At 37.3% G+C, this 72,089-nt stretch overlaps 1 protein-coding gene and 1 pseudogene across 3 annotated transcripts; one reads left to right on the top strand and one right to left on the bottom strand.

Moving 5' to 3' along the window:
- Nucleotides 1-4,262: 4,262 nt before the first annotated feature.
- PKIA (cAMP-dependent protein kinase inhibitor alpha) lies at nt 4,263-58,641 on the top strand. Of its 3 annotated transcripts, XM_090283754.1 has the most exons (4): nt 48,497-48,544; nt 49,826-49,877; nt 53,362-53,539; nt 55,210-58,641. In XM_090283754.1, the coding sequence occupies exons 3-4, from the start codon at nt 53,389-53,391 to the stop codon at nt 55,287-55,289; spliced, it is 231 nt and encodes a 76-aa protein (XP_090139880.1). In that variant the 5' UTR covers nt 48,497-48,544; nt 49,826-49,877; nt 53,362-53,388; the 3' UTR covers nt 55,290-58,641. The 3 variants fall into 3 exon arrangements, with proteins under 3 accessions (XP_090139879.1, XP_090139881.1, XP_090139880.1); XM_090283753.1 differs by lacking the exons at nt 48,497-48,544; nt 49,826-49,877 and adding an exon at nt 4,263-4,390; XM_090283755.1 differs by lacking the exon at nt 49,826-49,877 and having other exon boundaries at nt 48,468-48,544.
- Nucleotides 8,829-10,633, bottom strand: LOC150004551 (prelamin-A/C pseudogene; annotated as a pseudogene).
- Nucleotides 58,642-72,089: the final 13,448 nt, after the last annotated feature.

Consider the following 72,089-nt stretch of genomic DNA (forward strand, 5'->3'; position numbering starts at 1 on the left):
CACTCCCTCCTGGTCAAGTTGTGCTGTAGCGGCCTTTTCTGTCTCTCCGTGGTTATAAGACTTCTTTCCAGCTAGTGTTCAGTTGGTTATTCCAGATGATTTCTCCAAAATTAAGTTGTAAATACAGACTGCTCCTGGGAGGAGGTTAGTGTAGCTTCCACTTACTCCTCCGCCATCTTAGATCCTCATAAGTTTGAATCTTGGTGGGAATAATTTATAAGGAAGATAGCTTATGGAAAATGCAGTGCTGTGAAGTACTTGAGAAGAGGAGATAAAGTGGAATACTTATCTTATGTAGTGGAAATAGCCTTTTAACTTTGACTCTTATAATAAAAGGGAATAAAAAGATCAGTATGAATTTTAATGAATAATGGATTGGGCAGTTGGCTATTTACTAACTTCCATTTTCTTAGTGAGATATGAGGCAACTCATTAGCTGAGAGCAAGGAAAGTAGAAAGGACAGAGGGGTATTTGAGGAGAGTGAAGAAAGCTTAAAAAATAGTAAGGAGAATTAGAAGGAACCTACTGGTAAGTCAGAATAATATTTCCAATCTTGAAAACTCATTTGAAGTTGGTAATTATTAATATATTAGAATATCAATTTGCCCTGCCACATGACTTTTCTCCAGCTCTCTTACAAAAAGGCAGAAAGTGAGAGATAATGAACAAGAGAAAATACAATTAGTACTGTATATATATATATAGTATGTAAAATATTTAAGCTCAACAGTTATAGAAAATTCAAAGAAATGGAACATGAGGTTTCAGTTTACTATTTTAGCAAAATCAAAAATTATATATAACTATTTGATTTAATTTTTTTAAAAGTAACTTGGAAATCTCTAGAAAGATAAAAATTTTCATAGGTTTTTACTCAATTAAAATTCTAGAAGCTTACTCCAATAAATAATTTATATTTACAAAATTGTTATATAAATAAAGGTGTTTACTGGCATGTCATTTCTAATAAAAAAATGGAACCACCTTTAATAGTCAACAATAGGAATATGTAAATTATATTCACTTAGTTAGAAAACTAGTTATTCTATTATAATTATAAGACTGTACAGCAAAATAGAATAATTCTTAATGAAGAAAGAATGAAGAAGCTGATTTTAAAATACTTTTTTACCTTATGACAGCTACTATGTAAACATGTAAGTATTTATTAAAAGTTAAAACAAAATTTTAAAAGTTTTGTAACAGTAATGAGAATTTTCTATTTGTTTCAAAACATTCTTTAAAATATCTCATTTAATTTTATAATTTTGCTTTTTAACAGCATTACTGAAGGAGTTTCTTTGACCCCTTTTCTTAAAGCTTTCTGATTATTATATTATGCTGTATTTCATACTTTCAAGTAAAGCCTACAATTCCATCATCAGAGAAGTTTAGATTTTTTTTGACAGTTCATACTTCCAAGTTATTTGTTACAAAGACACTATATTCACTTGTAATTGCTTTAAAAATATATCATTTCAAGGTTTTTTTTGTTTGTTTAGTCTTTCTTAGTATGGAGATTAAACAAACTATCAAAATTACTAGCCCCTTGGTTCTTCTTTTCTCATTTTTATTCACTAAATTTGTCTTTCACAGAATTGAGAACAAATGAATCTGCAGGTGCCAGCTTCAGAGCTTTTCAGTTATTAAATTCATCTTTGGCCTTCTGTAATAACTATCTTATGTAAATGTAAAATTTGGACTCAACTTCTGAAAGCCTTTGTTTTCTTAGTTCAAAGTGAAAGAGCCTCAGTTTGGCCATCTGATTAACAATTATTTGCATAGTTTGGAGCTCTTAAATTATTGGTTGATGGAAACCTGGCAATACTTGCCATTTCTCAGAAGTTCTATATTAAACTAATTCTCTCTCTCTCTCTCTCTCACAGATACATGAGATACACATGCATTGTGATTAAGAGCACAGAGTTATATTTTCATCTGTAAAGGGAAGATTACAATTATATCAGCAATCCTCAAAACATCATTGATGATTTTAGATACTTTTTAGAGTCAGGTATAAAGCAGGCACTCAATATACGGCTACTATTTTTATTTGTTATTATGTAGGTGCTGATTTTCCCTAAATTTGTGAGTCCCCATAATGAAATACAACTTCAAGTAAATTGAGAAACAGCTGTTATCAGGAAAGATTTTATCTGAGTTTATTACTTCCAACACAGCCCAGATGAGTTTTCTGCCTTTTCTATTTGCCACACATAATAATTCAATAAATATTTATTTAATAAATAATGAATAAATAAATGCATGGTGAATTAGTTAATACTACTTTTTGAGAAAGTAGAACAAACTTGAGTTAGTGGAACAGATGAGTCAAGCGTTCAAGGGAGGAAAAAGGGGCCAACTCATGTATGTGCCCTCTGTCAGCCTAGGGAAAATTGCTGTTTAAAAAATAAAAATAAAAATAAAACACAAAGAAAAGCATGTTGAATAACTTATTTTAATTATTTTTTTAAATTAAGCACAAAAATCTTCTGATGACTTACACCAATAAAAATAATGTAGTATTAGGACCATATTACAAAGAAAATGTTGAATTTTAACCACATTAAATAATATTAAGTAGTCTAAATTTATGGAGCATTTCTGAGTTGGCTGACAAAAAGTAAGATGGTAAGTGACCTATGAATAACAAAGACAGAGAAGGAATGGCTTTTTCAATATTCTATTATGCCTCTAAGTAAAATATCTGGTAATCTAGCTACAAATCTATACATGATAATGGCTTTTAGGCCCCTGTGAAGATTAGATTTTGCCAAAGAAACAATCTGTAAAGGTAACACACATGGCAGTATCATTGGCAATCATAAGTGTCAACAAACTCTAATTGATGAACATAATGAAATATAGTATTATATCCTTGTGAAGTTTTGGGAAAAGGTGGGTGGGAAATGTATAAAAATGAAGTCTTTATAGGTTGAAATAACAAAACATCAATTTGATAACATGAATGCATTAACTAGAGTTATAGCATCTTGCATTAATATTTCCCTGTACTTTAGACTTTGCCTGCAATCAATGTTTAAGATCATCTTTGCCTTTTGAAGTGGATTCATGCCTGTGATACACATTAGCCATGTAAAAGATTAAACACTGAAAATAAATTCAGCATTTAAAGACAATTAGCTCTGATTTATTCAGCGGGTTCTTCCAAATAGGTGGTACCAAGAATTATTGTTTTTTGATGGAAGTTAAAAATCCTTTCACAGTTACTTAGTTTTTCTTCAACATCAATATCAATAGAGATAAAGAATAGTTACATGTTCATTAAGAAATACAGGCATATAATCCCAATAAATTTATGGCTCCCTAACAATCCAATACTCCTAACAGAGACATCGCTGGTACAGGTACCAAGACAGAGCAAACTATTTGTCACTTCTAGATCTTGATCTTTTTATACAGGTAGGAAATAGCATAAACTTGAAGAGAAAAATAATGTACCTGAGAACGGCCAATGGATAAAGGGAAGGAGAGATACTGCCATTTGTCTTACATGAATCATGGTGTGGAATTTACAGGCAAATGGTCTGGAACAGGTGTGACTATAATTTGAGGAGACTGCTTGCTCCCTTAGTTAATCAGAACACTGCGATTATTATTTTGGAAGCACAACGACAGAACTTTATCGCTTCACTTGTTGTAGCCTTTCCCTTTACCCTAATACCTATCTTTGTAAACCACTGATTAACAGTCAACAGATTTATTCTCTCCCCACCATGCCATCACAAAAAGAGACACATATGCAGATGTGCCCATGTTACACACATGTACACTTTTGTGTGTAACAGTGCTTGAAAAGATGAGTTCACAGTGCATGTATGCAATACATATCGTACATTAAAGTTCTCTGTGAAATATCCTGCAAATTCCTATGTTTAATTTTACGAATAATTGTTTTGTCAGATGAATAATTTTATGAAATTCTAGGCAAAAACTAAAGAAAGGAAGTAAATTTAACAAAAAAGACTTAGAAAACTTGTCCTTTTTTCCCTTATTTTATGTCTTAATGAAAAAAGGAAAGATGGGCTTTTCCTGGAGTCTACTTGGCTGGAAGACTCAAATGCTACCTGAACTCTTGTCATGTGTCTCTGTGAATATTCAGACTTATAAACTGTGAATTTCCCTTAATTTTTTATTAAGCTGTTTAGAAGATGTGTGCTTGAACATTGACTTAAAACTTTAAAAAACTAAATTTTATATGTATAGTTAATTTCCCTTTCTCCTGCTGTCTCCATTTCAGTTCTTGAGTTTCTGGGAAGGTCTGATTTCCCCAAAGGAGCAATTTCTGGTAGAAGTCTGAAGATCTGATCCAGGAGGAAAAAAAGCCAAGATATCCAATGAATTAAGAACAAGAAAGTTTCCACTCAGGTAGGACCTCAATCTCATACATTTAACCAGCATAAATAAATTGTGCTGATGGCTGGACATGATATGTCTGCTTGGAAAAAGATGGATATATAACCTATGCTACAAGGAAGCTGTTTGCAATTCCCTTGGAGGTTAGTTGTGGTGTTTTATCAGATAATATCCTTGGAGGAAAAGGGATACAATAACAGTATGATGCTTTTTTTCCCATTTTTAGCTCATTGTTGCTGAGTACACTTAGTGATCTTGGTGCCTGTGGCTTATCCCAGGAGTTTATGTGTGTGGAGAGCAGATTAACCCTTTTGGTACTTTCTCCTAAAACAAATCATTTTCATATGTTGTCTCCTTGATCTAGCTGCTTATCAAAACTAAGGCAACAATTTTATCTACATTAGCAGTTTGAGATTAAAAAAAAACTTAGGGCAAAGGGAATAATGAAGATATCTCATTATATGGCAAGTCAAAAACACGGGTGATACCAAAATCAGGGCCATCCATCTCCTTCACAGTTATATCTTCGGGGTTTAGCACCTGACCCTTAGTTGGTACTCAATGTGAAGACACATGTTGGATGACTGATGGATGAATAATTTAAAAAGGCTAATATGGTAGAAAAGGTATTTATCCTTGTATTTCCTGTGTGTCTACTTCTGTATTCTAAGGACCCAGCACTGTAACTGACACATGGAATGTGAGCAATAAAATTTGTTGAAAGTATAGATGAGTCCCAGTGATTCTAAGGATAATTATAAAGCCAACACAGAACAAAAATCTGCCAAGATCTATGGCAGTAATTTTCATAAGATGAAAGTCCGGACCTCAGACTAGTGATATAATTACAGAATTTATCTAGTTTTAACCATTTACATATCATATTCTTACATTTAAGCATAGTACCTACATTAGACATACTGTTAAATGACTTTAATATGGATAGGAAATCCCTCTGATAAACTTCTGTGCCATATTATTTACAAAACACAATTCTGAGAGCATTTTTTATAAAGACAAAGTTAAGGGCAATTTCAGAATCACTAGCTACTAAAATTATTATTTATATTTTTCCATAGATGGGGAGGACAGTCATAGTACTGTGGCTCTCTCTCTGTAATCTGTTGTTGCTGTCTTCTGTACCCCCAAGAAGAACAAAATCCATTTTATTAAAGAAGGGAATGTAACATTTAGCATAGTGCAGCTTCCACAAAATCAACTCTCTCTCTCTCTCTCTCTCTCTCTCTCATTTTTTATTTGAGGTTTTGGATTTTTTAACCTAATGATGATTTTGTTTTCTTTTTTTTTTTTTTAACTGTATCAAATGTTTATGCATTTTTTCAGGTTCTCTTTATTGAGATAAAATCAATAAGAGTCATGTGAGTGAAAATACGTTCTTAGATAAATTTATAAATTTGTGCCTGAATTGAAATTTAAGTAAATTGGCATGAAATTTGTAAGTATAACATTAGAAGGAATATTCACAGGAGCTCAAAAATGGTTGCACGTGTTTATCCTATAAGTGGTCTATGATCAAAACAGACTGTATGTATGTCCAAACAGAAATACAACCGTTTAAATCACATCCCATGCCAAGCCATATAACAACTGGCCAATCCAATAAGTGCATTAAAATAATTCTTCTTTTCAACAGGTTCTTAAATCAACATGTAGAAAAATGAAAACTTATCTTTAATTCCAAGAAACCTGGACAGTTAGTAGTTAAAGCAAATGTGTTGTTCTACTGGCCTAAACCTGGTTATAAATAGCAGTCAGACTTGAGAAGGCCCCTGGACATGGAACAGACTTTCTATATATAGCTTTTCCTCTCTGTAAAGGCTTTTAGAAGAATGCTATCTTTTGTGAAAACTTGGCCTTTATAAAGGCACAAAAACACAAAGGTCAGGAACTCATAGACCTTGAAAAGATTTTAAATGTTTTCTGTAGCCTAAGAACCCACATTTTGGAGACATAAAAGCTAAAGCCCAATGATTAAATATTATTTTCCCAGTATTGAATGTCAAACAAGTAGTGATGATGGCACTCAAACCTCTGTCTTCTAAATCCCTTGAGTGTGGCATATATGACAAATTACAGTTACTGCTTATTTTCATTGTCCACAACACCACATTCCCACTATGCCTCATCCCTCTTTGCTTCTTTATGAGGAATTATAACAGTATTTGCAAACTTTATTCATAATTAAAATTATTTAATTTTGCTTTTTGTAACTTATTTTAAAATGTTATCTCTATGTTTAAAAAGTGTAGAGGCATTTTCCTTCCTTTTTGAAATGCCTCTGCCCTGCATTCATGATCTTTTACTATTGAACTATTATACAGCAGTAAGCACAGAAACACATTTTAGTAAAGCCAACAAGGTTGGGGAAATAGTTGTCATAAAGGAAGATGGAGACAGGGAAGAGAGAAGAGAAATTTAATTTGAAAAATTAATGGCAAATTGGATAATGTTTAGCTGTACCTAATACAATATAGCCCTCCTTATTTTAAATTCCAGGTTAACTTTTGTTGTTTGCATTGTCACAGACTAAGGAGTAAACAAAGCAACATGATTTTTTTGTTTCACCATTTTGTATTGATTTCCTAAAATTTTCTTCAAGACTTTTTTGAATAAATTTAAAAAGATGTGTATTTAAATTATTTTTCCACCTTGCTTGCACTTTAATAACTTGGTAAATGGCATTTAAACTCTATAGTTATGATTAACCCTGTCTCACATTTTGTTAAACCACTAGAAATTGTGTGTGTGTGCATGTGTGCACACACACACATACTTTGCTGTCAACTGGTGTGCTGCCTTTGCAACCAATAAAATAGAATTCTCAATTAAAAACATGTATTATAATCTAGACAAAAATAAGATATGATAGTGCACCCAGCCATTGGTAAAAGTCACTGTAGGTGATTTGCACATGCAGCATGGGTGAAGGGCTCTCTTAAGATGAAGTAATTAAATAGATGTATAACTAAACATGGCTCTAATTTTATATCTGAAACCTGTTTTATTTAGTTCTTTTGCAAGTGCCTGTTCTATGTGTTTTTGTGGCAGTCTGCCACTGCCTGGTGAGGATGACCCTGTCTTGCAGAAGTCTTTGGGTCGCGGCTGAAAGAAATAATCTGTCCCAGACACAATCTTTTGCCTAGGAGAAGAGACATGGCAATTTTCTCAAGAGAAAAAGAGCCCTGAACCCTCTTTCCTTGTGCCTTTTACTGAGGAAGATATTCCTAGGGGTATACAGTCAGGATACATAAATCACCAATTAACCTCAAAAGCTTAGGTTACTACCAGTTTCTAGGGATTTGTCGTCGTCGGCAGCTGTCCGTCTCGAGAGACGATGGTGTAGCTTCTTAAGAGTCTATCTGCACCGCCGAGAATGGTTGTGCAGTCCAACTCGGGAGTGACACGGTATCTGTCTCCTCCCGTGTTGAATCGACATCTTGTGATGACGCTGGAGTGTCCTCTCCAGTGAAGCTGAAGCTACAGAGCCTGGGCAGGGTGATATGGAGGGTCTGCTGTTGCCCATGCAGCAGACCCCACCTCTCTTTGCAGCTGAAGGGTCCAAGGGAAAGACGGAGTCGATACAGCTTGGCTTCAGGTGCGCCGCAGGAGTTGCCGGTGTTGACTATAACGTCAAACCGCCTTAGGGACTCCGGCTCCGGATTTTCTGTCGGGGTTTACTCCCTTAGCCTTTCCCCTGAAGAGGTATGCCGCAAGGCAGCGGAGGTTTTTTGGAGTCAGAGTTTTCCTTCTCTGATGTGCCCTGACTGGAAGATCGAACCAGCGACACTTAGCTCGCAGGCCGACGCTCAATCCACTGAGCCAAACCAGCCAGGGATTACAGATAACTATAAAAGGAGCACAGTGATCGCTTTAGGTCAAGGTCCGCTGGACACTCTGGCACCAGATTATCACCAGGTACAGATTTTCATACATTTTTTTCAGTCTGATATTTTGGGTATTTTGTTTATGACAAGCATGAGATACACAGAGCAGAGCAAGCTTCAAAGCATAATATACATTCTTTAAGCTTGATTTCCCACGAGAAACCTCAATGCAACTATCAGGTCACACCTGCCTCCAGCTTTCCTGGTTTTCCAGTTGAGACTTACAGGCCTTTTGCAAGGCCTAGCTCACAGTGAGGCTACAGATCCCGAAACCACACAAAGTGGTCCCCTGCATGTTTTTATTCTTTGGTTGTGCCATAACAATGTCAAAAGCTGGCATGAATTGATGAAATGATATGCAAAAATGACAGTCTAGAAAATAGGAGTACATGAGGTCTTCTAATTAACATTCAAATAAGTTTATACAAATATAGGAATTAGATAAATATATTAATAATTAATACTCAAAATAAAAATCTGTTAGTCATGTTCATATGAGAGAAATCATAATTGGTACCACAAGGTAATAAATTCAAGAATTTTTTTTTTAAGTTCCAAAATATTCTTTAATGAAAAGATTTTTGGCATGGAAAGGCCAGGGAGAGGCTGCTCCCAGGCCTGGCTGAGTGGCCAGTGTGGGCTCGGCCTCAGCAGCGGCTGCCACTCACATGGTGGTGATGGATCAGGTCATCTCCATCCTCATCGTCGTCATCCTCAACCACAGTCACCGAGTGCACCAGCTTGCGCATGGCTACCTCTTCCCCAGTGGAGTTGATGAGAGCCATGTGTAGGCTATTTCCACAGCCCCAGATGTTCTGTACCTTCCATACCAAGTGGGTAGGGGGGCTATGGGTGGCCCCAACTCCTGCAGCCCAGATCGTCACCACTTGCCCAACCTTCAGTGTGAACTTTGGTGGGAAGCGGTAGGTCAGCAAGGGATTATCTCCGTTTGGCGCTTGATCTGCCAGTTGCCCATGGACTGGTCCTCATTGGACTTGTTGCGCAGCCGCACAAACTTGCCTTCCTCGTCTACCTCTTCCACAGCCACGCACCCGCTGGTGCGAGCATGCTGTGAGAAGCTGCCTCAGCTGACTCCAGCTTGTGCTTCTTGGTGATGCTGCCCCTACACTGTGTCTGCAACGAGTGGGAGGAGGCAAGGCCAGAGCTGCACTGTGAGCTGGGGCTGAGGGACAGGCATAGCTTCTCCTCCTCGCCCTCCAGGAGCTTGCGATAGGTGTGGATCTCCATGTCAAGTGCCAGCTTGATGTCCAGCAGCTCTTGGTACTCGTCCAGTTGCTGCTGCGTTCTTGCCTGCATAGCTGCCATTTCCCGCTCCTTCTCGGCCAGCAGTCACTGGCTGGTGTCCTGCTCATGGGCAAGTGAATCCTCCAGGTCCCGCAGCTTCGTTTCCTTGGCTGCCAGCTGCCTGTGCAGCTGGCTGAGCTGGGCTGAAAGGCTGTCAATGCGAATTCGGGACTGCTGCAGCTCCTCGTGGGCAGCCCCCACTAGGTTGCTGTTCCTCTCAGCTGACTGCCTGGCATTATCCAGCTTAGCAGAATATGTCTTCTCCAGCTCCTTCTTGTACTGTTCCACCTGGTCCTCATGTTGGGCACAGAGCTCCTGCAGGGCATCTGCCAGCCGTCTCTCAGACTCGCGCTGCTTCCCATTATCGATCTCCACCAGCCGGGTCTCATGGTGGCGCTTGGTCTCATGCAGCTCCTCACTGTAGATGTTCTTCTGGAAGTCCAACTCCTCCTTCAGGGTCTGCAGCCTGTTCTCAGCATCTACTCACTGCAGCATCTCATCTTGAAGTTGCATCTTGGCCTCACTGAGGGCTGTCTCAAGCTTGGCCACTTGACCCTCCAGAGCTTGCCCTCCAGCGTGCGCTTCTCACTGAGAGCAGTGCTCAGTGCGGCCTCTTTGGAGTTGAGCAGAGTCTCCAGGTCCTTGAGGCGGGCCTGAGTGGCCATCAAGTCTCCCTCCTTCTTGGTATTGCACGCTTTAAGCTCCTTAAACTCCTCTCGTACTTGGCTCAGCTCCAGCTGCAGGCGGGCGCACTTCTTGGCGACTGAGTCAAGGGTTTTGCGGGCATCGCTGAGCTCAGCCTCATAGGCCGCCTTGATGCCAGACACCTCTAGGCTGATTACCTCTCAGACTCGGTGATGCGAAGGTGCAGACCTGCGATCCCTGTCTCCAGCGAGCGCACACGGTCAATGTGTACCGCCAAGCGGTCGTTGAACTCTTGCAGGTCCTCCTTCTCCTGCAGCTGGGTGATTCGGGTGGGCGACAGCGGAGTGGAGCTGGCCTGAGCCCCGCTGCAGGTGGCGCGCCTCTGCGACGGGGTCTCCATGGCCGGCAGGGTGGCAGCGCTGCCCGCAGGGCAGGGGTCCCGGGAAGGGCGCGGGGCTTGGGCCAGACACAGATGACTCGGAATTGGAGCATGCCGGCTGGCTGGCTCTCTCGGCTTGCTCTCTGCAGACGTGGATATCTGGGCTGGGCGCTGTCGGACCTGGGATCAGGGTTGGCTGCTGTGGCTGCAGCACTCCCTCGAACACTTCAAGAATACTTATTTGTTATATATTTACTTAGTACTCTGCACTGGGCATATAATCTTTTTCTGAAATTTGAGCACAAAATAGAAAAATAGAAATTCTTTACACTTAAGTAGTTTTTTTTACTACAGTTAATGAAAAGTTTCTATTTCGAGATATTTTAATTCCCGAGTTGATTATAACTTCATCAGGTAAGGTTTTTTTTATTTGTTAAAACCAGTGTTTAGTACTTTACTTTTTTAATGTACCAAGTAATAAAATATAGTCAGAATGATAATTTCCAATACTTAAGAGTTGGTAGTAGAGATGATCTATATTGATAGTTAAGTGATTTTAATAGTCTACAAAATGTCATAATGTCTTCCAGATAACTTGTCTCCTTGACCAAAATGTACCTATTAATCTCTTGCTTTGCAAAATTTTTAAAATTTTATTATTATAGTGACTATACAACATCTTTTAACTCATATTTTAAGATACTTTAAGTGGATTATTTCCTTTTAAACTATTTATTAATATATCCATGATATAATATGTGAATGGTAATGTATATTACTTTTTATTTTTATTGCATTTTTCCATTACCATTTATCCTCTTCTGTAACCTCTTCTACCTCCACCCACCTCCCACTCTGCCACAATCACCACACTGTTGTCCATGTCCATGAGTTCTTTTTCTTTTTTGCTCAACACTTCTACCCCCTGACCCCACAACTCCAGAGCTGTGAGCCTGCTCTTATAGTCTGTCTCTATTTTGCTTCTTATTTCAGTTTGTTCATTGGATTCCACACATGAGTAAAATCATATGGTAACTTTCTTTTTCTGACTGGCTTATTTCACTTAGTGTAATGTACTCCAGGTCCACTCATGCTATTACAAAGGGTAAATTTTTCTTTTTTATGGCCAAGTAGTATTCCGTTGTGTAAATATACCATAGTTGTTTTATCCACTCATCTACTGATGGACACTTCAGCGCCTCCAAATCTTGGCTACTGTAAATAACACTGTAATGAACATAAGGGTGAATATATTCTTTCAAATTAATGTTTTGGGGTTGTTCAGATAAATTCCCAGAAGTGGGATCACTGGGTCAAAAGGAAATTCCACTTTTAAGTTTTTGAGGTAACTCCATATGGCTTTCCAGAGTGGCTACACCAATTTCACATTCTCACCAACAGTGCAAAAGTGTTTCCCTTTCTTCACATCCTCCTCAGCACTTGTCATTTGTTGATTTATTGATTGCCATTCTGACAGGTGTGAGATGATATCTTCTTGTGGTTTTAACTTGCATTTCTGTGATGATTAGTGATGTTGAACATCTTTTCATATGTCTGTTGGTCATCTGTGTATTCTCTTTGAAGACGTGTCTATTCAAACCCTTTACCCATCTTTTAATTTGATTGTTTGTTTTTTGGTGTTGGGTTTTATAAGTTAATTATAAATTTTGGATATTAACCCCTTATTAGATGTATTGGCAAATATGTTATCCCATTAAGTGTATTGTCTTTTCATTTTGTTGTTGGTTTCCTTTACTGTGCAAAAGTTTTTTAGTTTGTTGTAGTCCCATTTATTTATTTTTTCTTTTTTTCCTCTTGCCCAAGGAAACATATCAAAAAATAAAATATTGTTATGAGCAGTGTCCAAAATTTTACTGCCTATATTTTCTTCTAGGATTTTTATGGTTTTGAGTATAACATTTAAGTCTTTAATCTTTAATCCATTTTGAGTTTATTCTTGTATATGGCATAAGAATATTGAAGAAGATACAAATAAGTGAACACATATACTGTGTTCATGGATAGAAAGAATTAACATCATTAAAATGTCCATACTACCCAATGCAACTTACAGACTCAATGCAATGCCTATCAAGATACCAATTACATATAGAGTTGGCCAAAAGGTTTGGTTATTTTTTCCATAAAATGACTCTAGTAGGCCTTAGTTGTCTTGAACTTTACTTGAAACAATTTTGTTAGATTGTATTGTGACAGTTATCATATCAGCCTACATTTAAAAATTTTATCAAAATTGGTGAATTATGTGTACCCATTTTAATATTAAAGATAGAAGAAAATAAGCAACATTTTTGGCATATTATCTTTTATAATTTCAAGAAAGGTAAAAACACAACTGAAAAGCAAAAAAAGATTTGTGTACTGTATGGAGAAGGTCCTGTGATTGATGATGTGTCAAAAGTGGTTTGTAAAGTTTTGTGCAGGAGATTTCTCACTGGACAATGCTCCATGGTCAGGTAGATCAGTTAAAATTGATAGTGATCAAATTGAGACATTAAGGGAGAACAATCAGCATTATACCATGTGGGAGGAAGCCAACATACTCAAAATATCCAAATCAAGAGTTGAAAATTATTTGCACCAGCTTGGTTATGTTAATTATGTTGATGTTTGAGTTCCACATAAGTTAAGCAAAAACAAAACAAAACAAAACAAAACAAAAAACACACAAAAACAACAGCAACAACAACAAAACCTTTTGGTCTTATTTCCACATGTGATTCTCTACTTAAAAGTAACAAAAATGTTCTGTTTTTAAAACAAATTGTGACAGGTGAACAAAAGTGGATACTTTGCAATAATATGAAACAGAAGAGATCTTGGGACAAATGAAATGACCATCACCAACCACACCAAAGGCCATTCTTCATCCAAAGAAGGTGATGTTGTGTATGTGGCAGGATTGGAAGGAAGTCCTCTATTATGAGCTCCTTCTGGAAAACAGAGCAATTAATTTCAACAAGTACTGCTCCCAATTAAATCACCTGAAAGTAGCACTAAACAAAAAGCATCCAGAATTATTCAACCAAAAATGCATAATCTTCTATCAGGGTAATGAAAGACCACATGCTTCTTTGATGACCAGGAAAAAACTGTTACAGTTTGATGGAGAAGTTCTGATTCATGTACCAGACACTGCACCTTCGGATTTCCATTTATTTTGGTATTTACAAATTACCTTCATGGAAAAATGTTCAATTCCCTAGAAGACTGAAAAAGGCACCTGGAAAAGTTCTTTGCTCAAAATGATGAAAATTTTGGGAAGATTTAATTATGAAGTTGCCTGAAAGCTGGCAGAAGGCAGCAGAACAAAACAATGAATACATTGTTCAATAAAGTCATTCATGAAAATGAAAAATGTGTATTTTATTTTTACATAAAAACAACAAGTTTATTGGCCAACCCATATTTTACAAACTAGAACAAATTATATGGAACCACAAAAGACCCTGAATAGCAACAGCAATCCTAAGAAACAAGAACAAAATTGGGAGAATCATGCTAACTAACATCAATCTATACTATAAGGCCATAGTAATCAAAACAGTGTGTAAAAACAGACATATGTATCAATGAAACAGAATAAAAGCCAAGAAATAAACCCATGACATTATAGTCAATTAATATTTGACAAAGGAGGCAAAAACATACAATGGGTTAAAGACAGTTATTCAATAAATGATGTTAAGAAAATTGAAGAGAGAATGCACAAAACATGAAAATACTGTAATTCTTTTAAAATTATTTTTATTGGTAATTCTTTTTTTAAATTGTTGTTCTATTACAGTGTACATTTTAACCCCATTGCTCTCCCCTATCCTCCCACCCCCTCTTCTCTCGTAGTCAATCCCACACTGTTGTTCATGTCCATGGGTCATTTACACTAGTTCGTTGGCCACTTCCCCTTCCTTCCCCTCTATTCCCCTTCCCCTTTCTCCTCTGGTAACTGTCAGTCTGTCCCTTGTTTCCTTGACTCTGCTTCTTTTTGTTCATTAGTTTGTTTTGTTTATTAAGTTTCTGTATTAGGTGAGATCATATGGTATTTGTCTTTCACCGCTTGGCTTATTTCACTAAGCATGAAACTCTCCACTTCCATCCATGTAGTCATGTAGGGTAGAAGTTCCTTCTTTCTTTCTGATGCATAGTATTACTTTGTGCCAATGTACCACTGTTTTTTGATCCACTCATCTACTGATGGGCACTTAGGCTGTTTTCGGCACTTGGCCCTTGTAAATAGTGCTGCTATGAACATAGGGGTGCATAGGTTCTTTTGAATTGGTGTTTCATAATTCCTCAGGTATAATCCCAAAATGAAATCATTGGATCAAAAGGCAGTTCCATTTTTAGTTTTTTGAAAAAATTTAATATTGTTTTCCACAGTGGTTGCACCAGTCTGCATTCCCTCCAACAGTGCAATAGGGTTCCTTTTTCTCCACAACCTTGCCAGCACTTGTTGTTTGTTGCTTTGTTAACGAAGGCCATTCTGACTGGTGTGAGGTGGTATCTCATTGTGGTTTTTATTTGCACCTCTCTGATGGCTAGTGATGTTGAGCATCCTTTCATATGCCTATGGGCCCTCTGTAGTCCTCCTTGAAGAAATGTTTGTTTAGATCCTTTGCACATTTTTAATTGGATTGTCTGTCATCCCGGAGTTGAATCATATAAGTTCGTTATATACTTTGGAGGTCAAACCTTTTTCTGAAATATCACTGGCAAATATGTTTTCCCACACAGTTGGTTCCCTTTTCATCTTGCTGATGTTTTCTTTCACAGAGCAGAAAGGTTTTTGTTTGATGTAGTCCCATTCTTTTATTATTTCCTTTATTTCCCTTGCCCAAGGAGATATATCAGCAAAAATATTGCAGCATGAGATATCTAAAATTTTCATGCCTATGTTTTCCTCTATGAATTTTATGGTGTCATGGCTTACATTTAAGTCTTTTATCCGTCCTGAGTTTATTCTGGTGTATGGTGTAATTTGGTGGTCTATTTTCATTTTTTTTGCATGTCCCTGTCCAATTCTCCCAGCACCATTTGATGAAGAGGCTATTTTTACTCCATTTTATCCTGCTTTCCCATTTGTCAAATATTAATTGGCCATAGAGACCTGGGTTTATTTCTGGGCTTTTGATTCTGTTTCATTGATTTGTTTGTCTGTTCTTATGCCAGGGTCAAACTGTTTTGATTAAAGTGGCCTTGTTTGGTAGCTTGATATCCGTTATTGTGATTCCTCTTACTTCTTTCTCAAGATTGCTAGGCTATTCAGGGTTATTTTTGGTTCCATATCACTCTTTGAAGTACTTTTTCTAGCTTTGTATAATATGTCATTCATATTTTAATAAGGATTGCATTGAATCTATAAATTGCTTTTGGTAGTATGATCATTTTAATGATGTCAATTCTTCTCATCTATGAACATGGAATATGCTTTCATTTATTTGTATCTTCCTTAATTTCTTTCTTCTCTGTTCTGTAGTTTTCAGAGTATAGGTCTTTTACCTCCTTGGTTGTGTTTATTGCCAAATCCTTTATTTTTCTTGTTGCCGTAGTAAATGGGATTTTTTCCTAATTTCTCTGATATTTTATTGTTGGTGTACAGAAATGTCTTCAATTTCTGAGTATTGACTTTGTATCCCACTATTTTGCCAAATTCACTAATTAGGTTGAATAGTTTTTGGTGGAGTCGATAGGGTTTTCTACGTACACTTTCATGTCATCTGCAAATAATGACAGTTTTACTTCCTCTTTTCCAATTTGGATGCCTTTTATTTCTTTTTCTTGTCTAATTGCTGTGGCTGGAATTTCCAAAACTATGTTGAATAGAAGTGAAGAGAGTGGACATCTTTGTCCTGTTTGATTTTAGGGGGATAGCTTTAAGTTTTTGCCCATTGAGTATGATGTTGGCTGCAGGTTTCTTATATGTGACCTTTATTATATTGAGGTATGCACCCTCTATTCCCACTTTGCTGAGCAGTTTTATCATATAGGGTGCTGTACTTCATCAAATACTTTTTCAGCATCTATTGATATGATCGTGTTATTTTTTTCTTCATTTTATTTGTGGTGTATTACATAATATTTATGATTTGCGAATATTATAACTTTCTTGCATCATTGGGAGAAATTGTGGTGTATGATCTTTTTAATGTATTGCTGGATCCAGTTTGCCAATATTTTGTTGAGAATTTTAGCACCTATGTTAATCAGCGATATTGGCCTATAGTTTTCTTTCTTTGTTGTATCTTCACCTGGTTTTGGAATTATAATAATATTGGCCTCATAGAAAGAATTTGGGAGTCTTCCCTCTTCTTGGATATTTTGGAATAATTTGAGAAGGATAGGAGTTAGTTCTTCTTTAATGTTTCACAAAATTCTCCTGTGAAGCCATCCAGTCTGGGGTTTTTGTGTGCTGCGATTTTTTTTTTTTTAATTACTGCTTCAGTTTCACTAGTTGTTATCAGTTTATTCAGGTTTTCTGCTTCTTCTTGGTTCAGTTTTGGAAAGTTATACACTTCCAAAAATTTATTCATTTCACCCAGGTTGTCAAATTTCTTGTCATATAGTTCTTCATAGTAATTTCTTACAATCCTTTGTATTTCTGTGGTATCTGTTGTGACTTTTCCTCTTCGTTTCTGATTTTCTTTATTTGGGTCCTCATTTTTTCTTGAGTCTCGTTAAAGACCTGTTGATTTTGTTTATCTTTTCTAAGAACCAGCTCCTGGTTTTATTGATCCTTTACCTTGTTCTTTTAGTCTTTATGTCATTTAATTCGGTTCAGATCTTGTTTATTTCCTTCCTTTTACTTGCCCTGGGCTTTGTTTGTTGTTGTTTCTCTAGTTGTTGTAGATGTATGGTTAGGTTGTTTATTTCATATCTTTCTGTCTTTTTTAGTTAGGCCTGTATTGTTACGAAGTTCCCTCTCAGGACTACCTTCACTGTGTCCCATAGGTTTGGGAGGTTGTCTGTTTATTTTCACTTGTTTCCAGAAACTTTTTTGATTTCTTCCTTGATCTCATTGTTAACCCATTCATTGTTTAATAGCATGTTATTCAGCCTCCATAAATTTGAATGATTTGGGTCTTTTTTCTTGAAGTTGGTTTTTAGTTTCAAGCCATTGTGATCTAAGAAGATAGTTGATATAATTTCACTTCTCTTGAATTTGTTGAGGCTTGTTTTGTGGCCTACCATGTGGTCTACCTTTGAAAATGTTCCATGTGCATTTGAAAAGAATGTATATTTTGCTTTTTCTGGGTGAAAGATTGTGCATATATCAATTAAATACATTTGATCTAGAGTGTTGTTCAATGCCTCAATATCTTTGGTGTTTCTTTGCTTCTAAGATCTGTCCATTGTAGACAATGGGGTATAAAAATCCCCTACTATAACTGTGTTGCTGTCGATATCCTTCTTGAAGTTCTTCAAGGTTTCCTTATATATTTGGGTGCTCCTATGTTGGGTACATATATGTTTACAAGGATTATATCTTCTTGATAGATTGTTCCCAAAGTATTATGAAATGTCCTTATCTTCCTTTTATGACCTTTGCTGTGAAATCTATTTTGTCTGATATAAGTATTGCTACCCTAGCTTTTTTTTTATGTTTCCTTGAAATGTTTCTTTCCATCCCTTCACTTTCAGTCTTTGTAGATCTTTTGTTCTGAGGTGGGTCTCTTTTAGACAGCATACATGTGATTCATGTTTTTTTTTTTTTTATCTATTTAGCTACCCTATGTCTTTTGATTGGTGCATTCAATCCATTTACATTTAAGTTTATTATTGATATGTACTTATTCATTGTCATTTTTCCCCTTTGTACCTATGCTCCTCTCTATCTCCCTGTTTCTTTGTCTTTCTGAGGCAAACCCTTTATCAACACTGGTTTGGTAGAGACGTATTCTTTTAGATTTCTTTTGTCTGGGAAACTCTTTATTTCACCTTTCATTTTGAATGAGAACCTTGCTGGGTAGAGTAGTCTTGGTTATATGCCTTTGCTTTTCATTGCTTAGATTATTTTCTGCTCTTCCCTTCTGGCTTGTAGTGTTTCTGTTGAGAAATCTGCTGATAGCCTTATCAGAGCTCCCTTGTATGTTATTAGCTATTTCTCTCTTGCTGCTTTTAGGATTCTCTCTTTGTCTTTGATTGCCATTTTAATTATGATATGTCTTGGAGTGGGAATGTTTGGGTTCATCTTCACTGGGACCCTCTGTGTTTCTAGGACTTTCATGACTTTTTCTCTCAAGTTAGGGAAGATTTCTGTCATTACTTTTTCAAACAGGTTTTCTATGCCTTGCTCCTCTTCTTCTCATTCTGGTATCCCTGTGATATGGATTTATTACGTTTCATGTTTTCCTGCAGTTCTCTTAAAACTTCATCATTTTTTCTTAGGTTTTTTTTTTTTTAATTTTATTTCATTGTCTGGAAATTTTTTCTATGTTGTCCTCCAGCTCACTGATCTGATCCTCTGCTTCATCTAGCCCACTTCTGATTCCTTCTACTGTGTTCCTCAATTCAGAAATTGTATTCTTCATTTTCTCCTGCCTCTTATTGATAGTTCCTATGTTCTTTATAAGGCTGGTGTAGTTTACAGTAAATTCCTTGTAGCTTCCCAGTATTTCTTCCTAGTTCCCATGGAGTTCTTTGTTGTTTTCTTTGAGCTTGGTGAACTTATTGTGCTTCCCTATAATAATTATTTTGAATTCCATGTCTGATAGTTTGCTTGCCTCTATTTCATGTAGCACTTTTTCTGGGGACTCCTCCTTTCCTTTTGATGGGGAGTTGTTTCTTTGTCTCCCCATTTTAGGTGACTCTTCTTGTTTGTTTCTCTTTCTTAGAATGATCTGCTTTGAAATCCTGTCTTCATGGTATAATCTTTTGTGGTACAAGACCTGTGGGATTCAGTGGTGCAGTCTTCTTGACCTTCTTAACTTGATGCACTTGAGATGCCCTATATGCCATTTATTTGGACTACGTGGTTGTTATTGGGTGTTGGTTGTTGTGTTGCTCCTGGTGGGTACTTCCCTCTGACTAGCTGACTGGGAGTCACTCCTCCCACCACGTCTTGTATACTGTTGTAGAGGTGCACTTTCTTTAGTTCCTGGATCTGCCCTTGGTAATGTCAGATTAAGTCCCAGTCTGTTCAAGACTATCAGAGACCAGTGTCTTTGTCTGTCTCCTTCCGTTATTAATCTATTCAATCTGTGATCAGAGTCAGGCTTAAGCACAGATGGGTGGAGCAGATTAATTCCTGTGGGCAAGACTATTGCTTTCTCTCAGGCTGACGCCACCTGGAGGGGAGTGGTGTGCCTACAGTATGGGAAATGAGTCAGCACTGGGATCCCATTAGCTGCTCCCTCAGTTCTTTCCTCAAAGGCACCACCCCAAACTCTCCCTAAGTGTCTCTAGTCCACCAGGGTAAGTGGGTGCCAATGTATTTTCATGCATGCCCCCTTTAAGGATCTCTCTATGTCTCCTGCCATCTCTCAGGCTGCCAAAAAAATCTGCAGCTTTTTGTTTTTCAGAGATGGGTACTATTTTACTCTTGGCTCTGTTGCTGTAGGCTGGGAAGCTAGCTGAGGGTTTAGACCCCACCTTTCTCTGGAAAAACCCCCAGCTTCTAAGATATTTCTCCATTCCTTCAGCTGCCACCTGTTGAAGCCAAGCCAGCCCTCTTGTATCTCCTCAGTTCATACCAGTCACATTGTGATAAAGCAGCCTCTTCTATCTGTCCTGAAAATAAAATAATTTTCAATGGCTAAATTAATGTTTTATTAACTACTTAAATTTTTTAAATTCATATAGCTGTTCTTCAGCATTCCCTTTATTCTCTAGAGCCTATCCTACTGACTTCAAATGCTTGAAAAATCAGAAAATCCCATTTAAAGTGAATGTGTGGAAAATACTTCAAATAACATAATGATGGTACAGAAAAAGACTATTAAACTTTTTGCTTAAGATAATCATATTAATAAAGAGATTAATCAACAATTCTAATATTCAGACATATAATAAGGATAAATACATTAATTGTAATATTGAGTGATGACATTTTCAATAGAGGAAGATATTAAATACTATATAGGAAACTAATATCTACAAAGTGGAAAAATTGGTAATGATTACACATATATTTAAAGTATTTTCAGGAGAGGAGGAAGATGGTGGAGGAGTGAGGGGAGGCTGTGCTCTCAGGCTCCTGAGACCCTTCTGTAGTTTGAACTAATTTCAGACAGAACATCTCAGTGAGCAGCTGGACACTGGCAGGAGTCGAACCTTGGCACTGCTGCATTAGAGAAAAACCATCTGGGAACAACCTGTTTAGTGAGGATGGCAGAAGAAAAAGGGATGAAACAGGATACCTGACTGGGGTGGCTGCCTGAGCTGCAGCTGGAAGAACACAAAGGCTTTTTGGTGACCACAGACTTCCCCAGAGGGGAGTAAGGAGGAAAGCAGATCTCTGCCTACTGGCAGAAATGAAACTTGACCAGGTGGCATTGATGCTGGAAGACGGGAGACAGCGTGCTGTTGTGCAAGTGAAAATGTCATTTTTCCTTTGTATTTTTTTCTTGTGAGCTGTGGAGAGGGGGGTAAGTTTGGGGGTGATAGGACATTCTTGAGGAGTGCAGGCACAGAAGTGTACTTGCCCACTCCCCAACCCTCCCCCAGGGTCTCGCGGGCACACATAGGGAAATGCCCTTATTCACTGGCCCAGGTGCACAGAGCTGAGCGTCCAGGTGTCCCTCAGACACACCCCAACAGACATAAGATCAGTGCCCCAATGGGTGCAGGGAGGGCCCACTGGACACGCAGAAGACTGTGAGCAGTCACCCCTGGCCAGCTCCAGTGGGTGCCAGGCCAGAGTGCCAGGCCAGAGCACAGAGCACTTGCTCAGGCTCTGCTCATGCCCACTCAGGCAGGTGCGGGAATGGGTGGCTGCAGCCTGAGAACAGCGGGCAGCAGTGAATCACAGACACTCACTTCTACTGAGCACAAGTGTCAGGGGCCCCGCCCTAAGAGATGAGAGACCACTCCCGACCATGGTGCTGCAGGCCTGAGGCCAGCTCCCCGGCCGCCTTGGGTGCGCAGTGGTGCACACAGGTGCGCAAATGCAAAAGCACCCACCAATCGCTCACTTCCACTGTGCACAGTGTCTGGGGCCCAACACTGGGAGGCGAGAGACCAACTCCTGGAAAGAGGCTTGGCAGGCCTGAGGTGGGCGATCGGGCGTCTTGCGCGCAGAGGCACTTCAGCTAGCTTCAATGGGCGCCAAAGGAATGTGCCATGCCGGTCATCACACCCACATCTCTGCTGCAAGGAATAGGAACCTCTGACCCGCCATATAAGACCAGCTGTGGATGCAGAAAAAGAAGAGGACACACAAAGGCCGAACTGAGTAAAAACATTGCTTTTTTTTTTTTTCCTTTTTCTTCCTGGAAAAAAAAGAAAAAAAAATTATATCTCTAATTTGTTTCATGCAATCTCTCCTTCTCATCCTTCCTCTTTAATGTTGTTTATTTGTTTGTGGGTCTAGTTTAGCCTCTCTTTCACTCTAAATAAATAGAATATAACTACTATATAAATCGAATACAATACAATTCCACTTTCCTACTATATTCTGCACTCTACCCTTTTTTCTTCTATAGTTATTAACATACGATGTAAATATTACCTACTGTCTTGCACAGTCTCAACTATTATTAATATATTATCTTATCCCTCAAAAATAATATTTTTCCTCCCTAAAAACAACTCTTATCTATTCTTCCTATAGTGTAAAAGCTCTAATCTCTCTACATTTATATTAATACTGGCTCGTTGGCTGACGATAGCGGGATAGAGGGTGGGGGATATTTTTGAGGGTGCGGGTCTCCTGCCTGGGCTGTGTGTTTATGTTTTTAACAGCATCTCCACAAAAGAACTCAAGACAAAGTGGACAGAGTGACTCTCAATCAACTAGCCAGAAGGAAGATCCTAAGAAAGAGCATCTGAAATATAACCAGACAGCATAAACAAACAACATAAAGGGTACCCCAAGAACATCAGACTCAGAATATCAAAGAGACTGCACCACTGAAACCCCCAGATCTCCCATAAAGAATCTCAAACCACAAAGGTGGGAAGTCAAAGCACACAAACCCAAAAAACAAACATAAACAAGAAGAATCCAACATGGTAAGACACAGAAACAACATCTCAATGAAAAGAAAAGAGGAATCCCCAGAAAGAGAGGTAGATGGAATAGACATAGCCCAAATGTCAGACATGAAATGCAAAACAATGGTGGTGAAGAAGCTCAATATACTCGACAACCTTAAAAACAACTATGACAATGTCCAAGGAAGTTACCAACAGCTCCAAGAAAATTACAGGGAACTTGCAGAGAACTACAGCAGCATAAAAAAAGACATAGAAACTATCAACAAGAACAAGGAAGAAATGAAAAATGCAATCTCTGAAATGAAAAACACAGTAGAATCAGTCAAAAGCAGATTAAACGAAGCAGAGGATTGGCTTAGTGAGTTACAAGATAATGTAGAAAAATATTCTCAGATGATACAGCAAAATGAAAAAAGATTGAAAAAGTATGAAGAAGAGGTAAGGGAATTACAGGATAGCATAAGGAACAACAATATCAGAGTCATTGGAATGAAATAGGGATGAGAAGAACAAAGAATAAAAAAACTAATAGGAGAAATAATGACAGAAAATTTTCCCAACATGATGAGAGAAAAAGTTATGCAAGTACAGGAAGCACAGAGAGTTCCAATAAAGAGGAACCAAAAAAAAAAAAAAAAAAAAAACCCACTCCAAGGCATATCATAGTTAAAATGGCAACATTCCAAGACAAAGAGAGAATCCTAAAAGCAGCAAGAGAAAAACAGCAAATAACATACAAGGGAGCTCCAATAAGGCTAGCGACCGATTTCTCAACAGAAATGTTACAAGCCAGAAGGGAATGGTCAAAAATATTTTAAGCAATGAAAAACAAAGGCCTACAACCAAGAATACTCTACCCAGCAAGGCTCTCATTCAAAATAGAAGGTGAAATAAAAAGTTTCCCAGACAAAGGAAGACTAAAATAGTACATCTCCACCGAACCAGCATTGCAAGAGATGCTAAAGGAGATGTTCTAAGAAAAAGGAAGAGAAAAAAAGAGAGGAACACAGGCACAAAGGGAAATGAATAAATACATGTTGATAATAACCTTAACTGTAAGTGGATTAAATACTCCAATTAAAAGACATATGGTAACAGAATGGATAAGAAAAAAGGACCCACATATTTGATGTCTACAAGAAACACACCTCAAAACAAAAGATTTACATAGACTGAAAGTAAAGGGGTATAAAAAAATATTCCAAGCAAACGGACCTGAAAAAAAACCTGGGGTAGCAGTCCTCATATCAGACAAAACAGATTTCAAAGCAAGGGCAATAAAAAGAGACAAAGAAGGACATTTCATAATACTTAAAGGAACTTTCCATCAAGAAGATATAACATTGATAAACATATATGCACCCAACATAGGAGCACCCAAATACATAAAGCAAATACTAGAAGACAACAAGAAGGACATTAACAACAACATACTCATAGTAGGGGATTTCAACACACATTATCAACAATAGACAGATCATCGAAGCAAAGAAACACCAAGGATATACAGGCACTGAACAACACACTAAACCACATGGACTTAACTGATATATATAGAACTTTTCACCCCAAAGAAGCAAAATATACATTCTTTTGAAATGCACATGGGATATTTTCAAAGATAGACCACATGATAGGACACAAAACAAGCCTCAAAAAATTCAAAAAAATTGAAATCATATCAAGCATCTTTTCAGACCACAATGCCTTGAAACTAAAATCAACCTCAGAGAAAAAAATCAAAGACACCCAAACTCATGGAGAGTGAATAACATGCTATTAAATAATGAATTCGTTAACAATGACATCAAAGAACAAATCCAGAAATTTCTAGAAACATAATAATGAACACAGAACAGCCCAAAACCTATGGGACACAGCAAAAGCAGTCCTAAGAGGGAAGTTCATAGCAATACAAGCATATCTGAAAAGGATAGAAGAAGCTCAGATAAAAAATCTAGTCCTAAAGCTACAAGAACTAGAACAACAACAAACAAACAAAGCCTAGGGCAAGAAGAAGGAAGGAAATCATCAAGATCAGAGCAGAATTAAATGACATAGAGGCTAAACAAACAATCCAAAAAATTAACAAAACTAGGATCTCTTCCTTCGAAAAAATAAACAAAGTCGACAAGCCTCTAGCCAGGCTCATCACGAAAAAAGAGAGAAGACCAAAATAAACAAAATCAGAAATGAAAGAGGAGAAATCACGACTGATACCACAGAAATACAAACAATTGTAAGAAATCACTACAAACAATTGCATGGCAAGAAATTTGACAACCTAGAAGAAATGGACAAATTTCTAGAAACATATAACCTTCCAAAACTGAACCAAGGAGAAGTAGAAAGTCTCAACAGACCAATAACAAAGAAGGAAATTGAAACAGTAACCCAAAATCTCCCTGCACACAAAAGCCCTGGACTGGATGGCTTCACAGGCGAATTTTACAAAACATTTAGGGAAGAACTAACTTCTACCCTCCTCAAACTATTCCAAAATTTAAAAAGAGGAAAAAACCACAAACTCTTTCTATGAAGCCAGTAGTACCCTAATCGCAAAACAAGGTCAAGATACAACAAGGAAATAAAACTGCAGGCCAATAACACTGATGAACATAGATGCTAAAATCCTCAATAAAATATTGGGGAACTGGATCAAGCAATACATTAGAAAGATCATACACCACGATCAAGTGGGATTCATCCCAGGGATGCAAGGATGGTGTAATATACACAAATCAATAAAAGTAATACACCACATAAACAAAATGAAAAACAAAAACTACATGATTATATCAATACATGCAGAAAAAGCATTTGATAAAGTACAACACCCATTTATGATGAAAACACTCAGCAAAACGGGAATAGAGGGAGCATACTTTAACATAATTAAGGCTATATATGAGAAGCCTGAAGCCATCATCATACTCAATGGATAAAAACTGAAAGCATTCCTCCTGAAATCAGGAACAAGACAAAGGTGTCCACTCTCTCCACTCCTATTCAACATAGTGTTGAAAGTCCTAGCCACAGCAATCAGACAAGAAAAAGAAATAAAAGGCATCCAAATTGGGAAAGAAGAAATAAAACTATCACTATATGCAGATGAAATAATAGTATACCTAGAAAACCCTGTAAACTCAACTAAAAGACTACTCGATATAATAAGTGAATTTGGCAAAATAGCAGGGTACAAAATAAATATACAGAAATCTAAGGCATTTCTGTACACCAACAATAAAATATCAGAGACAGAGACAAAAAAGAAAATACCATTTACTATAGCAACAAGAAAAATAAAGTACCAAGGAATAAACTTAACCAAAGCGATAAAAGACCTGTACTCTGAAAATTATGCAACATTGAAGAAAGAAATTAAGACAGATACAAATAAATGGAAGCAAATACCATGTTCTTGGATGGGAAGAATCAACATCATCAAAATGACCATACTACCCAAAGCCATTTACAGATTCAATGCAATCCCTATTAAAATACCAATGACATATTTCACAGACCTAGAACAAATACTCCAAAAATTCATATGGAACCAAAAAAGACCCCGAATAGCAAAAGCAATCTTGAGACAGAAGAACACAGCAGGAGAAATCACAACACCAGATATCAAACAATACTACAAAGCCACTGTGATCAAAACAGTCTGGTACTGGCATAAGAACAGACATATAGATCAGTGGAACAGAATAGAGAGCCCAGAAATAAACCCAGACCTCTATGGTCAACTAATATTTGATAAAGGAGGAAGGAACATAAAATGGAGTGAGAAGAGCCTCTTTAAAAAATGGTCCTGGGAGAATTGGACAGGGACTTGCAAAAAAATGAAACTAGACCACCAACTTACACCACACACAAGAATAAACTCAAGATGGATCAAAGACTTAAATGTAAGCCGTGACACCATAAAAGTCCTAGAGGAAAACATAGGCAGGAAAATTTCAGATATCTCACGTAACAATATCTTCACGGATACATCTCTTAAGGCAAGAGAAATAAAGGAAAAAATAAACAAATGGGACTACATCAAACTAAAGAGTTTCTGCTCAGTAAAAGAGAACATCAGCAAGATGAAAAGGAGACCAACCATATGGGAAAACATATTTGCCAATGATATCACAGACAGGTGACTGATCTCCAAAATATATAAAGAGCTTATACGACTCAACATCAAGAAAACAGACAACCCAATTAAAAAATGGGCAAAGGACCTGAACAAACACTTCTCTTAAGAGGACATACAGAAGGTCCATAGACACATGAAAAAATGCTCAACATCATTGGCCATCAGAGAGATGCAAATAAAAACCACAGTGAGATACCACTTTACACCAGTCAGAATGGCCATCATCAATAAATCAACAAATAACAAATGCTGGCGAGGATGTGGAGAAACGGGATCTCTACTGCACTGTTGGTGGGAATGCAGACTAGTGCAGCTACTATGGAAAACAGTATGGAATTGCTTCAAAAAACTAAAAATGGAACTGCCTTTTGAACCAGCGATTTCACTGCTAGGATTATACCCGAAAAATCCTAAAACCCTAATTCAAAAAAACTTATGCACCCCTATGTTCATAGGAGCCCTGTTTTCAATAGCTAGGTGCTGGAAACAGCCTAAATGCCCATCTGTAGATGAGTGGATCAAAAAACAGTGGTACATTTACACAATGGAATACTATGTAGCAGAAGAAAGAGGGAACTCCTGCCATTTCCGACAACATGGATGGAACTGGAGAGAATTATGCTTAGTGAAATAAGCCAGGCAAAGAAAGCAAAATACCATATGATATCACCTAATACAGGAAACTAAAGAACAGCACAAACAAATGAACTAAATAGGACAAAGAGTAGAATAGTAGTCAATAGGGGGAAGTGGGGACGGAAAAAAGGGGGATAAGTAAGGGAAGGGTCTAGTCAAGGAACGTGTATAAATGACTCATGGACATGGACAACGGGGAAGGATATGATTGCAGGAGAATGGGTGGTTTGGATTGGGGGGAACAATGGGGGAAAAATGGGACAACTGTAATTGAAAAATCAAAAAATAAAAGAGAAAGATAAAAATAAATAAATAAAATAAAATAATATATTTTTAAATATAGTCATAACAACTGTTTTTCTTTTTGGCTGAAAAGAGGCATATTGGAGTGTTTAAACACTATTTCAATTAGAACAAATATTTAAACACTATGCAGTAAATATATGAATGCAGAAGAGCTGGTGCTAGCATGTGTGGGGATGTCTGTGCTTAATTGATGCATTTTCACTCATTCACAAAGGAAATAAAGGTCATATTTACTTTAAGTATGGCATTGTGATAAGGTAAAGTGCCATTCTTATACTTTTGCTGCTGTTACTGTTCCTCTGACATTCACCAAAGAATACCATCCTTTCATTCATCCAAGTTAGGAATCCAGAAGCCATCCCAGGGATTTCAACATAAGGTCCCCTATCATGCTCTCTACTCAGTAACTCACGAATTCCTGGCTCTCATATACCAGACAGCTCTCTCCAATGAATACCTGCTCTCTCATTGTCCTGCCCGCAGTTTCCCTCTGAAGTCACTTCTATGCCTCACTCCTAGGCAATGGCACTTTTGGAAGCTTCACCCTACACTTTATTAAATATGTTAAAATGTACCCAAATCAAATATTCCATAGACTCTATAGGTAACTAACTATATGAGAGCTGAGTGACACTGCAGTTGATGAAATGTACTGATATTAGTGGTAACATATTAATCAAACAGCTCTTTATTGAAGTTTTGCAGATTTTTCTACATTTTAGAATTATTTTTTCAGGTGTTAGACAATTTTGTAACTCCTTCTCAAACCCATAGTCCCTAGCAGGTGTGTTTTTTCTGTCACAAGACAGCCCTGACAGTGAGGTATCTGAAGATAAGGAACATCACCTGGTTGAGTAGACCAGATATATGTGGGTTGGAATGTAAAGTGTTTGTAGAGCAAATGTAGAAATCAAGGAAAAATGATGCTGTCAATTAATATTATGCATATCAGTTGGTAATATTAAAATCCAGATTCTGTAGGGATGTCAATAAAATATTACCTTACAGAGTAATGTCTCAGAAACTGTATGTGAACTGCTTACATATTTAAAAAGTAATCTCAGTGGCAATCCATCAACGGAAAATATTGAAAATGGCACTGGTTTAATAAGTGGTTAAATCAGTTCCCGATTTTATGACTTAATGTTTCTAAACCGTTGTTATGTCTTTAAAACTAATAGATAAAGAGACTATCTACCTGATAGAGTTGTAGAGAAATTAAAGTTATATAATTCCCATAAACTTCTTAGTGTCATATCTGGCAAATATGTGATATTTTTCTTATTATTATTGATAATGCAGTAGTTAAAAAAAAAAACTGATTCTTATGGTCCTTGTTACAACTTGGAACAGAACTCATCCCTCCCACCTCAGAAAATATCTATTGGGTTTGATGTGACTTTCATTGTAATTTTAAAGATGAAATTGTTAATAATTAGTTATTTTTTAAAGAAATATGACAATGTTCTAACATACTTTAGAAGCTAAATATTTATTTTTTTAGGTATATTTTATTGGTTATGCTAATGCAGTTGTCTCCATTTTTACCCCATTGCCCCCCACCACCTGGTAACCCCTTTCCCTCCAGCAATCTCCCACTTATTTCATGTCCATGGATCATGCATGTAAGTTCTTTGCCTTCACCCTTTCCAATACTATTCTTAACATCCCCCTATTTTGTTCCTACCAGTTATGCACTTTGATCCCTGCACTATTTCCCCCATTCTACCCCTTCCCCGTCCCAGCTGATAACTTTCCAAATGATCCCCATACTTATGATTCTGTTCCTGTTATGGGTGTTTGCTTAGTTTGTTTTTGCTTTTGTTTTTTAGATTTATTTGTTGATAGTTGTGAGTTTGTTATTTTACTGTTCATAGTTTTAATCTTCTTTTCTTAAATAAGTCCCTTTAACATTTCATATAATAAAGTAATGATGATGATGAACTCCTTTAGCTTTTACCTTGTTGGGAAGTACTTTATCTACCCTTCCATTCTAAATGATACCTTGGTTGTAGGTCCTTGCTTTTCATTACTTTGAATACTTCTTTCCAGCCCCTTCTTACCTGAAAAGTTTCCTTTGAGAAATCAGCTGATAACCTTGTGGGAACTTCTTTGTACATAATTCTCTGCATTTTTCTTGCTGCTTTTAAGACTCTCTCTTTCTCTTTAGCTCTTGGCATTTTAATTTTGACGTGCTTGGTGTGGTCCTCCTTGGGTCCAACTAATTAGAGACTCTGTGTTTTGGACTTTTATGTCTATTCCCATAACCATTAGGGAGTTTTCTTACATTATTTTTTTTTTCAAATAATTTTTTAATTTATTGCTCTTCCTCTTTTCCTTCTTGCACTTTTGGAGATGTCTCAGAGTCTTCTTAAACTCTCCTTGTTTTTTTAAATTCTTGTTTCTTCATTTGATCTGGTTGAATGTTTATTTCTTCTTTATGTTTCACATCATTGATTTGAATCCCAGCTTTCTTCCCCTTACTGTTGGTCCCTTGTATATTTTTCTTTATTTCACTTTGTGTTTTGAACTCTGCATGTATCTCCTTTTCACTTAATTCTTTCTCTGGAGTTTTGATCTGCTTCCTCTTTCGGGCCACTCTTCCATGTCTCAGCTTGACAGCCTTCCTGTGTTTGGCTCCGTATATTAGATAGAGCTGCCACACCTGTTACATTGTAAGGGGCAGAGCCTTAGGTATTTGTCAGTGTGGGGCAACTGGTTTCACTCCTTTGTGGGACTGTATGTGGTGGAGGGATCAGAGAGGGAACAATATTGCTTGCTTAGCCCTCACTCTATTTCCAGTCACTTCAGTTGCTTCCCATATACATTTGGCACCCTTCTAGCTGTCACCCTGGTTATGGTTCCCAGAGTGGGTGGGTTTGCATACATTCTAGGATCATGGGGGTCCCATAAGTGGACTCTCCTGGAAGACTGGCAGTATCTTCTGCTGCCTCAATCCTGCCTGGTTTTCACAGCCAGAAGCAATGAGACTATTTTCCAGGTGCTGGAACCATGATCTGTGCAGTCTATCCTGGGGCTAGGATTGCTCCCCAGCTGTCCCTCCTGGCTTTTATAATGTGGGGCCACTCATTCAGCTAGCTAGCTGCAGTCTCTGCCTTGCCACTGCCATCTGTCACCACCATACTGCATCCTCTCTACCCCTCTTACCCATCTGGATGAACGCTTCCTCTTTAAATCTTTGGTTGTCAGGCTTCCACACAGTTCAATTTTCTGGCTGTTCTGCTTGTTTTCTTTATTTTAAGGCAGTTGTAATCCTTAATGGTTGTGTAAGGAGGCAAAGCGTGTCCACCTAGTCTGCATCTTAGCCAGAAGTCCCTAGAGTTTAGAAGCTAAATATTTATTTGATGTATGAAAAATAGTCTTAATTTATTGAAAAGGTATATACTTTAATAGTATGTTTTCTCCTTGGATTCATACAGAGCCAGAAAAGCAGAATATAAGATAACAATTTAGGAAGTACTGTAGTATATAACAAAGAACAGCACCAGCCCCAGGCTCTTAATGCTTTAGTGATTTTGATGTGAATAACTTCAGGTTCCCAGTCTGACATCAGTACTACCACTGAGTGTGTAAGACATGGTCCAGTAGATTAAACTCTCCCTGCTTTAGTTTCTTCATCTGTGATGTGCAAGTAATACTATTTTTCACTTGCAAACCCTCAGTACTTCTTAGCTGTCTCAGTAGGGATGCTGCAAAGAGTAGCTGATAAATGATTTATAAACCATTTGAAATATTAAATAAATGATGTAAAAAGCCCTAACAATGAATGACAGAACAAATCATTCCATTCATTAATTTGCTACTTTAGTCATACATGTTTTGTAAAAATAATTTTAAAAGAGATAGCCCTCAATAAAGTGGAAATAAGATAGATTGCTAGGAATTCTACAATGCTTGTGATTGCTGTTAATTTTTAAAATCCTCTGTTGTAATTAAGAATATAAAGAAAACTGTGTATTAGTGGAAATGATTACAGTTCATCTCTTTAAATTAAAAATATTACAACACAGGAAAATGAGCTATATAGGAATAAGAAAACATGGTTTTTTTTTCTATTTGATTTTTTTTTTTTTTTGGTTTTTCAATTACAGTTCTCCCATTTTTCCTCCATTTCTCTTCCCCACACAGCCTACCCCTTCTCCCACAATCATATCCCTCCCCGTTGTCCATGTTCATGAGTCATTTATACACGTTCTTTTACTAAACCCTTTCCTTACTTATCCCCCTTCTCTCCCTCCCCCCTCCCACATATTGACTGCTATTCTGCTCTTTGTCCTATTTAATTTGTTTGTGTTCTTTAGTTTCCTGTATTAGGTGATATCATATGGTATTTTCCTTTCTCTGCCTGGCTTATTTCACTAAGCATAATTCTCTCTAGTTCTATCCATGTTGTTGCAAATAGCAGGAGTTCCTTCTTTCTTTCTGCTACATAGTATTCCATTGTGTAAATTTACTACAGTTTTTTGATCCACTCATCTACAGATGGGCATTTAGGCTGTTTCCAGCACTTAGCTATTGAAAACAGGGCTGCTATATAGGGGTGCATAAGTTTTTTTGAATTAGTGTTTTAAAATTTTTGAGGTATAGTCCTGGCAGTGGAATCGCTGGTTCAAAAAGCAGTTCCATTTTTAGTTTTTTGAGGCAATTCCATACTGTTTTCCATAGTGACTGCACCAGTCTGAATTCCCACCAACAGTACAGTAAGAATCCCGTTTCTCCACATCCTCGCCAGCACTTGTTGTTTGTTGATTTATTGATGATGGCCATTCTGACTGGGGTAAAATGGTATCTCATTGTGGTTTTTATTTGCATCTCCGTGATTGCTAATGATGTTGAGGATTTATTCATATGTCTATGGACCTTCTGTATGTCCTCTTAAGAGAAGTGTTTGTTCAGGTCCTTTGCCCATTTTTTAATTGGGTTGTCAGTTTTCTTGATGTTGAGTCACATAAGCTCTATATATTTTGGAGATCAGTCCCCTGTCTATGATGTCATTGGCAAATATGTTTTCCCATATGGTTGGTTTCCTTTTCATTTTACTGATGTTTTCTTTTACTGAGCAGAAACTCTTTAGTTTGATGTAGTCCCATTTGTTTATTTTTTCCTTTATTTCTCTTGCTTTAGGAGATGTATCCGTGAAGATATTGTTACATGAGATATCTGAAATTTTCTTGCCTATATTTTCCTCTAGGACTTTTATGGTGTCACGGCTTACATTTAAGTCTTTGATCCATCTTGAGTTTATTCTTGTGTGAGGTGTAAGTTGGTGGTCTAGTTTCATTTTTTTGCAAGTCCCTGTCCAGTTCTCCCAGCACCGTTTGTTAAAGAGGCTCTTCTCACTCCATTTTATGTTCCTTTCCCCTTTATCAAATATTAGTTGACCATAGAGGCCTGGGTTTATTTCTGGGCTCTCTATTCTGTTCCACTGATCTATATGTCTGTTCTTATGCCAGTACCAGACTGTTTTGATCACAGTGGCTTTGTAGTATTGTTTGATATCTGGTGTTGTGATTCCTCCTGCTGTGTTCTTCTGTCTCAAGATTGCTTTTGCTATTCGGGGTCTTTTTTGGTTCCATATGAATTTTTGGAGTATTTGTTTTAGGTCTGTGAAATATGCTGTTGGTATTTTAATAGGGATTGCATTGAATTTGTAAATTGCTTTGGGTAGTATGGTCATTTTGATGATGTTGATTCTTCCCATCCAAGAACATGGTATTTGCTTACATTTGTTTGTATCTTCCTTAATTTATTTCTTCAATGTTACATAATTTTCTGAGTACAGGTCTTTTATCTCTTTGGTTGTTTATCCAAGTACTTTATTTATTTTTTTCTTGTTGCTATAGTAAATGCTATTTTCTTTTTTGTCTCTGTCTCTGATATTTTATTTTTGGTGTACAGAAATGCCTTAGATTTCTGTATATTTATTTTGTACCCTGCTATTTTGCCAAATTCACTTATTATATAGAGTAGTCTTTTAGTGGAGTTTATAGGATTTCCTAGGTATACTATCATGTCATCTGCATATAATGATAGTTTTAGTTCTTCTTTCCCAATTTGGATGCCTTTCATTTCTTTTTCTTGTCTGATTGCTGTAGCTAGTAGTACTTCCAACATTATGTTGAATAGGAGCGGAGAGAGTCAACAGCCTTGTCTTGTTCCTGATCTCAGGGGGAATGCTTTCAGTTTTTGTCCATTGAGTATAATGATGGCTTCAGGCTTCTCATATATAGCCTTAATTATGTTAAGGTATGCTCCCTCTATTCCCGTTTTGCTGAATGTTTTCATCATAAATGGGTGTCGTACTTTATCAAATGCTTTTTCTGCATCTATTGATATGATCATGTGATTTTTGTCTTTCATTCTGTTTAGGTAATGTATTATATTTATTGATTTGCGAATATTAAACCATTCTTGCATCCCTGGGATGAATCTCACTTGATCGTGGTGTATGATCTTTTTGATGTATTGCTGGATCCTGTTTGCCAATATTTTATTGAGGATTTTAGCATTTATGTTCATCAGTGATATTGGCCTGTAGTTTTCTTTCTTTGTTGTGTCTTGACCTGGTTTTGTAATTAGGGTAATACTGGTTTCATAGAAAGAGTTTGGGATTTTTTCCTCTTTTTAAATTTTTTGGAATAGTGTGAGGAAGGTAGGAGTTAGTTCTTCCCTAAATGTTGTGTAAAATTTGCCTGGGAAGCCATCCGATCCAGGGCTTTTGTGTGCAGGGAGGTTTTTGATTACTGTTTCAATTTTCTTCTTTGTTATTGGTCTGTTGAGACTTTCTACTTCTCCTTGATTCAGTTTTGGAAGGTTATATGTTTCTAGAAATTTGTCCATTTCTTCTAGGTTGTCAAATTTCTTGCCATGCAATTATTTATAGTGATTTCTTACAATTGTTTGTATTTTTGTGGTATCAGTTGTGATTTCTCCTCTTTCATTTCTGATTTTGTTTATTTTGGTGTTCTCTCTTTTTTCGTGATGAGCCTGGCTAGAGGCTTGTTGATTTTGTTTATTTTTTCAAAGAACCATCTTCTAGTTTCATTGATCTTTTGGATGTTTGTTTAGTCTCTATGTCATTTAATTCTTCTCTGATCTTGATGATTTCCTTCCTTCTTCTTGCCCTAGGCTTTGTTTGTTGTTGTTGTTCTAGTTCTTTTAAATTTAGGATTAGATTTTTTATTTGAGATTCTTCTATCCTTTTCAGATATGGCTGTATTGCTATGTACTTCCCTCTTAGGACTGCGTTTGCTGTGGCCCATAGGTTTTAGGCTGTTGTGTGTTCATTATTATGTTTCTAGAAATTTCTGGATTTGTTCTTTGATGTCATTGTTAACGAATTCATTATTTAATAGCATGTTATTCACTCTCCATGAGTTTGGGTGTCTTTGATTTTTTTCTCTGAGGTTGATTTTAGTTTCAAGGCATTGTGGTCTGAAAAGATGCTTGATATGATTTCAATTTTTTTGAATTTTTTGAGGCTTGTTTTGTGTCCTATCATGTGGTCTATCTTTTAAAATGCCTGATGTGCATTTGAAAAGAATGTATATTATGCTTCATTGGGGTGAAAAGTTCTATATACATCAGTTAAGTCCATGTGGTTTAGTGTGTTGTTCAGTGCCTGTATATCCTTGGTGTTTCTTTGCTTCGATGATCTGTCTATTGTTGGTAATGGTGTGTTGAAGTCCCCTAGTATTAGTGTGTTTTTGTTAATGTCCTTCTTGTTGTCTTCTAGTATTTGCTTTATGTATTTGGGTGCTCCTATGTTGGGTGCATATATTTATCAGTCTTATATCTTCTTGATGCATTGTTCCCTTAAGTATTATGAAATGTCCTTCTTTGTCTCTTTTTATTGCCCTTGCTTTGAAATCTGTTTTGTCTGATATTAGGACTGCTACCCTGGCTTTGTTTTCTGGTCCGTTTGCTTGGAATATTTTTTATATCCCTTTACTTTCAGTCTATGTAAATCCTTTGTTTTGAGGTGTGTTTCTTGTAGACAGCAAATATGTGGGTCCTTTTTTCTTATCCATTCTGTTACTCTATGTCTTTTAATTGGATCATTTAATCTGTTTACATTTAAGGTTATTATTGACGTGTATTTATTCATTTCCCTTTGTACCTCTGTTCCTCTCTCTTTTTTTTTTCCTTCTATTTTCTTAGAGCATTGCCTTTAGCATCTCTTGCAATGCTGGTTTGGTGGAGATGTATTCTTTTAGTCTTCCTTTGTCTGAGAAACTCCTTATTTCACCTTCCATTTTGGATGAGAGCCTTGCTGGGTAGAGTATTCTTGGTTGTAGGCCTTTGTTTTTCATTGCTTGAAATATTTTTGACAATTCCCTTCTGGATTGTAGTGTTTCTGTTGAGAAATCAGTCGCTAGCCTTATCGGAGCTCCCTTGTGTGTTATTTGCTGTTTTTCTCTTGCTGCTTTTAGGATTCTCTCTTTGTCTTGGAATGTTTCCATTTTAATTATGATGTGCCTTGGAATGGTTTTTTGGGGGTTCGTCTTCATTAGAACTCTCTGCTTACTGAACTTGTATAACTTTTTCTCTCATCAGGTTGGGAAAATTTTTTGTCACTATTTCTTCTATCAGTTTTTGTATTCTTTGTTCTTCTGTCCCTCTTTAATTCCAACGATTCTGATATTGTTTTTTCCTGATGCTATCCTGTAATACCCTTATTTCTTTTTCCTACTTTTTCAACCTTTTTTTCATTTTGCTGTATTGTCTGGGAATTTTTCTCTACATTATCTTCTAACTCACTAACCCGATCCTCTGCTTCATTTAGTCTGCTTTCGACTGATTCTACTGTGTTTTTCAGTTCAGAGATTACATTCTTCATTTCTTCCTGGTTCTTGTTAATAATTTCTATTTCTTTTTTTATGTTGGTGTAATTCTCTGCAAGTTTCCTATAATTTTCTTGGAGCTGTTGGTAACTTTTTTGGAGGTTGTCATAGTTGTTTTTAAGGTTGTCGAGTATATTGAGCTTCTTCACCACCATTGTTTCGAATCCCATGTCTGACATTTGGGCTATGTCTATTCCATCTACCTCTCTTTCTTGGGATTCCTCTTTCTTTTCATTGAGAGGTTATTTCTGCGTCTTATCATGTTGGATTCTTCTTGTTTGTTTTTGGTTTTTTTGGGTTTGTCTGCTTTGACTTCCCACCTTTGTGGTATGAGATTTTTTATGGGAGATCTGGGGGTTTCAGTGGTTCAGTCTCTTTGATCTCCTGAGCCTGATGTTCTTGGGTTACCCTTTATGTCATTTGTTTATGTTGTCTGGTTACATTTCAGATACTCTTTTGTAGGATCTTCCTTCTGGCTAGTTGATTGAGAGTCATTCTGTCCACTTTGTCTTGAGTTCTTTTGTGGAGATGCTGTTAAAAACATAAACACACAGCCCAGGCAGGAGACCCGCACCCTCAAAAATATCCCCCACCCTCTATCCTGCTATCGTCAGCCAATGAGCCTGTATTAATATAAATGTAGAGAGATTAGAGCTTTTATACTATAGGAAGAATAGATAAGAGTTGTTTTTAGGGAGGAAAAATATGATTTATTAGAGAGAGGATGATAGAATAATAATAGTTGAGACTATGCAAGACAGTAGGTAATATTTACATTGTATGTTAATTACAATAGAAGAAAAGAATGGAAGAATGCAGAATATAGTAAGAAAGTGGATTGTATAGTATTGGGTTTATATAGTAGTTATATTCTATTTATTTAGAGTGAAAGGGAGGCTGAACTAGACACACAAACAAATAAACAACAATTAAAGAGAAAGGATGAGAGGGAGAGATTATATAAAACAGATTAGAGATATAGTTTTTTTTCCCCTTCCTCTCTTTTCCCTTTAAGGAAAAAAAAAAAAAAAAAAGAAAGGAAAGTTTTTACTCAGTACAGCCTTTGTGTGTTGCTGCGTCCACAGCTGGTCTAATGAGGCGGGTCAGAGGTTCCTGTTCCTTGCAACAGCGGTGTGCACCTGCAGGGCCTGCACAGCGCGTTCCTTTGGCGCCTGTTGGAGCTAGCTGAGGTGCCTTTGCGTGTGCACCCCTGCACATGCAAGGCAGTCTCAGAGTTTGCCTCAGGCCTACGCTCTGGGAGGTGGTCTCTTGCCTCTTAGGGCGGGGCCTTGGATACTTGTGCAAAGTAGAAGTGGGCATCTGTAAGGTTCTGCTGCCCACTGTTCCCGCACCGCAGCCACCCACCATTCCCGCACCAGTCTGGGCAGGCGCAAGCAGAGCCTGAGCAAGTGTTCTGTGCTCTGGCCTGGCGCCCACTGGAGCTGGCGAGGGGTGTCTGCGCATGGTCTTTTGCATGTCTAGTAGACCCTCCCTGCGCCAATTGGTGCACTGATCCTTTGTCTGATGGGGCATCTGGACTCATGGCCCCGCACACCTGGGCCAGTGAATGATGGCACTTCCCTATGCACACCCGCGTGACCCAAGGGGAGGGTTGAGGAGTGGGCGAGTGAACCTCTGTGCCTGCGCTCCTCAAGAATGTCCTACCGCCCCCAAACTTTCCACCCCTCTCTGCAGTCCACAAGAGAAAAACATAAAGGAAAATTACATTCTCACTTGCACAGCAGTACACTGTCTCCTGTCCTTCAGCGCCAATGCCACCTGGTCAAGTCCTGTCTCTGCCAGTGGGCAGAGATCTGCTCTCCTCTCAACTCCTCCCTGGGGATGCCTGTGGTCACCAAAAAGCCTTTGTGTACTGCCAGCCACTGCTCAGGCAGCCACCCCAATCAAGAATCCCGTCTTGTCCCTTTTTCCTCTGCTATCCTCACTAAACAGATTGTTCCCAGATGGTTTTTCTCTAATCCAGCAGTGCCAAGGCTCGACTCACGCCAGTGTCCAGCTTCTCACCGAGATGTTCTGTCTGGAACTAGTCCAAACCACAGACAGGTCTCGGGAGCCTGAAAGCGTAGCCTCCCCTCACTCCTCCATCATCTTCTCATGAAACATGTTTTCTCAGTCTACTTTTACTGTTGAGAATGTTATAACTTTGAAAAATGTAGTTAGCCAATAAGGATATTAAGATACTTAAAAACAGATCTATGAGATACTTTTTGTAGATGCAGAAACAATGTACAAAATCCTGTGCCAAGCATTGTGGGGGACACAAAAATCAAAAAGCCAGATCTCAAGGGAAATATGATATAGGGAGAAAGTAACGTGAAAATAATTCTTACACAGTGCTGAATTAAATAAACACTGTAATACAGTTACTCATTAGGATAAATTGGAGAAGAATATGCCTAGATAAGTGAGTAGTTAGTCCACACTTGCAATAGTCAAGAAAGAGATGACAAAGGTAATGTCCACAAAAAAGAATGGAAATGAAAAATATTAAAGTGACATTGAATGGACAGAATTAAAACAATGAGTTTTACAAAATGGATGTGAAGAATTAGTGAGATGAAGTAACTGAAGACAATTCTAAGATTTTTATTATAGGCACCTGAGAAAATAGTGGTAATATATGAGGTCTGTCCAGAAAGTATCCAGCCATGTGCTATGCAAAATAGATAAATTAATTCTAGAAAATACAGGATAGAAGAAATATTGTACATAGGACAATGATGCCTCAGTTCCCTTCAAAGTAGGCACCTTGGGACCTCACACAGTTCTTTCAATTGCCATCAGCTGCCTCATTGTATTTTCCTGAATTTCATTGACGGTCCGAAATCTTTGCCCCATTCAAGGGCGATTTTAGTTTTGGGAAAAGCCAGGAGTCAAAAGGTGCCAAATCTGGGCTGTAGCATAGCTGAGTCACCTTGGTGATTTGATGTTTCACCAAAAAACTCTGCATGAGATGTGATGCATGAATGGGCACATTGTCATGACGCTTCCAATCACCAGTAGCCCATAGCTGTGGCCTTCTGAATCATCCCAGTAGTTTCTGTGGAGGGATGTTCAAGCTGAACACAAAATTGGATGCAGATTTGTTGCCCTATTTACTCAGTCATTTTGAATGCGATGGCCACACAATATCCATGCTCACTCAACAGTGTCTAGTACAGTGAAGTCATCATTGTTCATGCATACATATTCCAGTCCATTCTCCTTGGCTACCAGGTTACATTGATGTCATTCTCATTATATTAACATGGTTGGAGTTTTTCCAGACAGAACTTGTACACCACAAAATGAGGAAAACGAATAGTTTTGAGAGTGAAGGTGGAGTTGTAGCAAGAAATTCCATTTTTAACTTACTAAATTTCAATTTTAAAGGCCATCAATGGTGGAATATCCAATAGGCAATAAAAATTCATAGACTATCAAGCCCCAAGCATATAAATTTGATACTCATATATATGCAGGGGGCACTTAAGGATATTGGGGTAAATGTGATTGCCAAACAGAACATAAAGAATAAAAAAAGAGAATAAAGACTCTTCAGGAGGTAAGGGTAGAAAAGATCAAGAAGAAATATGAGAAGATGATTACAGAGGGACCAAAAATACTATATATGTGGCAGCCACTAGAGAAAAATATTTAAAGAAAAGAGGAATAACAATGTAAAATGCTGTATACAACTTAATATAAATAATTATTGTGAAAGCCTATTGAATTTTGTGATTAATCTATAATAAAACTTTCTTCAAGAGAACAATAATAGTAAATTGATAGCAATGTAAGTCAAAAGCAAAGGCATTATAATAAATCAATCTAGAGGAAACAGGAACAATTAGTATCCACGTGTGTTCCTGTAAGTCTCAGATTAAATGAAAGTAAAACAGGTGAGTATATTAAAGGGCATACAGAGTTAAAAGAAGAAATTACTTTACAACAGGGAAAATGTAAGCAATTTTATAGGCATTGAAGAGTAAGAAAAATATGACTGCCAAAGCACAAGGCAGGATTGAGGACAAATAATGGAAGAGAAGATGGAATCAAGCACCAGTCTGGTGTTAATGTTGGGCAAAAGGACTCTTGAATAAAGAGAGGAACAACTTTTGCTGTGATAATAAAGGAGAATTGATGAAATTTATGTAGGATGATCTTGATAGTCTCCATAAAGTCAGTAGGCAAGATTTTCTGTGAAAAATAAGATAATAAAATATAAATAAAACTGCAAACATGAAGGGATTGAGAAGTATAGATTGGTAGTTAGACTAGCTATGGGGATGTAAAGTACAGCATAAGGAATATAGTCAATAACATTGTAATAACTATGTGTGGGATCAGGTGGGTACTTAAAATATTAGGGGGTGCACTCCGTAAAATACATGATTATCTAACCACTATACTGTACATCTGAAATTGACACAGAATAATATGGAAAGCAAACTATAATTTAACTTTTTTTTTAAACTGAAGGAGCACAAACAAAAACAAAGAAATTGCTGTTGTTAGCTATAGTAAAAGAGGTGAGCTAGAGATGAGCAATGGGATTTATAAGTAGCTTTAAGGTTAACTGTTGTGGCCTAAGTAGACAGAGAAAATATTTCCTCAAGGAAGACAGCCTATGCTTCTGGCTTCATAAAATTTATAGAGTTAGATTTCACAGTATAAAGTTTTGATTAGTTAAGCATTGTGGAAATAGAAAACAAGATTTGAATCTTGGCTAAAGAAAGTTTCTGAGAAGAAATTAAGTTATGATACAATTAACTAGGTTATGAATTTATGAAACAATATATAAACGTATAAGGGTCATAATTATCGTCGTTGGCAGCCGTCCGTCTCGAGAGACGATGGTGTAGCTTCTTAAGAGTCTATCTGCACCGCCGAGAATGGCTGTGCAGTCCGACTCGGGAGTGACATGGTATCTGTCTCCTCCCGTGTTGAATCGACATCTTGCGATGACGCTGAAGCTACAGAGCCTGGGCAGGGTAATATGGAGGGTCTGCTGTTGCCCATGCAGCAGACCCCCCCTCTCTTCGCAGCTGAAGGATCCAAGGGAAAGACGGAGTCGATACAGCTTGGCTTCAGGTGCGCCGCAGGAGTTGCCGGTGTTGACTACAACGTCAAACCGCCTTAGGGACTCCGGCTCCGGATTTTCTGTCGGGGTTTACTCCCTTAGCCTTTCCCCTGAAGAGGTATGCCGCAAGGCAGCGGAGGTTTTTTGGAGTCAGAGTTTTCCTTCTCTGATGTACCCTGACTGGAAGATCGAACCAGCGACACTTAGCTCGCAGGCCGATGCTCAATCCACTGAGCTAAACCAGCCAGGGCAATCATAATTATCACATCAGAAATAAACTGATGAATAGGAATAAAATTGAGAGGAGTAATCAATGTCAAATATTAGAACTTTTCTAAATGAGAATTTCTATTACACACAACTGTCAGGAAAGAGTTGAAGAAGTTCCCCCATCTAAAGAGATGGGGAAAAGAATTCAGGACTTCTGGCCAAGATGGAGGCTTAAACTGACACGCTCTCTCCCTCCACAACTGAGTAGGAATACAACTACCTCAAAACAAAAAATTACCAGAAATTCCAGAAAATAAAACTACATGGAAGCCCAACATATGAAGTTATAAACCAGTGGTGCTCATCTGGATGGGTAGGAGGGGCGAAATCAGAATCGGGACAGAAAAGTTGGGCTGTGCTATCCATGGTAGCAGTGGGGATAGTGGCAGGATTGTGAGAAACACCAGGGGAGCAATCTCAGCTGCAGTTGAGACCCGGCAGCTTGTGATCCCAACGCTGAGGAAAGCAGACCCCCCCCCCCATTGCCTTGGATGGTGAGGCCATGGGGAAGGAGCCTCCCAGTCTCTCAGCAGAGAGTAACAGCAGGAATCCATCTTGGACCCCCGCCCCCACACAAAGCGCCACAGAGTGGTGAAAGAGGTCGCCGGTTGCCCAGTAGTGATGAGTGCACGGGGCGCCGCCCCTATTGCCTGCCCAGGAAACAAAGGTAAACAGAAAACTGACAGGATGAAACAGACTATGATTGAAATCCTGGTGATGCAGCTCACCAGGCAGCAGATGAGGGACCTAACCAATGAGCAACTAAGAAATCCTTCTGAGGCTCAGTTCAGAGCTGTAGTCATAAGGTGGCTTACAGAATTAACAAAAGATGTGGAACATGACAGGGAAGGAATGAAAGCTAGCCACACTGAAACCAATGAAAACACATATGAGACAGGTGGTGAGGAAATGAAAACCAGAGATCAAATCAACAAATCAGAACATAGGGAAGGAACAAAGAGTCACCCAGTGCAAAAAGAGGAAACAAAAGGGAGGAACATGAGGAAAGGCTCAGAAACCTCTGGGACAGCTAAAAGCAAACAAACATTAGAATTATAAGATTGCCAGAAGGAGAAGGAGAAGAACTAAAAATAGAAAAAATTATTTGAAAAAATAATGAAGCAGAACTTCCCTAGCTTGGGGAAGGAATAGACTTACAGGTCCAGGAAGCACAGAGAGTTCCAGAAAAACTGGACCCCGGGAGAACCACTCCAAGACAAATTATAATCAAATTGTCAAAAATTAAAGATAAAGAGAGAATCTTAAAAGCAGCAAGAGAGAAGAAAAGAATTATGTACAAAGGGGTCCCAATTAGACTATCAGCTGATTTCTCAGAGGAGACCCTGCAGGCAAGAAGGGACTGGCAAGAAATATTCAAAGTAATGAAAAGCAAAAACCTACAACCATAATTACTCTATTCAGTGAAGCTGTCATTCAGGATAGAAGGGCAGAGAAAGTGCTTCCAGGACAAAGTAAAACTGAAGGAGTTCATTAGATCCAAACCACTATTATATGAGATGTTAAAGGGACTGGTTTAGAAGAAAGAGGATCAAAATTATGAACATTAAAATGAAAACTGCATCACAACAACCAACAACAGAAGCTAGGGAATAGAAACAAAGGCAAACTAAGTAGGCAATGAGAGTGGAAAAAGAATTATAGGTGTGGGGAGCATATCGGGGGGAGGTCAGCAGGGAGGGGGAAGGGGGAAAGGGAGAGAGATGGTACAGGAATTAAGAAGCATAATAGGAGGGAATGGAGTAGACAGGAAGAGGTTGAGAAGAACTATATGCACAACCAATGGACATGGACTAAAAGGGGGGGACAACTGGAGGGAGGAGGCCACTGGGTGGAGGGGAGCGAGGGAAAAGAAATTGGGACAAATGTAGCAGTATAATTAGTAAAACATATTAAAAATAAAATAAAGAGATGGGATATTATCTCTAACAGTATTAGTCAAAAACGTATTGTGAAAACTACTAAAAGACAGTCTATTTTTTTTCTCATATTGGGCCAATTTTATTCTAACAATATTTTGTGATAAAAAGGTTGCTGCCTTGGGTTTAGAATAGAAAAAAAAGGTGATTTGGCTTGACTTTGTTAATATATGTTTGTATATCTCTATGATACAACTCAGTATTGAGATCACCGTTTTAAATGTGGTTTTGAATGGTCACTATCGAACCTTCTCTGAAGGGCAATATGGACCCCTGTTATACCAAGTGATAGTCCAGAGCATTCAAGCCATAATCTGGTGAAGGAATTATAATTATGTCCAAATACAGGAGACTTTTGTGGACATATTTAAATTAACTTCTATTCTTAGGATTATGATTCTTAATTTTTTCTGTTTCTGTCATTCACTCCAAAGTGTGATTTGATGATAGACCAGTTCAAAGGAAAGGAGAATTGAAGTTACATCAAGCTTCAGGACCCTGTCCTGAACTCATGAGACTTAGTTTGAAGCCCTCTGATTTGTGAGATTAAGAGGTTGTTTTTGGAAATAAGCTACTAGATTGTTTTTAAGATTTAATGAGGCAAGTAATAGCCTTATACAGTATAAAAGAGAAAGATGGATAATGTTTAACATGGAAATGTATCAGCTGATACTTACAAAATATTCTAGGAGTTAATTATTTGCTTCAATTTTTCAAAAAATGGTTTCCTTCTCCAATCTATAGTGTTTATCATATAGTTTCCTTTTACTGTGTACATGAATGGTTCTCAAATTTGGTCCCTGGATTCCTGCATGTCCATTAAGCCCTTTCAGTCATTCCCCGAGACACTGTCAATAGGCCCACAGATTTCAAATAATTTTTATAATAATCTTAATGCTATCTGCCTTTTTTACTTGTCTGGTATTTGCACCACCAGTACAAAAGCATGGTGGGGAAATTTTGGCATCTCAACACTAGTCAATTCAGTGGCACCAAACTGTACTAATAACCCTGGAATTCTTCACCACCCCACACTCACAGTTAATATTTTTTAAATGCAAGATTTACCTACGAATGTACTTGATGAAGTAAAAAATTAATATTTTGTCAAATCTAGACTTAAGTATGGGTCTTTTTAATATTCTGTGTGATGAAATGGAAAGTCATAAGGCACTCCTGCCATGTGCCAAAGGGCATGGTTGTTCCTAATAAAGCACTGTGACTGCTTAGACTGAGCCAGAACTAGCAACTTTTTCATGAATCACAGTTGCTACTTCAAAGAACAACTGACTGGCAAACTGTGGTTTCTCAAAATTGGGCATTTAGTAGAGATTTTCTTTAAAATGAACAAAATAAGCTTGTCATTTCAAGGTATGCAAAATCCTACTGTATCTGTTGCCAGTGATAAAACCTGAGCTTTCAAACAAAAATTACAATTTTGGAAAACATACTTTCTGTTCTTGTGAATTTGTCAGTTTCCCAATTCTTAAAGACTTTTCTAATGAGATAGGTGGCTATACTAACAGAGGTAATGTTGTATAATAAAAGATGATAGTTTCTGGAAATTTTATATAATCCAGTAAACCAATATTTACCAAATTACCAATGCCTGATATTTTTTAAAAAGATCTGCATAGGCAGAATATCCATTTAAAGTGCTAAGTATACAATAGACTTTATAAAACAGAACCTGGAAAGAATACCAACATGGTTTTATATTCCACATTACAAAATTTTAAAAAACCCACAGTTATCTCAAAAGGCTATTTAAATTCTCTTTACTTTTCCAACTCAAAAATCTGTGAGAGGCCAGGTATTTTTCATATACTTTAACTAAAACAATATATTGAAACAAATTGATTGTAGAAGCAGATACAAGAAATCAAATGCTTTTTAGTAAGCAAGACATTTACAAATTTTTAAAATATTTTTATTACATTTTATAGATTATATTGTCACAATAGTTCTATTTTTTCCCCTTTGTTCCCCCCTGCCCAGCACACCCCTCCCACAGCAATCCCTCCCTTCCCCAGTCCATGTCCATGGTTCCTGCATGCAATCTATCCAGTTTGTCCCTTTCCTATGTTACCATTATTTTAGAATTACTTCATTAATTAATTTTTTATAACAATAAAAAATGTATCAACCCCCCCCCCCAGACTTTAGACCATTTGTAATCTTATAGAGGAGAGTGGGCAACGGTCTCCTGCTCTTCTAGCTGCTTCAAACTGGGCGTGGTTATCGTCCTACCTAACCTTGGGTCCAGAAATCCCTAATAAGAGTGGGGGTGTGGAGGGGAGGGTGGCCTTCCCACATGGGGAAGGGTCGTGCAGACTCCAGGTCAGCTGGCATCCTTGTTGTATACTGGGGTCAACAAATATGGCAACAGGGTTAGAAGGCATCATTCAATCCATAACCACTAGATGACAAAAAGCAGGGATTAATTTTTCAATGTCCCCAATTAAGGGGAAAAAAAAGAGGGGCTTCTTTGGAGAAAGGTGTGCCAGGCACATCATATTCATCCAGAACCCTTTTATCCATTATATTTATCTTGGGCTGAGGGAAATATTTTAGGTTTCCCTCCTCTTAGACCTCTGGGTATTTTCTGTCCAAGCCATTGGAATAGAAATGAGAAACCTGTTTTAAGGTGAAGCCCACAGACCATCCCATTCTTCACCAATCCAGCAACTTGTTATAGCCAAACCGTTCAGTCTCCAGAGGCAGCGATGCAGATAGGATTAAGTGAGGCCTATATGTACAGACAATCACTCTGGTAGTGAGATCCTAGGCTTATAGCCTTTGAAAACAGAAAACACGTGTTAATTTATGTAGTATAACCCACAAAACATTCTCTAGTTCTGTAAGCCTGTCTTGATGGGAAGACATCCAGTTGCAAGGCATTTGACATTCTTCTAGCCTGTAAATTAATCATCTTTGATGATGTCACAGATCTAGTTTGATTTACAAATGCTAGATAACTTTAAATGAAGAGACTTTAACAATGGTTAGCTGTATTACTTTATAGTCTATCAATGGGCGTTGTGATTTTTTTTGGGTCATGATTTTTCTCCCTCAGCCTACCCCCCTGTCATTAAAGGGACTGTATTATGTCCATTTTTAATTTATCCTGTTCATTTGCATGAACTCAACAAGAGCAGCAAATGATCACTTCTGATCTTTAAGTCTGCTTTGCTGGAACTTACACATGAAACACTTAGGGTGACCTTCTGTCTGCCCTTCAGGTAACCAAAGTTGAGCCATGTACCTTCCATTCAGCCTTGTCTGTAGACACCTGTCTTTTACAAGTCCTTCAGGTTTTCCATTGTGCTTTAAGGTCCCTTTTGGCCATCTCTCAGGAAAGCAACCTTCATTCCTTCCCTGGAAAGATTGCCATGGACCGCACATCCAGCCTAGGTACCAGGCCTTTTTCCTCATGGGCTTTTATTACCTTCTAAGGTCACCCTTGGTTCTGTAGGGCTTTTGGTAACAACCAGAGCCCACATTCCAGTCAAAGTCTTGGTCGATAAGACCTCTATTAACCACTGGTCTTATTGTTTTCATGCAAAGAACCTTATGTCATTACTTACTTCTTCAGGGTACCAATTTCTGGAGGGATCAGGTAGGGAGAAAAATATACAGCGTGAAGGAAAATCTTTGTCCTTCTAATTTTCACTGGAGTTGCGTTTCCATTCTTTATATTTTCTTTTTCTTTTTTCTTCTTCCTCCCTCCTCCCCCCACTAGAGAGGGAAAGAGGAAAGAAAGAAGAAAAAAATTGTTTGTTTATCTATTAAATTTGCCCCACATTTTGTTTTCCTATTGCTTCCCCACTTCCTGCCCACCCCTTATTTAAGCCAGAGAAGTTCAAATATAAAAAAATACATTTTTTTCATGGTTTTATTGATTTGGAAAATATATTTCATTTCATTAAAAATATTAATGACAACATTTAATTATTTATTGTCTATATTTTAAGTAATTAATAAATATTTATTTTTTCCACTTTAATTTCTCATATGGTAAACACTGGCAGATATAACCACATAAGCAAAAGCTCACTGGAGTTCTCAATAATTTTTGGGAATGTAATGGAAATCTGAGACCAAAACACTTCAGAAACACTAATGTAGACCAAGCCTTCAGCACATAGAAATTTACTTAAGGGCTGTTAACACTTCCTATGATTTCATAAAGTAACAAATGAGAAGTTATATAATTGCTTTTGTGATATGGGACAGGAAGAATTTGTCTTCTCTTTTAAACTTACATCATGTCATTCATATTAGAAAGAAAAAGTCTTCAGAGCATGCTGATGGCATTCTCTGCATTCTTTCTTCCAAGTTTGTGAGTCTCATTTCATATGTCCCCATTTACAGGAGTAAAATTAGCATGTTATCCAGTCACCATTTGGCTCATGACTCAATGTCACTATAAAAATCATTTTAGCAGCTTCACAGGCCCAACTTCTTCTAGGATATATCTATGTGGAACACTTCAATTTGCTTAATATAGGAGATGTAAGTATATACTTTTCCTAGACTCTTACAAGCTATCTAAATCAGTGAATTCTAGAGTAAAATATTCTGGTTTATTTCCTCTAATTTGTGTATATTATATTTAAAAAGGTAAAGGGCATAAACAAGGAAGAGATCAGCACAAATCATGAATCACAGTTTAGGAAGCCATTATACAAAGGAAAATCTTCAGAATACCAATACACTATTTCTTTTGTTAAAGAGTGAGAAAAGGGGGCTTTTTTAAAAAAGAGTAAAAAAAGAACAGGCTTATTTCTCATCGTGGATTTTTACTGGATTTTTACATATCAATATTTAGAAACTTATGCTTAAAATTTTAATTGACCTTTACATAATACAGTACTTAAATAATAAAGTGTCTTTTTTGCTCTCTAATCAGGTTTTGAATATTAGCACAATTGGCTCTTTTGTAAAACTAGATTTTTTTTTTAAAGCAGCATGTTATGTTGTTTATACCTAATACTACCATTTTGTCATGTCTAAAAAATTCTAATTATAGTAACCTAAATAGGGAAACTTTGCTGAAGAAGCAAAGCCCACTTTCGGTAAATTTTTCAGGTTTTGGTCCAATTTGTTTATTTTTATAAAGTCAGACTGTGTGCTAATTACTACTCCATTAAAACTCTACCAGCTGCTGACATTTATTAGAATTTGGGGGAATTTTGTTATTTTTTTTTGGAGAATATCTGTCAGAAAACATCATATGGCAACAGTTTCCCCAGAATTTCTAAGCAAATCTCCAAGTGATTATACAGCAGTATATGTAGTGTAATTGAAGAGTTGTGCCTACATGTTTAACTGAAAGAAAAAAAATAACATAGCTGCCATGCATGTAAAAATAACTATTTTTTAGCACAAATTGGAATTCACTACAAGAACTATAATCATGAGGAAAGAAAAATATAGCATTCACAGCATCTATGTATTTTGCTTAAAAATGTTATTGTATTCTTCCTTCATTCTCATATTCCTATATGTGTATTTGTCATTTATTATTCTTTTCACTGAAAAACAAGTTTATTGCCTGGAGAAAGAAGTGTAATAAAAATAAAATACTACTGATACAATAATAACTATTACTATTATAATAATTATAATAGCTACCATAATTAAATGCCCAGTATTTAGTTTCTATGTTACCTTATCAGTTTAAAATTGGATGCATATCAGTCTAGCAAATATATTTCATAAATGCTAAAGGGAAGAGGATGTCTTATCTCATCTCACAATTGTCATTATTATCTTCCACTGTATTCAACTGAGTGATTGAAGTTAAAGCAGCAAATGTGGTTCTTTCTGGATAACAGTAATCCTGGTAAGAGCTGTTTCTATCTTTCACAAGAAATAAATATGAGTGACATAAAATAAAAACCAACATGACCTAGGTAGTGATTAGACATGGATATCAAGTGAGATATATGATTAAAAATATGCTCTAAGACAATGTATTTATGAGGCCAGTTTTCTCTATTTGTGTGTTTGTTGTAATCTTGTTTTGTTTCATTGGATTCTAAATGCTTGTGCAAAACCAAGTGGAAATACCCATTTAGCAGCAGTTTTCCTCATGTGTGAGAAGCTTGGGAGGACAGTCTAAATAGGAGATGCACACTTCAGCATAATCCTTAAAGAGGATTAGAAGCCTTGGGATTAGATGAGTTATTCATGTCAGAAAATAAGATCAAAGACTGGATTTTAATTCCTACAAAATGTGCCTTTATTTTAACAGGTGACTCTAGGAAGAGAAATCTGTGAAGAATACAAACATCAAATAGGATAGAACCAGGATAAGTAAGATATCATGGAAGCGAAGAAAGTGACAGCTGTTTTTTTATCAGCATCTCCCCACCATGCACCAAACGTTGTGTTAGCATCTTTAGCTACATAATCAAAAAAATTCTCATAGCCACCTTGACTACTAAGTATTTCTGTCATTATGTATAGATGCAGAATTGAGTACAGAGAGATTAGAAATAGCATAACAAGTTAATAGAAAGTCTTGACCAAATGCAGATAGGTCTGATTCCTATACTAATAACCATGCTCTATAAGTTACTGTTTGTGCTAGGGGAGAGTTTCAAGGAGTATGTATCTGGTAGTATCATGCATTGTGGAGAGCTCACACAGGATAGACACTCACAGGAAACTTTAGCATAAAGATATTCCTTTATGTTAATACAGATCACTACAGTGAGCTATAAGAAAATAGTATCCTTAAAATATACTATGTAAGTCAATAAAATATAAAAATTCTAAAGGCTCCTTCAAAGAAAAGGAAAATAAAAATAGCTGAGCCCTTCTGAGAAGTTTAATGAAAGAAAAAAATAAACCAATGCAAAGATGAGTGAAGGTTGAGGAAAGAGTATTTGTTTAAATGGCTAGTTCAATTTTATTTTAGTAAAAGAAGACTTGAACATGCTTATAAACTTAAGGGAGAAATTTAGAGGACAGGGAAGACTCAAATTACTGAGAAAAAAAATAGATGAATTAAGGTTCTACAGGAGGTGGTAAGAAATAGAATCAACAGTATACCTCCAAAAGAAAGAGGTTAGTTCATTGAGAAAAGAAAGAATAGTGATTTACAGAGAAATGTGTTGGGAAGAGGCGATTTAAGAGAACTTGAAACAGATGTTCTGTATCTTCTTGGAAAAGGAATATCTAAATCATCTCTTAAGGCAAGTAATATCTGGTTGTGTGGACAGAAAAAGGTTTGGAATCCTTGTCACAGAGAAAAGCATAAAGAAGAGTCAACTAGAGGTGAAAAATAATTTCCCAACAACTCAGAGTGTAGACTAATAATAGTGTCAAAAATTTCTAGTTGAGCCAATTGGCACAATTTTGTGACTTTTTCTGTAACACTAGCCACCCAGTAAGGAGATCAGAGAAAGTGCACAGTGCTGTTTTCCCAGGTGAGGCTTAGGAAGGTCGAGGTCACAGTAGATCAGAGGGAATTTTTGATACTAATTAGAAGCTACATGAAATGGTGGGCAACTGATTCAGACTGGATCTAGAGGAAACTAAAATAAAAAGGTTAAAAGAATTAAAGATGTGACCAGATTCATTAAGAGTAAGAAGAAAAGAAAAAAATAAGTGGTTATGGCCACAGAAGGGACTTTCCAAGTTCAAGATTTTAGATGTGAGACAATTTTGAATAGTCATTGCTTTTACATCTTCATCTGAAGTGCCATTAATCATAATATTACCCAGTTGTCCCATTTTACTTATTAAACAATGGAAGACCAGGAGGTCAAGTGATTTTCAGAGAGTCACTCCATGACACAGTGGCAGAACCAGGACAAAACCCAGATCTTCTGAAGAGCACTTTAACATTTTAAATAAAATTATAACAACCATTAAATCATATTCCCATAAAAAAAGAATGGTAGTTATAGTCAAGGGAATGGAAACCGATGTTATCCATAATACAGTCACAGTAAATCATGTAGTATACAAATATTTCCTATTTTAAAGCTTGTATTATACTATAATTCCTCCCTTTTTCCTCTGTCAGCTTCCTCTTTAAAAAAAGAGAGAATACAACACGTTTTCTGCAGGTTGAATTAGCAGCTCTCTCAATATGCATTGAGAGAAGGACTCAGTCTAAAGGAATGTGCTGCCAGCCTCAATTGCACTGTCAATGGCATTAAGTTATTTCAAAGTGCAGGTTGCACATCCACGATGATGTATGGGTTCTACTATTTTAGCTTCCTTCATACTTCTTATGTTTTGGAAAGATTCATTTCTCTTGATTAGTGGTATGAGCTTTTAATATTAAAATAGAATAAAATGTAACTGGAACATTTAGAAATAGGAGGGAAATTGTGTTATTTTAAAGGTCCTGTTTAAACAAATTAACCCAATAGAAAGTCATTATTTCATCTTAGTAACTATCCCTCTTTTGACTTTCAAGAGGGATATAAATTTAAAGATAAAAAAATAAATTAAAGGGTTGTATTTAGTGTTCTTTTGTTAATACACATCTCATATTTTTCCTTGAAAATATTTTTCTTCATTATGTGTTTAATTAAGGATGTGTGTCATCAAGTTTGTTCTGAAAAATTCACCTTGACCCCTTTGTAAATCTGAAATTTTATTTCAAATGTTCAGTCAAGAAAGATTGTTATTCCTCTCAAGCAATGGCTTACCAAGGAGGCTACATGGGAGATGTCCTGAAATGGGAGCAGTATTTGATCCCTGAAATGGTTTAGAATTGCTGGGTGCATGGCGATGATGAAAAGCAAGCTGGACTTTGGTCACTTTCATAATTGTTCGTAGACTTTCTGGAGACAAGGCACTTGCTTACTTCTTACCTCTAGGATGGGCCACTTTCACCACTCCCCCAACCCCAACCTTGGTATGCAACTGATCTCAAGCTCTCCTCTCTTGAGTAGAAGACTGACAAAAATAGCATTAGAGAGAGATAATTTTGTGATCAATACCTGGTGGCCACAAACTATAGCATGTGGGCTAAATCTGATCCTCTGCCTATTTTTGTAAACACAGTTTATTTATTAGAATTGTTTAACATATTGTCTTTGACTGCTTTTGCATTATAACCACATGTGGAGTAGTTGGGACAGAGATCATGTGTTCCACAAAAACCTAAAATATTTACTGTCAGGCCCATTAAAAAGCATTCCATGACCCTTTATCAAGAATCAAAGCATTGCTTGTTTTGTGGCCTGTAAGCAAGACAATTATTTCATATTCACATTATAGGGCCACAATCTAACATGTCTTGGTTAAATGTTTACTATTGACAAACATGATATTTACCTGTTAATTTTTCTCTGTTTTTTTAGTCCCTGCTATGTGGATATTTGTTAGCAATGACTGATGTGGAAACTACATATGCAGATTTTATTGCTTCAGGAAGAACAGGTAGAAGAAATGCAATACATGACATCCTGGTTTCCTCTGCAAGTGGTAACAGCAATGAATTAGCCTTGAAATTAGCAGGTCTTGATATCAACAAGACAGGTGAGTTGTTTGACACACATCTCTCTATGAGTAAGAAATGATTTGCAGCGTTTAACTAAATAGGATTAAGGTGTGACAGACCACCTTCCAAAGTAGCCTATAGAGTTATAAACAGTGTGAGGCAGGATAAAATCACTGACTTCTCTTTACAGGGTTTTGCACTCAAATGCTGTAAAATAACAACTATATAATGACAAACAAAATATCACTAGCTGAGAATTGTGAGGGACTTCCTTTGTAATTCTTGAGTGTTCCACCTTTTTAGGTTATATTCGACAATATTGCTATCCCATGTTTATCTTAACTTGTTAACAAGCACCTATTTAGCCATGGCTCTGTTTGTAGCATTATGCTAAACCTTGAGAAGTATCTCCAAAAGTCTTTAGAAAAATCACCCAGGAAGTCCCAATGAACATGGGAGTCAAATTTTTCATCTTGTATTTATACAGCAGTTTTGTCTTTAAATAGTCTACTCTCTTGCATCTGCCCTAATCTGACTTTATTCCTTTGGTTACTGAGAGCTTCTCCTATTTATCAAGTTCTTGTTGCCTGCTCATCTATACTTCTTGTTTTCAGGATATCTGCACATCTTTGGAGCTTAGTCATTGCTCTAATAATGAAAGTAGTGTATGAAAGTGATATGTGATGCCTGTTCCCTTTTGAATAGAATTTTTTTTAATGTAGAGGAACTACTTTCAATTTCTCTAAAGTATGGTACATGGTGAGACATTTTGTGTGTACTTGCTAAACATAAAGGAGACATTGCTTTCAAACATTTTGATCTAAAGAATGGACCAGCCCACTTACCTCTAACTATTTGAATTATGATAATAAACACTTAGCAAGCATTGTTATAATTTGTATAATTGCAACAGCCCCAAAATATTTTGCCTACTAAGCCATATTGATTGCTTAGTAATGAACTAACACATGCAAGGATTGCCTACAGCTTGCACTCAGGTGAAGTGGCTGAATATGGAGAGAAAGCATTGTTTAATCTCGTTGTTTGCCAAATCATTAGCTGAAATTGCTACAGAGGGTGCAGTTATGAGGGTGGTTTTATTGGAGTTGTGTGTAGGTTCTCAAAGGGCAGGACAGAGGCCATTATTACTGTGTGACAAGGGACTGATCAGTTGGCATACTGTCCTTTCTTCTTCCACTGTTCCTTTTAATTTAAACTAATTAAACCTCTGAGAAATCAGGTGGGTTATCATCAAGTGCCATAAATAATGTAAAGTGCTATAAATAATGTAAAATGCAGTAAAAAGTTCTTAAAATAAGAAAGTTGGGAATAAAAAGTGAAACTTGCTCCCCACTTCTGATTTCAGCCCGAAGACACTTGTGATTTCTGCAACCTGTAAACCTTTTAAAAATGAGTTTTAGGACCTGGGAATGAGATTTCCTAGTTGTTTATTAAAAATGTAGATGATCACTAACTACTGTGAAAATTCAGTTATTGTTTTGTTTTTGAACCACACTGTCCCAAGTTCACAAACCAGAATTAGCTTAGCCAACTTAAGCTATTTTCTTGATGGGTAATTAATTACCAAGAAAACATACTTTCTCTGTTAGGATTTCAGACTTGTGGAATTTTTCTTCAATTTCCAATATGATATACTGAGAATGGGTAAATATTTCACCCTTATTCTTTTTTCCACTCTTTCTTACAGAGAGTGAGGAAGATGCACAGCGAAGTTCAACAGAACAAAGTGGGGAAGCTGAGGGGGAAGCAGCCAAATCTGAAAGCTAACACCCCACTTTTATTTTCCTCAACCTGACCATGTCTCAGCTCTCCAGACCTGGCTGGAATGCATTTGTGTCCACGAGCGACAAGGGGAGAAAGAGCATGGTTGTGCCACATGGCAGGAACCTGCTCACTGTCATGTTAAACATGGGGGCAGAGGCTCTAGCTGCAGACAGACTCTTCTCTCCTCCTGTCATTAGCAATGGCTGAAGTCATGTGGCTTGTGTCTGGATGTCATTTTGTATGGATCCTTTCACTTGACCAAATGATGAAATATTTGTAGACAGTAGCAGAAACCTAGATGATGATTCTCCCTGTAGCATCTGGCCCCTCATAATGTCAGAGGATTTAATTGTGTCTAATTGCAAAGGATTGGTTGAACCCCAGAGATTAAGTGTCTCTGGCCTAAGTATTCACCCAGTTAAGAGTACCATCCAGAAAGCACTGTTTTTAGCATTTTGTGTCCATGTGTTCCTGATGTGTTACTTAACTATTTTGTACTGTACAATAGAGATGCTTGGCACTGTCTCCTTTGATTGTTCATGAAAAACAAAAATAATGTATGTTACTGTGAATTTTTATACTAATCATTTTTAAAAGGGCTGCCTTTTTTTCTTCTCCATAGTGTGGTGGTGTACACAGGACATAACACACATTTGTTTGTTTTTTTAACTTAATCTTTCCCCTTGACTCATGGCTGATGGATCAATTAAGTCTAATAGATTCATCAAAAACTCCTTTGCTTTTTATGCAGGCATTTGGAAATACCCATTAATATAAATATTACTGGAATTAAGTTTGTTTGATGTCTGCACAGACCATAATTTCATCTGCAAATTTTGTGTTATTCCCAAGTAGAAAATGTTCCCCAACTAATATTATCTTTAATTATGAGGATTTTGGAGAATTGGGGAGGTGGGAAAGAGAAGCCAGAATAATAATAACAAGTAGAAATGTTTTATTCTTCTTATGGAATCAGATTTCTCACAATGCATGATACTGTTCAAATTTGGAAGAGAGCTTTTCTCCAGGGAGATGAAAATTATGGAGAAAATTATCTCCTTGCAATCATGTGGACACCAATCACAAAATTAAAGCCCTTGTAGTGTGTTTTTCTTGTCTTTTTTTCAGCCCTATCTAATCCAAATATTATTATGTACTTTTTAATGTTTCTAAATTTTTACTAATAATTAGTGTGAATTGCATTCTGATATAATAGTCATCATCATTAGAAGATAACAAAATCCTCATTAATACTGTTGATGGCCTCAGCTGTGTTTTGACATCATGGTTCTTACTTGGAAAGTTTCTGTGAGCTTCATAATCCCTCTGGTCAGTATTATGAACTCAATTATTCATGGTAATAAACAAGGACCCAGTAATATGCCATTGGCTCATGAATTACTGGACAACAGGAAGAACTTTACAATTAAGAGTTCACTGAACTGTCCTCGGGGTATAAGTACAGTCCCATGTAAAGTAGGCTAAACAGCATTTCAATAGGTAACTTCATAAGGACATACCAGAACTCATCCCTCCTTTGTATTTGCAAATGGGATGAAAGTCTGTCCTCATCTCCCTCCCTTTACAGTACTCTTTAAATGAGATGAATAGGGGCATGGGGATCATTTGGTCCTCAATCATAGATTACTAGAAAAAAAATGTTATAGTTTAAGTCTCTCACAAAATAGAAAATTAACTTTTAGAGTACTTCCTTCTATCTAAACTGTTAGAGTCCAAAATGTCCAATTAAATTGAAACAAATCTACCTACTAATATACTTACAAGTGGGAAAAGAGGTCCCTGGGGCTATTTTAGGCAATCTCTGTTCATTTAAAACATCCAACCCATAAAATGACTTTTTCAATATCCTCATTTACTATCCTCATAGCTTTCTTGTGAATTCAAGTTAAGTTCTCTTCACCCTTAAAGTTGTGGAATTCCACTCTGATTTTGTGTGGTTTTGTAAAGTTTAGGACTAGTGCTGAGTATATGTAGAGGGTTGATATTCCTATGTGAAATACTATGATTAATGCATGTGGTGTCATGCTTGTCTTTGAATATATAATAGTGCTAAACTGCAAAGTTGTATGGAGCTTTTGAATTATTTTGACCTCTTACTGCTACTTCGTCTGCTGTATTCAAACACAGAGGCATTCCCAAGCTAAAAGATAAAAATCTACTTTACAGATGTTACTCAGCAAAAGTTCACAGCATCTTCCAAAGTTTACTGTATTATCTTTTATTTGCAAGTCAATAACATACAAGGAATTAAATTTTTAAGAAGAGAAGGGAAGTGTAGAAATCTAGGGCACTGGTTGATGTTATACATTAAATGCCCATTAACTAACCAACATGCTCATGCTAATCACTTCCCAGCACATATTCTCCCATTTAGTCCTCAAACAATTCATTAAAAAAGATAGTGTTATACTGTTTCACAGGTTAGGAAATTAAGGCTGACTGAGGTATAGCTTTTCCAAGATTAAAAGGCTAATAAATGATGACACTAAGATTTGAACCTATCTTTGTCTACAGGGAAATTTCTACTGCACAAGCCATAAAATGAGATCCAATAACAGAACATGTCTTTCTGAAAGTGAACATTTAGAGATGGGTGGGTTCAGTCTCCATATTTTAGAGAAGGAAACTGAGTCTAAGGAATGGAAATTGTCTTTCTCAAGGTTACCTATGTAATTACACAGATATGTCTAAATCATAGAAAGTAGACTTTCAAAAAAATTCAATTAGCATTTATTTTTTTGTGTGTGTTATCCTTCCCCACAGTTATTTTTCTGGCATTTAGTCTATAAACTTAACATGGTTCAGATTTGTTTTAATGTCCCATGCTACCCATTTTGTTTAACTAGAAATATGACAATTTTAATTTTTGACTCATTTGCAACAAGTGTGAACTTACCAAATTTAGCTTTTATCAGTTGTAAGCATCTATGCCAACATAATATTATCATAAATTCATTTAAATATTTTTCCAATAGATGATAGGTAGCCTTCAATTTGTAGGCAGCACCCACAAGCTGCAATGTCTTACCCTTGAGTCATAGTCGGACCCAGTGGAAATACTTCCTTTCAGAAGATGAATGATATTGCTATTTCTCTCCAAATAAAGGGTAAAGAAATGTAACTTCCTGTGGGTAGTAATGTTTTGTGAAACCTAAAGTAATAGGGAGAAATGCATAGTTATTAAGGGAAAACAGGAAATGATCTATGATTTATGGTATCTCAATAAGCCCTAAATTATTCTTCAATTAAAAGAGTGGCAGTCTCTAAAGTAATTTGTGAGCTTGTATGACTTTTGTATTTAGCAATGTTGCATGCCCACATAATTGATATTAAAAATAATACATTTTTCTGAAATGTACACAGTCTATAAAGAGTATTTATTAAATACACTGTATGTACGTGTTGCTTGAGAAAGTGCTGTGGGTGATAAAGGAGAAATGAAAAGCCTCAGCCATCCTGCGGTGGACAAACCCAGCATTCCAGCTTCACCTTTTCCTGGCCTTTACTCTTATTACTTCCACCTCCATTCCATGATGGGAGCCCAGTTCCTGGACTTCATTATCTACCACAGACAACTCTTAAATCCTAAACACCAATATCACTCTAGTGGTTCTTACTTACTCAACTGCAGGGCAGTGATTTAATATCAGAAGAAAGGTGTGTTTATCAGAACATCATTAAAGCTTTTACAACATTCCCTCCTCCACCAGCTCACACAAAGATACACTCACAAACACTCTCTTCCCTTGAAAGCATTCCCATGCAACTTTGATATCTTTCTTCCCACCCTCACTCCCAACAACTTGAGAACCAGAGAGCTAGAAGTGCAAGTCTTCCAGATGCACTTGCCCCATTCACTCCACCAAAAAACTTGGAAATGGACCATTATTAGCAACATATAGTGCTCACAGACACCCAGGATCTTACTATATTAGGAATAACATCTTGGTGTAGAGGAGCAAAGAGAACTAAGCTTCTTTTATCTCGCTTTTGCTCTCTTTTCACCATATTATTTTTTACCACATACAGGCAGTAAAGACCAAGCAAAGACTAAGGTGGGACTCTGGTGAAAGTAAGAATCACACTCGGCCTGGGTCCAGGGAAGGTCCTAAGCCAAAGGAGCAGAAGAGAACATAAATCTTTCAATTCCTCTAACTGGAGTCACAGGGCAGAACACTACATAGGGATGTGGGACAAACTACTAGTTAGTACAGCAAGTTTGCATCACCTCTAGTGTCTCTTTTGTATATTTTTTGCATCTGATATAAGATATGGGGATTTGGGACCCTGGCCAGCTCTCACTGTGAGTCAAAATGAACAAAACTATCTGACTATAACCCATTGACAGTAGAAGCTTTTCATTTCCTGCCTAAGATTTATTCCTTCACCCGAAGTTTCAAAATCATTTTCTTTCTGACCTTAACAGGAGGTATATTAATTATATGTTTCCCTTCACTGACTTTACTCTTTTCCACAAATAAGTTCAAGTTCCAAGTTTCCCTCTTTCTTTCATCATTAATGTTTCTCAAGACAGTAATCTATGCTTTCTATCTTCATGCTTCTCCTTATTTTTTATCTTTTTGCATTTTGACTTCCAATTAAATTTTTCATATTACAAATGATATCTTAGGTAGCTCCCAAATTCTCAATAATTGTCACTGACAATTCTTAGAATTTTCATAACTCTTCTTCCTCCACTTATTTTTTCAGTCCATCAATTCCAACTCTTAGCTACTTCTTGAAGTGGCACACTTCTATTTGTCTGCTCTTCAACCTTTTAAATCATCACTTAGCTAATACAATGTACTGGCCTGTTCACCAGGACCTGCCTCATCTGGCATTCTTTCTATCCATCTTGCAACCAGATGTATCTTTCTAATGCATAAGTCTGATGATTTCACTCCTCTAATTTAAAAAATTATTCAATTTAGCCAGACAAAACTTTTTGGTATAAGTGCCGCATTTTATTTTTATGTAACTTTTTGCTCTGTGTTAGCTATTTTCCTATTCTTAAAATCTTCTTAATGCTTGTTGGAAAATTCTCATTGATCCATTTAGACTATGCCCCATTTTGCCTTTTTCTTTAGACCCTTCATGAATTGTATTTCCACTCCCAAGAGCCACTATAAGAAATTAGCTGTTCTATATGTATTCCCTGCTCCCCTAACACTTTATCTACGGACATATCTCACTAGGTAACAGCTGTTTGTTTACATGTGTACCTCTCCAACTATAATATAAGCTCTTTGAAGGAAACAGTCTACTTTTATTCATCTTTGTATCCTTGTTGTCTATTAATACCCAATAAATATTTGTAAATGAATGTCTGTCCTCCTGAAGCTCATAATGTGGCTGAGATAGAATTTACACACAATTGATTCAGAGAAAATGCAATTCAGAGATAAAGTTGATAGTTGAAAATGGTGATGGCTGTATATTATTGCATTACAAAAGGTATCTTGATTTCTATCACTTTTCTTCTAGTTTATGCAATAGTCACTATTTTTAAATTTGGTTCTCAAACTGTATGCTGCACATTTACACATACACACAAAAATCTAATATGACTTACATAGATGAGATGTCCAATAGGGTAATGTATAAATAAATGAGCAAATCAATCTAAGCCTGGTATTTCTTAGTACTCTGTAGTGTGAACTCCCTTCAGTTTGCTGGAAGTGAGAGTAGCCAAAGGAGGAGGTTTTACGTTTAGTCTTCTGGTCTCAGCAAGATACTAGTCAGAGAAGAAGATTCTGGGAAGATGTTTGTGGTCACTGAATGAGAGGACAGTGGAGTTTCTAAGAATATGCATTACAGTAATATACCTAAAATACTTGTAATAGCCTAAATAAAATGGGACTTTGAATAGAATATGATGAACTTCAAAATTGCAGGAATCCATAGACAGAAGAGGAAAATCATACAAAGGGGTTAAGAAACATATTTTTCTATACTCAAGAAAGAAAGGACACTTATATATGTGTATATAACATGAAAGACTATTTCCTGACTATTGTATCTTTAGAAAAACACAGAAAAATAGTGTAACCAAAATAGCAGTGGAAATCTAACAGGACTAGAGAAGTGCTGTGTACATCCTGACTCTGAAACTATAAAATAAGAATGGTCTAGGTAATGATGCAGTTTCTCCTAATAGAGCATATGTTTGCTCTTTGGCTGCCATGGTTCATTTTATGCAATGCACTTGAGTAGGACAGTGTGACTATTATAACTATCCTGTTGGATTTTTATGTTTTCTTTCATCCCACACATCCTTTGGAATACATAAAATAATGCATAACTATGAATCTTAAGGGCACAGAGTTACATAATAAATAATCACAGATAGAGAGAACTTAAACAGAACCAACCTTCCCAGATGGTTCTAAATAAAATCTGGTAAGTCCTAAGATTTATTTAAAACATATTTAATGAGCATTTAGTAGGTGTAAGTTTCTGTGTTAGTTGCAATAAGGAATGAAATATTAAAAAAGACCACAAAATCTTTGACCAATAGGGACTGATACATGTGATACTGACCATAGTTTTTCCTATCAGTATTCTCAGGTATTCCCTTATAAGAAATTTTTCTTTGATTCCAGTGTCTAATGAGAATTTACTTTTTACTTGGCTGATTCTAGGCCTTTGTAACACAAAACTGGGAGGATATATCTAGACACAGGTCATAATGATAAGAGGAAAACTATTTTGTCATGATGAACCAGTATGAGAGTTTTTCTTTGTTAGAAATAAACCAGGTAATAGTTTGAGCAGACAAATATTTTCCCCAAAGTGAAAATGTTTGAGTACATTTGCATAATAAAGGACTAAAAACTGGAGGATTAAAAAAGCGATAAAACAGGTTACTCAAAGAAAGTTTGGGAGGATTGACATATAAGAGATTTCAATGACACAAAAAACTGGAAAGGAGAGAAAAGAGTTTTTTGTTTGTTTGTTTGTTTTAGTATGCTTTATTGATTATGCTGTTACAATTGTCCGAATTTCTTCTCCCTTTGTTCCCCTCCACCCAGTGACCCCCACCCTCCAGTTGTGCCCCCTCTCTTAGTCCATGCCCATTGGTTGTGTGTATAGTTCTCAACATCTTCCTATCTACTCCACACCCTCCTACTATGCTTCTTAATTCCTGTACCATCTCCCTCACTTTCCCCCTTCCCCCTCCCAGCTATCCTCCCCCCAATATGTTCCCCATACCCATAATTCTCTTCCCACTCTCATTGCTTACTTAGTTTGCCTTTGTTTCAATTCCCTAGCTTCTGTTGTTGGTTGTTGTGATACAGTTTTCATTTTAATGTTCATAGTTTTGATCCTCCTTCTAAACAAGTCCCTTTAATATCTCATATAACAGTGGTTTGGATCTGATGAACTCCTTCAGTTTTACTTTGTCCTGGAAGCACTTTCTCTGCCCTTCTATTCTGAATGTCAGCTTTTGTAGGTTTTTGCTTTTCATTACTTTTAATATTTCTTTCCAGTCCCTTCTTGCCTGCAGTTTCTTTTGGGAAATCAGCTAAAAGTCTTATTGGGACCCCTTTGTACATAGTTCTCATATTCTCTCTTGCTGCTTATAAGATTCTCTCTCTATCCTTAATCTTTGACATTTTGATTATAACGTGTCTTGGAGTGGTTCTCCCTTGGTCCACTTTATATGGAACTCTCTGTGCTTCTTGGACCTGTAAGTCTATTTCCTTTCCCAAGTTAGGGAAGTTCTGCTTCATTATTTTTTCACATAATTTTTCAATTTCTAGGTCTTCTTCTTCACCTTCTGGCAACCCTATGATTCAGATGTTGGCTTGCTTATAGCTGTCCCATAGGTTTCTGAGCCCCTCCTCATTTTCCTCGCTTTTTGTTTCCTGTTTCTGCACTGGTTGACTGTTAGTTCTTTCTCTATGTTCTGATTTGTTGATTTGATCTTTGGGTTTCTTTCCCTCACCATTTATTCCGTATGTGTTTTTGTTCATTTCAGCAGGACAGCATTCATTCCTTCCCGGTCTTATTTAAGATCTGTTGTCAGATCTTTACTCATTCTTATAACCAAAGCTCTGAACTGTGCCTCAGAAAGATTTCTTATCTGCCAGTCCATTAGATCAGATATTTGCTGGCTGGTGAGCTGTGTCACTGGAATCTCTATCATGATCCCTACCATCCTGACAGTTTTGTGTTTACCTTTGCTTCCTGAGCGGGGCTGTCACACCTCCTATGCTATAGCGGGTGGAGCCCTGTGTACTCATCACTACCAGGCGACCCTTCTCACCACGTTGTGGCGTTTCATGTGGGGGTGGGGGTCCAAGATGGATTCTTCCCATTTACTCTCTGCTGAGAGACTGGGAGCTTCTTCCTCCATCCCCACTCCCCTCTGCCTCTGGCCTTCACAGTCCAAGGCATGGGGATCTGCCTTCCCCAGCATTGAAATCACAGGCTGATGGGTCTGGTCTGCAACGAGGGGTGCTCCCCAGGTGTTTTTAACCTCATTTTAAATACAGGTGTCTATGCTTACTGCTGTCCCACTGCCATAGCTGCAGCAGCTGCCACCAGCACAGCTTGACCTCTCAACCCTGGCTTCACCACTCCTACCCTTCCAGATGAGCACCACTCACTTGTTTATAACTTCATATGTCTGACTTCCATGTAGCTTTATTTTCTGGAGCTTCTAGTTATTTCTGGTTTTGTGGAAGATGTATTCCTTCTTAGTTGTGGAGGGAGACAAAGTGTGTCAGTTTAGGCCTCTATCTTGGCCAGGAGTCTGAGAAAACAGGTTTTTATAGGTTGTGAACTAGACCTTCTTTAATATTCTTAGGAGACATATGTAAATACTGGGAATACTTCTCAGTTTTTTCTGAATTTTAGATGAGACTTTGTTTGTTTGTTTTTTGGTTTTTCAATTACAGTTCTCCCATTTTTTCCCCATTTCTCTCCCCCACACAGCCCACCCCTTCTCCCACAATCATATTTCTCCCCGTTATCCATGTCCATGAGTCATTTATACACGTTCTTTGACTAAACCCTTCCCTTACTTATCCACCTTGTCTCCCTCCCTTCTCCCCCATATTGACTGCTATTCTGCTCTTTGTCCTATTTAGTTTGTTTGTCTCTGTAGTTCTTTAGTTTCCTGTATTAGGTGATATCATATAATATTTTGCTTTCTTTGCCTGGCTTATTTCACTAAGCATAATTCTCTCTAGTTCCATCCATGTTGTCGCAAATGGCAGGAGTATCTCCTTTCTTTCTACTACATAGTATTACATTGTGTAAATGTACCACTGTTTTTTGATCCACTCATCTACAGATGGGAACTTAGGCTGTTTCCAGTACTTAGCTATTGTAAACAGGGCTGCTATGAACATAGGGGTGCATAAGTTCTTTTGAATTAGGGTTTTAGGATTTTTCAAGTATAATCCTATTAGTGGAATCGCTGGTTCAAAAGGCAGTTTCATTTTTAGTTTTTTGAGGAAATTCCATACTGTTTTCCATAGTGGCTGCACTAGTCTGCATTCCCACCAACAATGCAGTAGAATTCCCGTTTCTCCACATTTTCACCAGAACTTATTGTTTGTTAATTTGTTGATGATGGCCATTCTGACTTGTGTAAAATGGTGTCTCATTGTGGTTTTTATTTGCATCTCCCTGATGGCTAATAATGTTGAGCATTTTTTCATGTGCCTATGGACCTTCTGTATGTCCTCTTCGGAGAAGTGTTTGTTCAGTTCCTTTACCCATTTTTTAATTGGGTTGTTTGTTTTCTTGATGTTGAGTTGTATAAGCTCTTTATATATTTTGGAGTTCAGTCCCCTGTCTGTGATGTCATTGGAAAATATGTTTTCCCATATGGTTTGTTTCCTTTTCATCTTGCTGATGTTTTTTTTTTTTTTTTTTTTTTTTGCTGAGCAGAAACTCTTCAGTTTGATGTAGTCCCATTTGTTTATTTTTTCCTTTATTTCTCTTGCCTTAAGAGATGTATCCGTGAAGATATTGTTACGTGAGATATCTGAAATTTTCCTGCCTATGTTTTCCTCTAGGACTTTTATGGTGTCACGGCTTACATTTAAGTCTTTGATCCATCTTGAGTTTATTCTTGTGTGTGGTGTAAGTTGGTGGTCTAGTTTCATTTTTTTGCAAGTCCCTGTCCAATTCTCCCAGCACCGTTTGTTAAAGAGGCTCTTCTCACTCCATTTTATGTTCCTTCCTCCTTTATCAAATATTAGTTGACCATAGAGGCCTTGGTTTATTTCTGGAATCTCTATTCTGTTCCACTGATCTATATGTCGGTTCTTATGCCAGTACCAGACTGTTTTGATCACAGTGGCTTTGTAGTATTGTTTGATATCTGGTGTTGTGATTTCTCCTGCTGTGTTCTTCTGTCTCAAGATTGCTTTTGCTATTCGGGGTCTTTTTTGGTTCCATATGAATTTATGGAGTATTTGTTCTAGGTCTGTGAAATATGTCATTGGTATTTTAATAGGGATTGCATTGAATCTGTAAATTGCTTTGGATAGTATGGCCATTTTGATGATATTGATTCTTCCCATCCAGGAACATGGTATTTGCTTCCATTTATTTGTATCTTCCTTAATTTCTTTCTTCAATGTTACATAATTTTCAGAGTACAGGTCTTATATCTCTTTGGTTAAGTTTACTCCTAGGTACTTTATTTTTCTTGTTGCTAAAGTAAGTGGTATTTACTTTTTTTTTGTCTCTGTCTCTGATATTTTATTGTTTGTGTACAGAAATGCCTTATATTTCTGTATATTTATTTTGTACCCTGCTATTTTGACAAATTCACTTATTATATCGAGTAGTCTTTTAGTGGAGTTTATAGGGTTTTCTAGGTATACTATCATGTCATTTGCAAATAATGATAGTTTTACTTCTCCTTTCCCAATTTGGATGCCTTTTATTTCTTTTTCATTGTCTGATTGCTGTGGCTAGGACTTCCAACACTATGTTGAATAGGAGCAGAGAGAGTGGACAGCCTTGTCTTGTTCCTGATTTCAGGGGGAATGCTTTCAGTTTTTTTCCATTGAGTATGATGTTGGCTTCAGGCTTCTCATATATAGCCTTAATTATGTTAAGGTATGCTCCCCCTACTCCCATTGTGCTGAGTGTTCATCAAAAATGGGTGTTGCACTTTATCAAATGCTTTTTCTGCATTTATTGATATGGTCATGTGATTTTTGTCTTTCATTTTGTTTAGGTGATGTATTATATTTATTGATTTGTGAATATTAAATCATCCTTGCATACCTGGGATGAATCCCACTTGATCGTGGTATATGGTCTTTTTGATGTATTGCTGATTCCTGTTTGCCAATATTTTATTGAGGACTTTAGCATCTATGCTCATCAGTGATATTGGCCTGTAGTTTTCTTTCTTTACTGTGTCTTGACCTCGTTTTGTAATTAGGGTAATACTGGCTTCATAGAAAGAGTTTGGAATATTTCCATCTTCTTAAATTTTTTGGAGTAGTTTGAGGAGGGTAGGAGTTAGTTCTTCCCTAAATGTCCAGTCCAGGGCTTTTGTGTGCAGGGAAATTTTTGATTACTGTTTCAATTTCCTTCTTTGTTATTGGTTTGTTGAGACTTCCCACTTCTTCTTGATTCAGTTTTGGAAGGTTATATGTTTCTAGAAATTTGTCCATTTCTTCTAAGTTGTCAAATTTCTTGCCATACAATTGTTTGTAGTAATTTCTTACTATAGTTTATATTTCTGTGGTATCAGTCGTGATTTCTCCTCCTTCATTTCTGATTTTGTTTATTTGGGCCTTCTCACTTTTTTTCTTGATGAGCCTGGCTAGAGGCTTGTCAATTTTGTTTATTTTTTTGAAGAACCATCTTCTAGTTTCATTGGTCTTTTGGATTGTTTGTTTAGTCTCTATGTCATTTAATTCTGCTCTGATCTTGATGATTTCCTTCCTTCTTCTTGCCCTAGGCTTTGTTTGTTGTTGTTGTTCTAGTTCTTGTAGTTTTAGGGTTAGATTTTTTATTTGAGCTTCTTATATCTTTTTCAGATATGCCTGTATTGCTATGAACTTTCCTCTTAGGACTGCTTTTGCTGTGTCCCATAGGTTTTGAGCTGTTGTGTGTTCATTGCCATTAGTTTCTAGTAATTTCTTGATTTCTTCTTTGATGTCATTGTTAACCCATTCATTATTTAATAGCATGTTATTCATTCCCCATGAGTTTGGGTGTCTTTGGTTTTTTTCTGAGGTTGATTTCTAGTTTCAAGGCATTGTGGTCTGAAAAGATGCTTGATATAATTTCAATTTTCTTGAATTTGTTGAGGCTTGTTTTGTGTCCTATCATGTGGTCTATCTTTGAAAATATCCCATGTGTAATTGAAAAGAATGTATATTTTACTTCTTTGGGGTGGAAAGTTCTATATATATCAGTTAAGTCCATGTGGTTTAGTGTGTTTTTCAATGCCTTATATCTTTGGTGTTTCTTTGCTTCGATGATCTGTCTATTGTTGATAATGGAGTGTTGATGTCCCCTACTCTGAGTGTCTGTTGTTAATATCCTTCTTGTGGTCTTCTAAGTATTTGCTTTACATATTTGGGTGCTCCTATGTTGGGTGCATTTATGTTTATCAGTATTATATCTTCTTGATGAATTGTTCCCTTAAGTATTATGAAATGTCCTTCTTTGTCTCTTTTTATTGCCCTTGCTTTGAAATGTGTTTTCTCTGATATTAGGGCTGCTACCACGGCTTTCTTTTCTGGTCCATTTGCTTGGAATATTTTTTTATACCCTTTTACTTTCAGTCTATGTAAATCTTTTGTTTTGAGGTGTGTTTCTTGTAGACAGCAAATATGTGGGTCCTGTTTTCTTATTCATTTCGTTACCCTATGTGTTTTAATTGGATCATTTAATCTATTTACATTTAAGGTTATTATTGATGTGTATTTATTCATTTCCTTTTGTACCTCTGTTCCTGTCCTTTTTTTTTTATTTCTTTTTTCTTAGAACATTCCCCTTAGCATCTCTTGCAATGCTGGTTTGCTGAAGTTGTATTATTTTAGTCTTTCTTTGTCTAAGAAACTCCTTATTTCACCTTCCATTTTGAATGAGAGCCTTGCTGGGTAGAGTATTCTTGGTTGTAGGCCTTTGTTTTTCATTGCTTGAAATATTTTTGACCATTCCCTTCTGGCTTGTAGTGTTTCTGTTGAGAAATCGGTTGCTAGCCTTATCAGAGCTCCCTTGTATGTTATTTGCTGTTTTTCTTTTGCTGCTTTTAGGATTCTCCCTTTGTCTTGGAATGTTGCCATTTTAATTATGATGTGCCTTAAAGTGAGTTTTGGTGGGTTCCTGTTCTTTGGAACTCTCTCTGCTTCCTGAACTTGTACAACTTTTTCTCTCATCAGGTTGGGAAAATTTTTTGTCACTATTTCGCCTATCAGTTTTTCTTTTCCATGCTCCTTTTCTTCTCCCTCTTTTATTCCGATGATCTTGATATTATTTCTTCTCATGCTATCCTGTAATTCCCTTACATCTTGTTTATATTTTTTTAATCTTTTTTCATTTTGCTGTATTGTCTGGGAATTTTTCCCTACATTATCTTCTAATTCACTAATCCAATCCTCTGCTTCATTTAGTCTGCTTTTGACTGATTCTACTGAGTTTTTCAGTTCAGAGATTGCATTCTTCATTTCTTCCTGGTTCTTGTTAATAGTTTCTATGTCCTTTCTTGTGCTGGTGTAGTTTTCTGCAAGTTCCCTGTAATTTTCTTGGAGGTGTTGTAACTTCCTTGGAGTTTGTCATAGTTGTTTTTAAGGTTGTCGAGTATATTGAGCTTCTTTACCACCATTGTTTTGAATTCTGTGTCTGACATTTGGGCTATGTCTATTTCATCTATCTTTCTTTCTGGGGATTTCTCTTTTCTTTTCATTGAGAGGTTGTCTCTGCGTCTTACCATCTTGGATTCTTCTTGTTTGTTTTTGTTTTTGGGGGTTTGTCTGCTTTGATTTCCCACCTTTGTGGTATGAGATTCTTTATAGGAGATCTGGGGGTTTCAGTGGTGCAGTCTCTTTCATCTCCTGAGCCTGATGTTCTTCGGTTACCCTTTATGTCATTTGTTTATGTTGTCTGGTTATATTTCAGATGCTCTTTGGTAGGATCTTTCTTCTGGCTAGTTGATTGAGAGTCACTCTGTCCACTTTGTCTTGAGTTCTTTTGCGGAGATGCTGTTAAAAACATAAACACACAGCCCAGGCAGAAAACCCACGCCCTCAAAAATATCCCCCACCCTCTATCCCGCTATCATCAGCCAATGAGCCAGTATTAATATAAATGTAGAGAGATTAGAGCTTTTGTGCTATAGGAGGAATAGCTAAGAGTTGTTTTTAGGGAGGAAAAATAATTTTTGAGAGAGGGGATGATAGATTAATAATAGTTGAGACTATGCAAGACAGTAGGTGACATTTACATTGAATGTTAATAACGATAGAAGAAAAGGAGGGAAAAATGCAGAATATAGTAAGAAAGTGCACAAAGCATGGCCCAAGAGCTTGCCTCGGGCATGCCAAGCTGTGCTCCGGGAGCTGGTCTTGCGCCTCGGGGTCCCAGACACTTGGGCACAGTGGAAGTGAGCGATTGGCACCTATTGAAGCCTGCTGAGGTGCTTCCGCACTCGTGCGCCCTTGCGCATGCAAGGCGGCCTGAGAGCTAGCCTCAGTCCTGCCCAGCCATGCTCTGGGAGTTGGTCTATCGCTTCTTAGGGTGGGGCTCCGACACTTGTGCACAGTGGAAGTGAGCGTCTGTGAGCCACTGCGGCCCGCTGTTCCCATGCCACAGCCACTGGCCATTCCCACACCTGTGTGGGCGGGCACAAGTGGAGCCTGAGTAAGTGGTCTGCGTTCTGGCCTGGCGTCCACTGGAGCTGGCTAGGGGTGTCTGCGCACGGTCTTCTGCTTGTTCAGTGGGCCCTCCCTGTGCCCGTTGGGGCACTGATCTTATGTTTGTTGGGGCTTGCCCAAGGGGCACCTGGACTCGCGGCTCCGCGCACCTGGACCAGTGAATGACGGCACTTCCCTATGCGCGCCCGTGCAACCCAAGGGGAGGGTTGGGTAGTGGAGGAGCGCACCTCTGCGCCTGCTCTCCTCAAGAATGTCCTACCACCCCAAACTTTCCACCCCTCTCTGCAGTCCACAAGAGAAAAATATAAAGGAAAATTACATCCTCACTTGCACAGCAGTACACTGTCTCCTGTCCTTCAGCGCCAATGCCACTTGGTCAAGTCCTGTTTCTGCTAGCAGGCAGAGATCCGCTCTCCTCCCAACTCCTCTTTGGGGAAGCCTGTGGTCACCAAAAACCTTTGTGTACTTCCAGCTGCAGCTCAGGCAGCCACCCCAGTCAGGAATCCCGTTTCATCCCTTTTTTAGATGAGACTTTTTGAATGTGCCTCCATACAAAGACAGGGCCACATGAGACCCTAAGGTTTTTATAATAATTTGATAGCAATGGTAAGACAAGTACATACATATTGTGATAAATGTCTGGACATAATGAGGAATAATAGATGAACATTAAACATGGTATGCAGATCTGGGAGAGAAATATCACTCAACAAGTAAGATCATGGAGAAGGATATATTGGAATGATTTCTTGAAATGTTTATTTAATTGGTGAAAGAAAGGTTAGACATTCTGCACCGAAAAATTACATAAACTAAGGTACGCAGGTAGAAAAACATGGAATCACATATTTTTTACATAATCCAAGTTGGCTAAAGCACAGTATGTGAGTGCTAGGTCCAAGGAGAGATACTGAGGCAGGTGACCCTGACGAGGACCTGGAAGCCCAGAAGCTGATGAAGGTCACAAAGGACTCAAGGTTGTGCCTGATAGCCCAGCAGCAATGGGCAGACCAGCTCCAAGAGATCACTCCCAGGGAAGAGTATGGGCATTGGAAAAGTCCTGGCACAAAGACCCTAAGACACATGATGTTCCTGCCAAGGGACCTAACATAGAGATGAAAGAATTCTGAAAGTTAGAGAGAAGTTTTTCAAGAGAGGCTACGGTCTTTGAGATGAAAGGAGGCACAAGAGTTACCCTAAGTTTAAGAATCCACCAGCTGAAAAAGCCCAACATCAGAGGGAAACTGAGAATCAGCAGAGATGTACACAAGTTGGAGGACAGGATCCTGCCATCAAAGCAGCTGCCATTGTCCTTTTCCCAACTTCTTACTCTTGCCCAGGCATAATCCTCCACTTTAAAGGCACCATATGTCTCTGCTGACATGTGGTGCTTGTATTAAAAATATGTAACTTTTTATATATCTTCATAAGAAGGAGTTAGAAGACTTCTTGATCTTTTTTTAAAGTTTATAATAGCTGTCAGGTTCTGAACACATTTGGATGCTTGATTATATTACTTCCATTTCTCACAATTACTCTGAAATATGAGTATACTCATCTTCTTGTAAGTGACCAAGGTAAGGCTCAGAGAACTCAGTGCTTGTCCAAGACCATGTTGTTTTTATGTGCAAAGTCAGGACTGAAACTGACATCCACCTTCTCAGATGACAATTCCCATGGTCTTTAAACTACACCACAGCTGTCCAACAGAACCATAATACAAGCCAAACATGTAACTTTACATTTTCTAGTAGCCACTTTGAAGTAAAAAGAAAGCAATGAAATAATCTATGTGTGTGTGTGTGTGTCTATATATATGAGTTATGCATATATGCATATATACATATACAAGGTCTGTTCACAAAGTAGCCATCCATTTACTATACAAAATAGAGACATTTATTGAAGAAGATACAAG

The sequence above is a fragment of the Furipterus horrens genome, unplaced genomic scaffold, assembly GCF_987537825.1.
Source record: "Furipterus horrens unplaced genomic scaffold, mFurHor1.1.pri manual_scaffold_7, whole genome shotgun sequence".
NCBI classification, from domain to species: Eukaryota; Metazoa; Chordata; class Mammalia; order Chiroptera; family Furipteridae; genus Furipterus; species Furipterus horrens.

Bases quoted from the DNA above. Each gene is read 5' to 3' on its own strand.
- PKIA (XM_090283753.1), top strand. From the start codon at position 53,389: ATGACTGATGTGGAAACTACATATGCAGATTTTATTGCTTCAGGAAGA. The intron at 53,540-55,209 runs GTGAGTTGTTTG...TCTTTCTTACAG, and splicing joins TCTTGATATCAACAAGACAG to AGAGTGAGGAAGATGCACAG.